The sequence below is a fragment of the Tamandua tetradactyla genome, chromosome 20 (genome assembly GCF_023851605.1).
Source record: "Tamandua tetradactyla isolate mTamTet1 chromosome 20, mTamTet1.pri, whole genome shotgun sequence".
Lineage (NCBI taxonomy): Eukaryota > Metazoa > Chordata > Mammalia > Pilosa > Myrmecophagidae > Tamandua > Tamandua tetradactyla.
Window position 1 is genome coordinate 40774958 of NC_135346.1, and position 72089 is coordinate 40847046.

The window sequence follows — 72089 nt, forward strand, 5'->3', positions numbered from 1 at the left end:
CAGATTGCTTTGATATTCGCTCCTTTGATACTGACTAGGAGACCTGTCCTAGTCCTCTAGGATAAGTCCTCTGGAAAATCCCCTGACCTCGTTAACTCTGCACTCCTGGATAAGACACTGAATGTCCTCTGAGCCTCAGTTTTGCAATCTGTGAAATGAGAGTAATAATAGTACCTGCCTTATGAGGTTATGAGTATTAACTGATACAGTGCATGCAAAGCACCTAGCATGACACCCGTCATGCGGTAAGTGCTGAATAAATGGTAGCTGGGAGTTCCTACTATAATGGTCTCATCTTGCTGCCTCTCTGGGAGGTGGCAGACCTCCACCAACTAGCAACTCTGACACCACCCACTGGCATTGTTGCTATAGTTTGTCTACCTCTGGGGTAAGAACTGGACTCCAAAGCCCTCTGTCAAATAAAATGATGACCGATATGTTGGGACCATTTCTGCCCGGGCCTGCCTTTCCTGCTATTTTGTTGCTGTCTCATGACTGTGTGCTGAGCGCCTTTTGCGCGTGAGCCCATTGCCATACAGGATTTGGATGCCTCGTGCCATGCGCAGGGTGTGCTGCTCTCAATTCTCCGCCCAGTTGTTGACTTTGGCAGTGGAGGTGGAGGAGAGCTGCCATGGCTGCATTCTTCAGAGCAGCCCAAGTAAGATAAAACAATGCAGCTTTTGCCAAGTTCCTTGAGCTCCAAGAGAAAGAAATAGAAACAAGTAACATGAGTAACAACATGAAAATGAAATTGGAGGTGGGTTGGAGTGAGCAGAAAGCCTTCGGGCCATGCTTGGGGAGCAATAAGCTGCTGTTCGGCTGCCTAGAGGGGTTTTATTTTGCTGGGTGGAGGATGCTAGCTGAAGAGAATCAGAATTTCACTATTAGAAGAGCAGAGACTAGAACTCTGCTGAGGTGGCATACATTGTGGGAAAACTTATAAGGTGATGTCTAAGGTAAATTCTAAAATTTTCTTTTGTAGCATGTAATATGACCCTCTCTCCAAACGCCTGTTCAACTTTCAGCAACATCTACATTAATGTCAAATGTTTGGGGAATTGGATATGTTGTGGCAGATGTGGCAGAGTGCTGAATGCAACCTCAAGGTTGGCATTAAGCAAGAACTGAAGCTGCCAAAAGGAGTCCAGCCCATATTGATCACCATTATATAAAAGTGCAGTAACTCATTTACTTATATACGTCTCATCCTTCACCTGAAAAAAAAAAAAGGTGTTACACAGAGAGCGCTCAAATTACTGTATTAGTGTGAAAAAAAAGAAAAACAGGTTGGTATAAAACTCTCCTCCCACCCCTATCCCCTGGACAGAGAAGCCAGCACTATGTCTAAAGAACAATTGAGGGTGCTTATATGGGATCGTTCCAAATGAGGAGGAAGAAAAAGGAAGTATTCCTAAGATTAGAAAGGCAGAAACTGTTGATATTTCAAGATTGGTGTCCCTTTCATCTATTGCTGCTTTTAAAAATAACTCCAAAACTTAGTGGCTTAAAACAACCCACAACAACATTTATTTTGTTCATGAATTGGCAGTTTGGCCTGAGCTTGGCAAGAACAGCGTGCCTTTCTCTCCACTCAGCATCATCTCAAGCGTCTTGCAGGCTGGTGAGTGGAATCCTCCATTGGCTTGCTCACGTCTAGCAATTAATGCTCACTATCAGATGGGGTCTTAGCTGAGGCTTCCTCTTGAACACCTCCACCTTTGCATGGGGCCTGGACACCCTCACAACATGGAGGCTGGGCTCCAAGGACAAGCATCTTGGGAGAGAGGGCTGGGTTGCATCGGGAGAAAAACTGCATTGCCTTTGCTAACTCAGCCTTGGAAGTCCTCCAGGATCACTTTGACTTCATTCTATTCACTTGAAAAGGGTCACCAATATTGGCCCATGTTCAAAGGGAGGGATATTAGACCTCACCTTGTCTTGGGAGGAATGTCAGATAATTTGCAGGCATGTTTTAAAACCACCACAATTGGATAAGTTAGCAGAGCCCATGTCCCACCTCTACCCAATATCCTGGAAATTGAAGACTCTCAGAGAATAGCAGTTGGATCATGGCTGTAGACCCCTGTCTCAGAAAAGACCCAGCACCACAGGTATGGTGGGGGGCAGATGACTCATTATCAAAAGGGCCACGAATTTGAAAACTCAACATTTCAGCAATGAGATAATTCTAGAAGACCCTTTTCCTGTTATCTGACTTCCAAATAAGATCATGGATACTTGTCTGATCCCAAGTAGTGCAAGAACTCTCAAAATCACTTCTGAGAGAGAGCTTCTCATCAACCTGGTAAGGGAGAGCTTAGAGTTGGATTTAATTTGACTTGAAGTAATGTTCTGTTTCTTCCATCTGAGCTCTGAAGCAAAATTCATACTTGCTCCTTGGGGACCAGACTCATGGGTTATAGTAAGATATTAATTTTATATGAATTATATAAGCTTTTCATTTCAATAGATCTTTGTATTGCTGTTCCCCCACCAAGTTCCTGCCCAATTCCAAAACATTCACCCTATCTAAACATCAACTCCAAAACATCTACCCAGTAACTCACTAAGTCCATTCTGACAAACCATCTTGGTTCCAAACAGCTGTAGAGACTGCTGCAGTTCCCTACTGACAGCTACTGCCATGGACGTAGTTAGAAAAATTAAAATGGCATTTTTAGAATTAGGGTGGCTTAGGAAGTAAAGGATGGTTAAGGGGAGCTAACCATGGGGCAGATCACTGGACAAGGTAGTTAAGCCCAGGCACACCTTACCTCCCTTCTACTTTTTCCATGTGCATCCTTTCCCACAGCGCCCAAGTATTTTTCATCTCCCTTTTTACATTTCTTGAAATGCCACCAATAAGAGGTGCAATTAAGCTAACATATTTCTCTGCAAGATTTAAGGGGTGATCAGTTTGTTCATTAATTTTGTACAGGACATTTTGGTTGAATGAAGGATCCGTTAGTTATCCCTCTATTAGTAAGAGGGGGCCTCAGTTTCTGCTGGGAAGAGATGGACGTGCTATTTGCCCCTATATATTTAAAACCCCCAGATGAAAGAGATTTCCAAAGTCAATGGAACTCAAAAGAGAAAGGAGAGGACCTCCCCACATGACGGGAAAGCCAAGGAACACTAAGGATACCAGCAGTCATGGAGAAAAAGCATTAGCTTGCTGATGCCTCAATTTTAGACTTCTTCTAGACTCAAATCCATAAGGCAATAAATTCCTATTGTTTAAGTCATCCCATTGTGTGGTATTTGTCATAGCAGCCTGGAAAACTAAGACAGAAACAAATATCCCAACTGAACCTCTTGGGGAATTAGAGTTATGGTCTGTGGTGACCTCACCAAGGTCAAATTGTAGAAGGGGTAGTAAGACCCTATAAAAGGAGTTCCCTATGAGGATAAAGGATATTGAGTCACTGGACTGGCTTTTGCATCAAAGGCAAGAAGTGCAAAGGAGTGTTCTTTCTAGGTCTGAGGTTATGGCTGACTCAGCCCCAGTCCCAGCAATTAGAGTAGGTGAACCTACTCAACCCACATGCCTTCCACCCACCCCTGGATTGGCCTTGTGTCAGCTCAAAGTGTGTGGCCTCAAAGATAACAAATGGGCAGATGAAGGCCATCTGAAGTAACTAACTACATTGCCCAGCACACTAGGCTCCATAAAGATAAACATTTATAAATTAGACTGCATACAAATTAAATGGTCTCTATGGAAGAAAATACAGAAAGTCAAGAGACAAATGATTGAGTAGTACAGAATATTTGCAACACACACAATAGACAAAGAAATAATTTCCTTATTTTACAAAGAGCTCGTACAAATCAATAAGAATAAATATGAACTGATGAACCAAAAAAATGGGCAAAGGATATGAAAGCCAGTTCTCGGAAACACAAATGCAAATACCCAATAAGTGCATGAAAAGATATTCAACTTCCCTCAAATTAAAGACATTCAAATCCAAACGCCAAGATACCATTTTTCACCTATCAGATTTACAAAAATTAAAAAAGTTTTTTAATACTCACTTGTGATGATAAAGGGACTCTCATTCATAGTCAATGTGCATAAAACTGGGTGTAATATTTTAGTAGGGCATTTTGGCAATATTAATCATCATTTTAAATGCATATACCCTTTAATCCATTGGCAAGAATTTAATACACATATGCATTCACAAAGGCACACCAGGTTATAGGTATGATAATGTTCATTGCAACTTTGTAAAAGAAAAAATGAGAAAAGGTCATGGATAGGGGTTACTTAACCTAATTACAGCGCATTTATTGATGGACTATTAAGCACCCATTAAAAGGAATATGCTAAATTATTTCCAAGCTACTAAAGGAGAAGAACCAAGTATGCATAAAATGGCCCCATTTGTGTGAATAAAAAAGATTATACATGCTATTTTGTGCATAAAATATTTCCGGGTTGGCACACACACACACAGCAGAAACATTTGGGATCAGGGAATGGGAAGTCAGGATTGGGAGGAAGCAATTTTGCTTTTTATTTCCTATATCTCCATTATATTTTTCAACTGTTTGGACGTCTTGCTTTTATTTAAAAAATTAAAAAGGTTTATAGAGGTTCCCCCTGTAGTACAATAGTTTATTTACATGTCTATGATCCATGTGAGTCTGAAATTGCTGGATAGGGTGGTGTCCAGCAGAAGGCATGCATGCCTGTGTGGGCAGGCAACATGTAGTTATTACCAGCCTGAGTTTGAGCAACGCATGGGATACTAGAGCAAGGCTTGGAAAGCCGAAAAACGTGGAGCAAAAACAGTGAAATGTCTGGGTTAATGCTGAAACTCCTCTGTACTAGGAAAACTTGGGTCACTGGTCTGGTGTATATATTTTCTCACCAGCTCTCTGGCCTCTGCCAAGTTTTGGGTAAAGTTTTAGATAGGATCGCAGTCTTCGGCAGAAGCTAGATGAGCCATCTATGGTTGAATGAAAACAGAATTTTGAAAACATTAGGTCTTGAACAAAAGCCCTAAGGATGAAAAACTGGACCTTCAACTTTATATGTATCCTGTGCTTTATTTTCCACGCAGCAGTGCTGGCCTGTGCAGGGACAAGACAGAAGTCTGGAAGGGTGATTCTGCAGAAAAGGAAGTCAGCGTCTCAGAATGAAGGTTCATAGCCTCAGACCACACCTTCTTGCAGCACATGCCACTGAGAAGGGAGGAACGTATCATGTCAGTAATCCACATCTTCCAGTCTTAGAGCCACAGTGTTGTGGCCAAAAAGTACAGCTGTTCCAAATGAACTCAGGTTTCTTTACCTCCAGTTCTCAGTCACTGTGGAAATAATACAGCATTTATGATGACAGTTCTCCAAGTAGTGCGTACTAGAACATGGAAGATGTTAAAAGAGACTTCAGGTCCCCACCCCAGAGTTTCTGACTCAGTAGGTCAGGGGTGCATCTGAGTACTGGCATTCCTACAAGTTCCCTGATGATGTGGATGCTGGTTTGGAACCCTCTTTAAGAATCATTGATTTATACAATCACTTCATCAATTTTTCTTTTCCTCGCCCATCAATAACTCTCAAACCCTTCAGCTGTTTATGTGCTCTCTTTAAAATGTCCCTAAAAAGACACCTTCTTTCACACCCTACACTGGACCTGTTTTCCACCTTCCCTTTTCCTTCCAGATCCACCTCTAGCAATAGTGGGAGCCTCCTCGAATGGCGGGGAAGGGGAAGAAATTAAGAAGGCAAAGGCAGACTCTTCTTTTGCAGATATGTCGAGGACTGGGAGCACTCGTGTTAATTTTCGGCTTATAGCACAAATGGACATTAATCTTCTACCAGGGCCTTGGCATCCCAGCAGCACATGGCAGGGGATGGTTTTGGTTTATGAACCTCCCCTGGGGCTGCCTGAAGATGGGGAACACAGAGTCCTTGTGGCCCCATTTCCAGAAGGGAGGTTTTGCCAAGAGCAGAGGGCAAACTATCCAGGATGTTTGTTTTTAGAAACTCACTCTTTGGGGCCTGGCTCCCTGCAGAGCCTTATCAGTGCTAAGCTGTCTGAGCCTCATTCTCCCACTTTCCAGGCCTCTCATTTACCTCCTGGCTAGGTGGCCTTGAGGGCTGAGCTGTTGGGCAGGTGTCAGGCGGTGATTATCCTAGGGCACCGGGAGGGCCCCTGGGGAAACAGAAGAATGGCTATTTTTTTTCTTCTTTATTAGAGAGGTTGTGTGTTTGCAGAACAATCATGCATAAAAATATACAGAATAATCATGCAAGTATCACCTTATCATTAACACCTTGCAATGGATGGAATATTTATTACGATTTATGATAATACATTTTTATAACTGAATCATTAACTGTAGCCCATGGTTTAATTTAGGGTCACTGTTTGTGTAGTGTAATTTAGATTTTATTTAAAAAATTTATTCTGTTATCATATATACTATCTAACAATACCCCCTTCTAGTCACATTCGGACATATATTTCAATGCTGCTAATGGTGCTTAACTGTGCTGTCTTTATCACCACCCATTGCCAAACCTTTTCCATTATTCCAAATAGGTACCATTTACATTTTAGGCTTTAATTTCCCATTTTCTACCCTGACACTATACCCTGGTAACCTATATTCTAGATTCTGACTCTGAGTTTGCTTATTCTCATTATTTCAACTCAATGAGATCATGCACTATTTGTTGTTTTGTGCCTGGCTTATTTCACTCAACATGATGTTTTCAAGGTTCATCCATGTTGTGCATGTGTCAGAACCTCATTCATCTTTTTTTTTTTTAGAAATCGTTCCATTCTACATATATAATCAGTAATTCTTAATATCATCACATAGCTGCATATTCATCATTTCTTAGTACATTTGTATCGATTTAGAAAAAATGCTTTTAATAATTCCTTTTACTTTCAACTCCTCAGACTGACTCATTTCAAACATGTTGCTTTCAAGTTCACTGATTCTTTCTTCTGCCAGCTCCAATCTGCTCTTGAAACCTTCTTGGGCATTTTTCATTTCAGTTATTGTGGTTTTCAAGTCCAGTAGTTCTGTTTTGTTCCTTTTTAAATTATCCATCTCTTTACTAAGACTCTCATATTGCTCATCCATTGTTTTCCTGAAATTCTTTAGTTCTTTCTCTGTATTTTCCTTCATCTTCTTCAGTGTTTTTTAGACCGTTTTTTATATGCTTTGTTCAATATATCCAGATTCTTGTCTTCTTCAATGGGTTTCTTTGTTTTGCACTCATTTGTTGCATGCTGTACATTGTAATATTGTAATATTTAAAAATATTAACTCTGGGATTTATTCTCTCAGATGGATAAGAAAGAGACTTTCTTGAGCCTCAGCCCTTCTATCAGGAAGGTTTGCCCAAGGCAAATACAGTGTGCAAGGTTCTCTCTGACTTTCTGAGCCTCTGTGTTGTCCTGGGCTTTTGCTTGTTATTTGTTTTGGAGTTTCTATCTTTACAGTAATTTGGTTGTCCCCTCTGGACTGCTAGAGCCTTAAAAGAAGCATTCTAAGCAGTGAAGACAGAGGGTGCAGGTCTTTTAAGGCACAGCCTCAGAAATTACACATTGTCATTTCTATAGTGTTCCAATGGTCCAAGTAAGTCATGTGACCAGTCCAGATTTAGGGGAAGATGAACTAGATTTCACCTATAAATTAGAGCAGCAAATAATTTATGGTCACCTTTAATCCGCCAAAACCCTCTATGTGCCAGGCACAGCACCAAGTTCTTGGGAAATGGATATAGTGAACAAAATCAGACACACCGTCTGCTCATATGGAGCTTAGAATCTAGTGACAGGAGAAAACATCAGTTAATTATTTAATTATCTAAGTAAATGTATAAGTCAAAGGGCATGAAAGGAAGGGCTTGATGCCCTCAGAGCATAAAAGAGGGGGACCAAGACATGTTCAGGAAAGTCAAAGAAGACTAAACTGATAAATTAGCATACAAGCTGTTCTAGTTTGCTAGCTGCCGGAATGCAACAGACCAGAGACGGATTGGCTTTTAATAAAAGGGGATTTATTTTGTTAGTTCTTCAGAGGAAAGACAGCTGTGGGAAGGCACAGGATGGTTTCTGCTGGCCTTTTCTCCAGGCCTCTAGGTTCCAACAACTTTCCCTGGGGTGCTATCCTTCTGCATCTCCAAAAGCCTGGGCTGAGCTGTGAGTGCTGAGATGAGGTATGCTGAGCTGCTTGGGCTGTGCTATGTTGCGCTCTCTTATTTAAGCACCAGCCAACTAAGTCAAACATCATTCATTGCAGCAGGCTCACTTCCTAGCCAACTGCAGATATAGATCAGCAACAGATGAGGTTCAGGTACCATTGGCTTATGTCCACAGAAACAGAACTAGGTGCCTTCACCTAGCCAAATTGACAACTGAATCTAACTACCACACAAGCTAAGATATTGAGCAATCAGTGAAGTTACTTAAGTTGTATGTATGCCTGGCATGTGATTGATCCTCAAATAAAATTTGTTGAATGAATGAATGAGTGAGTGATGGGTACATGTAAAAATCCTGTGGCTGGCGAAGAGGAAGAGTGGAGAGTTTTGGAATGACATGATGCCACATGAGGATGGCCTGTGTAGAACTGGAAGGTCATGCTGGGGATTTGGGTCTTCAGCCCTAGAATGATGGGTTTTAAGCATTGCTAGTCTAGGAAGGGTTGGGATTTGAGGAGGTTACCCTGACTGTAATTTGGATAATAAAATGGTTTGGAGGAGTGGGTGGTGGGTGGTGGGTGGGAGGAGCAGAGGGGTAGGGGGAGAAGGGAGACGGGTCAGGATGCTTTGTAGCAGTCCAGGTAAGCAATGGCAGTGCAGTGTCCAGGTGATGGTAGTAGAGTTGGAGAAAATTTCTATGAGTTCTTTCATAGATTGGGAAAGAAAAGACTCTGAACTGGTCTGTAAGCTCCTACTGCCCTGGAACCTGCAGAAATCTGTAGATTTCTGGGCTGAACAACAGGGTCTGAGCTCCTGAAGGCAAATTGAAGCACTGTCAAGGAAAGACAATGAGGATGAGACAAATTTGCTGCTTTCCCACCTTGGAGCTGTGGTTCAGGCTAGGTTCCTGGGTGCCTCCTCTTCCTCAAGCTATGAAGAGGAATATTGATTTCTGTAGCTGAAAATACGATTTTGGCACTTGCTTCCAAGCCTCTCATCTTATACTACTCTTACACTGGGGAGGTGTGAGATAACAGCCACAGAGATCAATAGCTGTGAATAGGGCTGAGGGGAGGTGAGCAGGGTGTTTTTACTCAAGTCTATGCTGTTCCAAGATAGTGAGTCAATTGCTGAATTCTCTGGGGCACTCGAGCCCACAGAAACAGGTGACCAGGCCTTCTAGGATTCAACATCAGTGGCTCTGCTAGAGTCTTGTGAACGTTGTTAATTATCTAAAATTTCAAACGTATTGAAAAGCAGAAAAGTATAATGACCCCCCAGTACCCACCACCTAGCTCCAAAGATTGTCAGCTCAGGACCAATCTTGTTTTATCTATACCCTTAACTTCTCTCTCTCTGTATTATTCTGAAGGAAATCCTAGAAAGCGTATAATTTCATTTGTAAATACTTTAGCACGGTTAGGTTCTGGTGACTTGGCCAAGTGATTATCCCCAGTTCTCTGGTCAGGCAAGCACTGGCCTAACCATTGCTGCAAGGATATTTCGTGGCTGGTTGAAAAACTGGAAGGCCGGTGTATTAAATCATCAGTAAGTTGATTGTATCTATGGTTGATTACGTCTGAGATCAACTAAGGTGCGCCTCTCCAAACAATATAATCCAATCAGTTGAAGTCTCTTAAGAAAGAAGAAAGACGCTTTCAATGCTTTTCAGCCAGCGAGCCTCACCTGTGAATTTATCCAGACCCTTCATCGGAGCAGCCAGCTTCACTGCCTGCCCTACAGATTTTGGACTCTTCCATTTCCAGGGTTGCATGAGACACCTTTATAAATCTCATATTTTCATACATATCCTATTAGTTCTGTTTCTCTAGAGAACCCTGAGTAACACAGTTTTCTAAAAGTTAGGGACACTTTAATGAAAAAAATATATAAACACAGTAATACCATTTTCACACTTAAAAATGTTAACAATTATAAAATATTATTAAACAAATAGTATGTCTGCACTTTTTCCTAATTGTCTTGTAAAAATGTTTTGTTGTTGTTTATTTTAGTTTGCATCAGAATCCAAATAAGGGCTGTAATTGCAATTAATTACTTAGCTTTTTAGATCTCTTGTAATCTATAGGTTTTCCTTCCATCTTTCTTTTTCTAATACATTTTTTCTTAAGCCAATCAGGTCAGGACTAAGGTAAGTCAGAACACAGGGGTATGGAGGACACTGTTCATATATAAGAACTTCACCTCCACTATGAGACCAAAGGAAGAGAGTTTTATTTTGTCCAAAACCTAAATTTCCTGTAGCACATAATCTAACACAACCTGACTGGATTTAAACAAATCAACCCCATGGAGCCCAGAATGGGAATGAGGGTTTGTAATTCTGTATAGCTTAGTGCAATGCCCAGAAACATCCCAGAGTATGTTAAGCAGATAATTTCAAAGTATTGACAAAATTCTTTAAAGGATGGGAGGAAAATATATGGAATTATTAAACTTTACCACTGGGGAAACCCCTGATACTGTATCAAACATTAGGGACTCCGAAGTCAATAGGCCAAGCCCTTGATCTTGAGACTAGCTCTTGTGAAGCTTTTTTTATGTATAGCAGAGAAGCTGCACCTGACTATCATTATGCCTAAGAGTTCCTTTCAGAGGACTTCTTTTGTTGCTCAGATGGGCCTCTCTCTCTCTGAGATCAACCCTGCAAGTGAGGTCATTAGCCTCCACCATGACAGCCAGGGTGAAAGTCTCCCTGGCAATGTGGGATATGACTCCCAGGGATGAGCTTGGCCCTGGCACCATGGGATCAACAATGTCTTCCTGACCAAAAAAGGGAAAGGAATTGTAACAAATAAGCCATCAGTGGTGAGAGAGTTCAAATACAGTTGACAGGCTACTCTTACACAAGCGTCAACTAGATAGTTATTTATCATGGTTTGACAAACCTCAAACAAAACCATTTCTGCCAACCTTAAAGAACATGTAGGGCTTTGTCTAAGATACTACAAAAGTTCCATGCATTATGATTACTTTCCAGTAATTTACAACCTCAAGATGGGTTCCTAAGCCAGATAAGTCCAAAACCCAGAGGGCCCAACCTCTCCAGAACATCAACTAGCTCCTTTCCCCATCCCATATTATCAACAGCCCTTTCCAACATGAAAAAGTTAGAATGGGCATAGTCCAAATATCCCTAAAGATTGGGAGAAAGATCAAAGGAGAAGGTGGAGTTATAACAGAGATGATAAGATTTAACAAATGAGTATGACTGCTGAATCACCATCTTGATATTTCTTTTAGTCCCCAGTGTCTTGGAGCAGCAGCTAGAGGGAAAAATCTAAAATTATGGAACAGTCACCTATATCAAACTCTGAAATCTGTTCTATAATTGATTGTTGCAGTGTGGTTTGAGATTTTTTAGCTTTTATGTATATATATTATTTTTTAACAATAAAAAAATGAAGAAAAACAAAGCAAAAATAAAACATTTCCCTTGAAGACACAGGGTGATTTGCCTAAAGATTTTCCATACTGCAATCTTGCTAATGACATCTTGTGGTGACATTCAGCAGATTCCCCTACTCTTTGTGTTTCTGTAAACTTGTATTTGAATTTAGGCGTTTGATTAAATTTACAATCAGCTTTTTTTTGCAAGTCTACTTCCTTGGCTGTGCCATTTTCTACTATCAGGAGGTCCTCAGTGTCTAATCATTTCTCTCTGCAAGGATGCGAGCAGTCATTGACTATTACTTAGCTCCCTTAGTTCATTAGGGATGCACAAAGTGTGATGGACTCGTTCTGTATTCCTTCCTCTATTAGCCAGAATGTTTCTATAAGAGGAACTTTTTCTCATCAACATTTTGGTTATCCTAAGGCATAGGTCTTATAGAAAAACATGATAAATGCTCAATTCTTTCCCTTTCTTTATCAGTTTTCTAAATATTGCGTTGCTTCCACAGTAATCTCTAAGGGTAACTAAAGAAGGGACCTGAACAGATGTTAATGTAACAATGTTCTTAGCAGCATTATTCACAATAGTCAAAAGATGAAGGCAACCTAAGTGTCCATCAACAGATGAATGGATCAACAAAATGTGGTGTGTACACATAATGGAATGTTATTCAGCCATAAAAAGGGAATGAAGTTCTGAAACATGATACAACATAGATGAACCTTGAAGACATCATGTTGACTGAAATAAACCAGACACAAAAGCACAACTAGTGTTTGATCTCACTTATATGAAATGCTTAAAAGAAGCAAGTTTCGTAGAGACAGATAGTAGACTACATGTTAACAAAAGGCAAGAGGTGGGAGGAATGAGGTTATTTCTTAATGGATGCAGAGTTTCTATTTAAGGTGATGAAAAAGTAAGTATCATGACTTTAAACAGATGGATTTTGCAGGTTGTTGATCTCAGCTTTGTCTGATAGGACCCTCCTCAAGTTGGCTCCTGAGTCCTTAAGACACAATACTTATAATTTTTGATAGTTTTCTTGCTTTCTGGTATGACAAATGATCCAGGCTCATTTTGTACATTTCCTGACCTAGACATGAAATCAGCCAATTCTCTAAGGAGCCCTGGTTTCCTTTAGTGACAGATAAGTGGTGTTTAGAGATAATATTCAGGCACAAGCAATGCTCAATGTTTCATTGTTGTTTCTAGATCTTTCTAGAGGATAGAACTAGGACATAGATATGATGCTGGTATGTATCATTCTGATGATTTTTATTAAAATTCAGGATCACCGAGTTTAACTCATCATCATTGATCTTATATTTGTATTTCCTTTCTCCCATGGTGAAAACCTTAGTTTTCGATGACATTAGTAAAATTACTCATTTGATTTATCCCACTCACAATAGTCTTGGAATAACAATACCAATTCTACCACCGCTAATATGATAACTAAACACAGTTTGGTTTTTTCCTTTTTTTTTTCTTTTTCTGTCTTTTGGATGCAATTTAGCAGGGATGTGAAGCCCAGTTACTGTGTTTTAAAGTCACTTTGAATAGTCCCTCTCTATGTGGTTGCGCCAACTGTCACACATTTAAGTTCCTTTGCTTCATCTTACTTTGACTTTTTTTAGGGAGTGCTTTTTTCTTTTCTTTTCTTTTATTGCAACAGTGGACATTTATTTCTTGCTCATGGTGTTGTTGATTAGCTGGAACTCTGATGGCATTCAGATCTGCTTCACCTGTCTTTATTCTGGCACTGTTGCCTGGGGCAAAATCTTCCCAGGATGACTGCTGGAAGCACAGAGGCCTAGTCGAGCCCTGCAAGTCCATTAAAGCCTCTGTCAGCATCAACATATTCACTAGAGCTCATAAAGTAATTCACTTAATGAAGCTTAACATTAATAGGGTAAGACCTGTACTTTACTTACTCTTGTGGCAGGTGCAATAAATTTACATGGCAAAAGGTCTTGGATGCTTAATTCTCATACAGAGAGGAAATGCAGAATTGGGAAGAATAAACCAATCTACTCCTGAAGTAGAAAATGCAATTTAGTCTAAAACAACTGAATTGTTGTTATTAAGATTATTGTCATCATTTGGTTTCTAATATTGGCATATTAACATTCATTTTCCCAAGTTATCTCCCCTTTCTATCCTAACTATATCCATCATGGGTCTTTTAAAGCTTTTTATTATTGTAGTAACACATATAGAACTCAAATTTTCCCAATTTAACTAGTGTCAAGGGTACAATTCAGTGGTACTATTTACACTCGCAATATTGTGCTACCATCACCAAGATCCATTACCCCAACTTTTTCATCACCTTAAATAGAAACTCTGCATCCATTAAGAAATAACTCTTCATTCCTCCCACCTCTTGCCCTTTGTTAACATGTAATCTACTATCTGTCTCTATGAAATTTGCTTCTTTTAAGTATTTCATATAAGTGAAATCAAACACTAGTTGTGCTTTTGTGTTGATTTATTACACTCAACTTGATGTCTTCAAGGTTCATCTACGTTGAATCGTGTTTCAGAACTTCATTCCCTTTTTATGGCTGAATAACATTCCATTATGTGTACACACCACGTTTTGTTGATCCATTCATCTGTTGATGGACACTTAGGTTGACTCCATCTTTTGACTATTGTGAATAATGCTGCTAAGAACATTGTTACATTAGCATCTGTTCAGTTCCCTGCTTTCAATTATTTGGGGGTATATAACAAGTGGGATTGCTGGGTTATGCATTAATTCTATTTTCAACTTCCTGAGAAACCAATGAACTGATTTCCACAGTGGCTCCACCATTTTGCAATGCTACCAACAAGTGTAAGTCTTCCAATTTCTCTGCATCCTCACCAACACCTATTATTTTCTGTTTTTTTAAATAATAGCCATACAAGTGGGTGTGATATAGTATCTTGTGGTTTTGGTTTGCATTTCCTCATGACTAAGGAATGCATTTTAAACAAGATGTATTAAAAGAAATCTCTGCCACCCCCACCCTATACCCTCCCTTCCCCATAAGTAACCACTTAAAAAATTTACGATTTGTTTCTATTATTTATATACATATATAATTTGTTTTGTGTTTGTAATTTATATCAACTGCCTCCCCTTTCTTAGATAAATAATAGCTTATTATACATATTTTTGCCATCTTGCTTTTTCCCCCCTAATTTAATGCCTCCTGTATTATAAAAAGCTGGGTTCAAATCCCTCTTATGTCACTTATTAGTTATGTGACCTTGGGCAGGTATTTTAATCTTTTTTGAGGCTCAGTTTCCTCAACTGTAAAATGAGGGCAATAATCTCCACCTTCTAGGGTTGCATGTGCAAGCACTGGCACAGTGGGTGTCACGGTAAGTGCTCCAAGTGTAGAAGCACTAGTGATTTTAAGTAGGTATAATAATTACTGATAATTTTTACATACCTCTCATTTTATGAGACTTTTGTCATTCCTCATTCGATGTCTCACAATGAAACTTAAGAAGGGTGTGAAGGTGGGAATTGAGGGTTATTTTATAAGGACTCAGAATTCCAACGTTAATAGGCTGACTCAATTATTTAGCAATAAATAATTATAAATAAATAAAAAGGCTGTCAATTATTTAGCAAGGCAACTTTTCCCTAAAGCAAAGTTCATCTTCTACAGTTGGTAGAAGTTTCTCTGCACATCCTGCATCCTCTCTGTAAAAGGAGAAACTGGGTGAGGGACGGGTCAGGGAAACTATGCCTTGAAAAAGAATTTCTTCCCCCACTTGGTATGCAAACATAGTAACAACAGCCGGATCTGATCCGTATCAGTGAGCAAGTGCTCATTAATAGATCCAGGAGGGAATAGTGATGATAAGGAAGTTCAAGGCGCAGTCCCTTGCCCTCAGGGAGCTTTAAAAACTAAACAATTTCAAGCTCATTTTAAAACCAAACATGGCTGTAAAAATGTGTTGGTGCCCAAAGTTCCTTTAAACAATAATGCATTTTATTTGGCATTATTTTCCTTATAACAGCTATCTGAGATGACTACTATTGTTGCTTCTAATTTTACATATAAAGAATCCAAGGCTTAAATAGATTTATGACTTTCCCAAACTTAAAAGCTAATGGGCAGAAAAAAATGGGTTTAGATTTAAGTCTGTTTGACTCCAAGTTCCCTGACCTGTTTCTGAGCTAATTTGATCTGGGGACAAAGAAAAGGAAAAAGGAGAAAGGGTATTCCAGAAAAATCTAAAGTCATTTGCTATTTCTTTCATCCATCCATCCAGCCAGCCATCCATCCATCCATTTTTTGATGACTAAGTGCCTTAAAAATTTGAACTCTAAAGTCAGAATGCATGGATTTGAATCAAGTTAGTTAAAGCCCCTTACCAACCAACTTGGCAGGTGACTTGCCGGCTCTGTGCCTCAATTTCTTCATCAGGAAAATGGGAATACTAGTTCCTACTTCACGGGTTGTTGTCAAATGTAAATGGATTAATATGCAAAAGCACCCAGGACTGTACCAGGCTTATGCTAAGGACTGTATAACTGTCAGTTGTGATGTTGCTTCCGACCAGCTTTGTGTTCAGCGATCTCTGTGCTTGGGTGGAAAGAACCAGTTTGTTTCTGCTACCAGTAAACTGCTATATGGGCAAGTTATCTGTTACCTTTGAGCCTCAATTTTCCCATTTGTTAAGGGAAGGGCTTTTGACACCGTGATCTCTAAATCCTCCACCTTCAAGTTTCAGTGTTCTGATGCATCTGCCCTCTCTCCTCAACAGAAATCAGTCTTAAAAGCCTAATCTTCTTAGCTAAAGACTCATAAAAAAATATCCTATGCCATTCCCTCACAGATAAGGAAAGTGAGGTCAAAGCTTTTTTTACATGTGTTTCTCAAAGTCTGATGATCCTCAGACCTCCACGTCAGAACCACTTGGGCTGCTGCTTAAAAATACACATTCTTAGGCCTCAAGCCAGACTGTTGAATCAAAGTTTCTGGAGGTGAGGCCTGGATAAGGGTCTGTTTAATAAGGACCCCCAGTGGGAACTTATGCTTGAGAATGACTTCTGGGGAAGAGAATGGAGATCAAGGATGACAGCTTTGAATCAGATAAATGAGGACAGGTTCTCAAACCTAAGTGTGCACATTAGTCCGTTGAGAATGCTGTGAAAACACAGATTCATATCTGTGTAGATCTGGGTGGGGCCTGGTAATCAACATGTCTAACAATCAGCAATCGGTGTTGCTGATCTGGGGTCTATACTGTGAGTAGCAAGGCTTTTGAGCTCCATGCATGAGCTGTGTGACCTTGGGAAAATTTCTTAATTTCTCTGAGCCCCAGGTTCTTTAAAGAGGGATAAAAGTAGTACCCACATCTAGGATTGTTTGGCAGATCCAACTAAATAATATTTGTTAGACTGCTCACCACAGCGGCTGGCATATAGGCAAGCACTCATAAAACATACTTTAAATAAATACCACTGTAACAAAGGGTCTCTTGCCCCCTGGGGTCATCCCACTTGGGATTGCATTTCTAACTAAGATCTGTGGGTGACTCTTGTGCACAAGAAAGTTGATAACCCTGCACTCTGTCTCTGTCAGGGACAGGAAAACCCCTAACCTAATTCAAGTTCCCTAAATCCCACAGGCATCGGGTTTGAAAATGTCTGATGCAGGAGGAAGCTATGCGGTGATGCCTTCAAAAAACTATAGTTCCCTAAACAGCACAGGTAATGAGAGCTTTGTGGGGCAGCTTTCATTGTTTTCTAAGCAAATGTATGTTGGCAGGTTCCTATTTCCCTTCAGGTGTCGGAAGCTGACCCAAATCATCAAATACATGAGCATGGAAATCTAACTCGACTATCAGGACACATGCCCTGGGAGAGAAATGGAAAGGGGCTCCTGGGACTCACTGAGGAGCCATGGGCTCAGCGCTCTTGATGTTGACCAAGGTTCCTGTGGGAGAGGAACTGTTTGCATGACCATTTCCCTTGTCATTGTGGGGCCTCTGGCTGTAACCTGACCTGGATTTAGATTCTGAAGATTTCGTTTATTGAGTTTAGGGAATGCAATTCAACAAGTCTTTATTGAGTATCCATCCTGCCAGGTGCAGGAACACAGAAATAAACAAGACAGTTTACACTCCGGGGGTGGGGGAGGCAGATAGTAAGTACATAACCTAACAGACAAATATGCCCGTTTTAGATTCTGATGAGGAGTATGAAGTAAATAAAGAAATATAGTAAAAAGAAACAGAATTAGGCTGTCTTTTGAAGAGAGTCAGGGAATACCTCTGTAAGGAGGTGATAATTTAGCCAAAATTTGAGCTAAAAAGTGTGACTCTTTTTCAAAGAACTGAAGAACATTCCAGGAAGAAGGAATAGGGTGTGCAAAGACTCTGAAGACTATCTAGTTGGAATAACCGAAAGAAACCAACATGGCTTCTATGTGTCTGGGGTTGGTTGGGTTGGGGAGGAGATGGGAGGTTGCGATGCCAAATGAGTTTGGAGAGATGGCTGACAAAAAATGGGCAACAGTTCTCGAGAACTTATAGTATGCCAGGTGCAGTTTTAAGTCCTTCACCAGTAATAATTTACTTAATGCTCACGACAATGCGTGTATCTATTTTATAGATGATGAAACGGGTACAGGAGAGTTAATCAGGTTAAAGTCAGAAGGACCAAATCTACTAATATTTTTCCTTGTCTGTTCCTTGAAAGATGGGAAATCAGAAAACTTTAATTGGGAACCCTGTTCCCTATGACCTGCTCTTTCTAAGTTCCCTCTCCTCCCCCGTTAGGTGCTATTACCTTCTCACCCTCCACCCTCATCTCATCCCTTATTCCCATTGGTGTTTATTAGATTATTAGAAAGGAGAAGTGGAAGGGCAGACAGTTGTAGAGGTGGGATTCTTCTACTTGTCGATCCTCCAAGCTCAACCTGCTAGGTTTTGCTAATAATTTTTTATCTTTATTTATAGTGACAGTTTATAAACAAGCCTTAAGTGAAGTACGATACAGTAGTTCGGGCAAGAGATCAGATGGAGCTGGTTTGAGATGTCAACTCTGCCATCAGTCAGATGTCTGAACCCTAAGAAGTCATTAGGTGGAAGATATTCCATTGAAGTGATAAAGATAGTTTGGAGGGAAATATTACACTTAAAGTGTGCATCTTTTGCATCTATGTGATGATGTTAAGAATCACTGATTGCATATGTAGAATGGAATGATTTCTAAATGTTGTGTTAATTTCTTTTTTTCTTTAATTAATAAAAAAAATGCTCATAAAAAAATGTGCATCTTTGTGAGGTTATCTTCATTCCAGTATGTGAAAATGTCAGGGAGAAAAATATGGTGCTTTAGAATCAAGGAAATAGGGCAACAGTGGGTGATTTGTCTAAACATCAGGTGTCTCATCTGTAAAACGGGTGTAATAACATCTAACTCTGTGCTGTCATGAGTAGCTCTAGATCTGTGAACACAGGGAAACCAAGCATGATTGTAAGGTACCAGTAAAGCAGGTACACCAAGGAAAAACTTGTGAAAAGTTCAGGCCTGATTAATGAATTCAGAATTCTAAATTTGACCATTGGGTTGTATGCACAGCTAAGTGATGATATTGTGCGTCAGTAATTGTATACTTCGACTGGTTTGTATGGTGTGTGAATATACCTCAATAAAACAGAATTAAAATAAATAAATACACCTTTTAAAGCATGCAGGCTTTTTCTATTTGATTTACCACATTTAATATTTTTTTACATATGGTTGAGAGGTGCACTGTCTTTTTTTTTCTGTGCTCTTGTCTTTGGCAAGACTTATATGAGCCTGTTGGGAGGAATGAATGAAATAAGACAAATGGAGTGCTCAGCTCCATGCCCAACTCACAGCAAAGGTTCCGCAATTGTAGTTGTCATCATTATTACCTCATGCCAAGCCTTGGGTTCTCTGCTACGGGGACATAAAGAGCCATGAGAGGATGTCTACATAATATATCACCCAAACTGGGGCAATTCTAAGAGTTCAAGAAAGTGTTCTTATTAAGTAAACAGCGCTGGCATGTGTAAACTGGGACCCACAAGCCAGTGGTTGATGTGGCTATTGGGTCTACCATCCAGAAACTTACCAGCTAATGGAAGGTCTTAGAAAACACCATTGTCCCCATATTTCAAGGAATTCAAAGCCTCTCCAAGGCATGGACAGCAATCTACCTATTTAATTTTTTTGTTGTTGCTAAAATCAATATCCCACATAACAAAATACTTGGTTTGACCATGGGCTTGCCTTATAATAGAATTTTGCTCTGCTGAAGCTCCAGCAAGCCATGGGAAACCGTTCTGTGTGATGTAACAGTGAAATTCTTCTCCTTCTCCAAGGAGAAAATACTTACATTCTAAATTATAATGTCACAAAGAGAAGAAAGCCAATTAATTTCAGACTCCACTAACCTGGGATTTGCATAAACTTGAGCAGAGGCTGGGACTGATAATTAGTCCCAGAGGTTGGGACTAATGTACATTAAGGAATTAAATAGGTAAATGAAATTATAAAAATGCATATTTTCGGTGGGCATGGAAGGGGACTAGAATGGTGTTTAGAGGGTGTTAAAGACACATGATAACACTAGTTAATGGTTTTTTGAGTGCTTACTTGATTTCGGGTACTAGGATAAGCTATTGATGTGTATTAATTTATCTAATACTTCATCTCTGTGTGATTGATTCAAGTGTATTGTTCCTATTTCACAGAGGAGGAAACAGGCCTGGAGAGGTTAATCAATTTGCCGAATTTTGCACAGTTAGTAAAAAAAAAAGATGGAGTCAAGAAACAAACTACTGATGTCTACTACCTCTTAAGAAAAATAAACCATTTTACTTGGAGATAATTGATCTGAGAGGTTATCAGACTTATCCAGGTAATGCAGAAGACGTAAAACAACTCCACCTCAAATTTTACCTTCACTGTGAAGCCCACAGCATCTTATACGTATAGCTTATATTCTCAAGATAAGTTTTCACTTTTGTCTTCCCAACAGACTGTGGGCTCCTTGTTTGGTATCTGGCACAGTGCCAGGTGCTCATATCAGTGCTTATTAATTTGTTTACTTGTTGATTAAACAAGTACTTATCATGGGCCTTCTGTGTTAAGTACTCTGTGAGTGTCAGGGATAAGCAATGAAAAAGACACACACGCTTCCTCTTCTCTTTGGGCACATTATGTCACACTCATCATCAGTCAATGGATAGTGACAAGGACAAACATCCACCAAGCTGGAGAACATTATTTGGCCTCTAATTTGCCTCATAATGTAGGGCAGGACGTGGCCTTTAGACCAAAGATAAGAAAGAAAGGTGAGCTGTTAACTAGGCAGGTACAAACAATGTCATTGTTGTGAGAACTCAGAATATACCAAAATCATCTGGGATGCTTGTACATGATGCAGACACCAGGCCCTGTGCCCACTGGTTATGATTTATTGGGCCTGGGGCACTCCAGGTAATTGATTCATTCATTCAACAAATATTTATTGAGATGCTACTAAGCAACAGGGGTTGCCTTGGGTCCAGGGGGTTCAGCAGTTAACAAATTAAGACATGTCCTTACCATTAAGAAAGAGAGAGAGAGAGAGAGAGAGAGAGAGAGAGAGAGAGGATGGAAGGAAGGAAGGAAGGAAGGAAGGAAGGAAGGAAGGAAGGAAGGAAGGAAGGAAGGAAAGGAAGGAAGGAAGGAAGGAAGGAAGGAAGGAAGGAAGGAAGGAAGGAAGGAAGGAAGGAAGGAAAGAAAGAAAGAAAGAATGAATCAGGTGAATAAACAAGATCATTACAAGTTGGGGTGAGTGTTATGAAACAGATTGTGTGCTGTAAAAAAGCCTGCAGGGGTGTGCTGGTTTGAAAGATGTATGAACCCTAGAAATGCCATGTTTTAAGCACAATCCCATTTCATAAAGGTAGAATAATCCTTATTCAATACTACATGGTTGAAACTGTAATCAGATTATCTCCCTGGAGATGTGATTTAATCAAGAGTGGTTGTTAAACTGAATTAGGTGATGACATGTCTCCACCCATTTGGATGGGTCTTGGTTGGTTTATTGGATTCCCATAAAAGAGGAAAAACTTTGGAGAATGAGAGATTCAGAGAGTGTAAAGCAGAACGACATAGCCACATAGTCCACCAGCCAGCGACCTTTGGAGATGAAGAAGGAAAATGCCTCCTGGGAAGATTCATGAAACAGGAAGCCAGGAGGAGAAGCTAGCAGATGACACCGTGTTTGCCATGTGCCCTTCCAGATGAGACAGAGACTCTGACTGTATTTGCCGTGTGCCTTTCCAGATGAGAGAGAGACTCTGATTGTATTTGGCATGTGCCTTTCCAGATGAGAGAGAAACCCTGAACTTCATCAGCCTTCTTGAATCAAGTATCTTTTCCTGGATACCTTAGATTGGACATTTCCATAGACTTGCTTTAATTGGGACATTTTCTCTGCCTTAGAACTATAAACTAGCAACTTATTAAATTCCCCCTTTTAAAAGCCATTCCATTTCTGGTATATTGCATTCCGGCAGCTAGCAAACTACAACAAGGGGTAAAGGGCTTCCTTGTCTATGGGAGTCGAGGAAGGCCTCTATAAAAAGATGACATTTGAGTTGATTCTGGAACCATGAGAATGAACCAGCCATGGAAAGAGCTGGGAATAGTGTTCAAGCAAATGTTCTGGGGGTTTGCCATGGGCAAGGAACAGAAAGGATAGCAATATTGTAGGAATGATGTCAGATGAGGTCTGACAGCCAGGCAGGGGCCAGAGTATATAGAACCTTGTAGGCTATGGTAAGGAGTTTGGATTTTGTCTCAAGAGCCATGTGAAGCCTTAAAAGGAACTCAAGTAACAGAAAACCATGACACGTGGAGTGCACTTTGAGAGATACTAAAAGAGTGATGTCAGTCAGAGAAGTGAGCTCCCAGGAATCTCACCTTCTCTCTTTTCTCCCTCCATTTCCCCTCCTCAGAGTAGTCATCATGTGTGGTTGCGGCCGTCTTGCTCTTGCACAGTCATTATGTGTGGGCTAAGTGTAGATGTTTGAGTCAGAAGCCGTGGCAGATGGTTGATGGAATCACCTCATAAAACGTTTGTGGCTGGCTCAGGAAGCAGCATGACGCTCCTTCAGAGGCCCTGGTATCCAGAGGAGAGAAAGAACAGCTGCTTCCTTTGCTCTCATTAAGGACTTAAGCTTTCTTCATATTGAAGAGCTTCCATAAACAAAACCAGAGATTACTGGATGTTCCCACAAAAATTGTTTGTGTAACTGGAAGGCGTCTGTACAAAGGGGAGCTCTTGGTGTTGGCGGATGGCATGAAAAATGTTCCATCCTGAGGTCTAGAAGCCAGAGGACCAGGGCAGGTTCTCCAATTGCATGGGATTGTCCTTCCTGGATTAATTTTGTTCTGGCAGATGAGTCCTGAACTTGAGGAAGTGGTCAAACTAATGCCTGTTTCCCAGCCTCTGCATCAGACTTCTGATGCACCATGGAGTTTATCCTGTATGGCATCTTCTCCCTGGGCAGCTCTGGGTCCCCCTTGAATTAGGGATGCATGCTCGGTTTCTCTCCCCCACGTGGCAGCACGTTATTCTTCATGGATTGTTCTTGCCTTATATCTCCCAAATGCAAGGTTATTCACATCTCCTGGAATCTTCCAAGGAATTTGGGTGACACTAGCTGGCTCTTCCCACCAAGTCCTCTTTAAACATTGTGCAATACACCTTTTACACCAGGCCAGCTCTCCATCCTCATCTTTGAGAATTGTCCTTCCCTGTGACTGTCATGTTCATAGAGTATGACTCTTACTCCTTTGCCAAGGACACCTGACTCAATGTGGGTCAATCAGAGTTTCTGTCCTGGATGCTTGAAATAAAGATTCAGAGATGATAGACAATCTCTGCTTGTTGCTAGAATTAAGGACTTGTGAACTCTGGATCTGTGCTTTCCATCACAGTAGCTACTAACCAGTGGCCACTTCAAATGTGATCAGTCCAAACTGATATGTACTGTAAGTATAAACTACACACTGGATTTCAAAAACTTAGTGCAAAGAAAGAATTCAAGATATCTCATGAAAACATTTTATATTGATTGTATGTTAAATTATATTTGGGGTATATTGATTAAAATATACATTAAAAAAATTCCAGAGACTTCCAGAAAGATGGCTGAATACAGTAGCTCAAGACTAGCCCTGCTCCATGGAAAATTTAGAGAAGGGACAGGAGGGCAACTGAGGTGGCAATTCGGGAGTGCAGCTGACCTATAAGAGCCTTCTGCACCTCATGGGGCAGCCTTGGTTGCAGAAGACAAGGAACTGAGAGACAGAAGACTGGAGCCTGACACGGAGGTGTGAAGCCCACAGAGCCTGCAGGAGTGCACGAATGGGAGCTGGGAACTAGGAAGTAAGCCAGGCCATGTTCCTCGGGTGTGCTACCTTCACTAGCACAGCCCCATGACTGGGAATTCACCCCCACACCCAAGACACCAAACCCCGTCAACCACTCCCATTTCCCATGCTCCAGGTGCCACCATCCCACCAAGCCCCAGTGCATGTATCTGTCCCCCCTCACCCCGATCCAAGTGCAGCCCAACCCACCACTCCTACACACCTCCAGAACACTACCTCCCTCTCCTTGTTCCCCGTAGGCTCTTGCCAGCATGTAAAAGCTGTGGGCACTAGACTCCATACCTAGGCTACCGCTGCCCTCCTGCCTATAGTGTCGCACAACCCCTTTGCCCCCTCCCCCGAGCTCCGCACATCGGTTTATGGCACTACTGCACCCATGCATATGCATGGGCCCCTGATCAAGTCATTCAGCTCTGTTTACAGCAGTCCTAGAACAGCGCATGTGCGAGGCCCTCAGCCACGTTTTCCATCTCTAAGAAAGGGCTGACCTGTGCAGCTGGGTCACATTTGCCCCCAATCCACAAAGGTATAATGCCAACCTCCTGCCACAGCTCTACACATGTGCACAAAGGGCCCCGTGCCTTAGATTAGTGCATACCAGGGTTATGCCCCCTGATTGGTGCAACAGCGTAGATGCATCCTCCCTGGATGGTCACGCTCACAAGCATCAGCATAACATCCCCAACCTGCACCTATATCTGCCCTGAAACAAATCACTGCACTGAGTGCTCCATGCCTCCCTCCCATTCTGCAAACACAAGGCCTTAGACTATAAAAGAAATTAACTCCTGAAATAGATCAGTCAAGATATTTACATGCGACGAAGACAGCAGAAGATCACTAAGCATATCACAATGCAGACAAATATACTCTGCCTGATGACCAAATTAAAGCATCAGAGGAGACACAGACATTGGAACAACTAATTAAAGATATTCATACAATTCTACTTAACAACATAAGTGGGATAGCAAATGACATAAAGGAGATCAAGAAGACAGTAGAAGAGCATAAAGAGGAATTTGAAAGAATAAATAGAAAAACAGTGGATGTCACTGAGATTAAAGACTCTGTTGACCAAATAAAAAACATACTAGAGGCACACAACAGCAGATTTGAAGATGGAAGAAAGAATAAGTGATATAGAGGACAGGATAACTGACATCAAAGACTCAAAATAGCAAATGACAAAAAAGATTCACAAACTTGAAATGGATCCCAGGGAAATGATGGACAAAAGATATTTATGCACAAATATAAGAATCATTGGTGTCCCAGAAGGAGAAGAGAGGAGTAAAGGGCTAGGAAGAGTGGTTGAGGATTTAATGGGGGAAAACTTCCCAACCCTCATAAAGGATACAAATATGCAAGTCAAAGAAGCCCAATGAACTCCAAACAGAATAAATCCAAATAGGCCTTCCCCAAGACACATACTAATCAGTCTGTCAAATGCTGAAGAGAAGCAGAAAATCCTAAAAGCAGTAAGAGAAAAAAAAATAGACTACATACAAGGGAAACCATATAAAACTGAGTTCCTAGCACTCTGGAGGCGAGAAGGCATGGAATGATACATTCAAGATCCTGAAAGAGAAAGACTGCCAGCCAAGAATTCTGTACCCAGTCAAATTATCCTTCAAAATTGAGGGAGAGATTAAAGTTTTCACAGACAAAGAAGTCCAGAAAGAATTTGTCAACAAGAGACCAGCTGTACAAGAAATACTGAAAGGAGTTTTGCCAGCTGAAAAAAAGAGGCAGGAGCAGGAGGTCTGGAGAAGGGTACAGAACTGAAGACTACCACCAAGGGTAATTTAAAGAATACAAAGAGAAAAGGGGAAAAGATATATAGATCTGACAAATAAAATAAAAAAGATAAGATGGTGGATTCAAGAAATGCCTTTTCAGTAATAGCTTTGAATGTTAAAAGACTAAACTTACCAATTAAAAGATACAGATTTTCCTGGTACCTGCCCATGTGAAAAAAATATATATAATACAGATTGGAAGAATAGATTAAGAAACATAATCCAGCTACATGCTGCTTGAAAGAGACTCATCTTAGACACAAGGATACAAATAGATTGAAAGTGAAAGGATGGAAAAATATTTTCCATGCAAGTTGTAACCAGAAGAAAGCAGGAGTAGCTATACTAAAATGGACAAAATAGACTTTAAATGTAAAGACATCATAAGAGACAAAGAAGGATACTACACTAATTGAAGAGTCAGTTCACCAAGAAGATATAACAATCATAAATGTTTATGCTCCCAATCAAGGAGCTCCAAAGTACATGAGACAGACATTGGTAAAACTGAAAGGAGCTATAGATGTTTCAACAATAATAGTAGGAGACTTCAATACACCAATTTATCTATAGACAGAGGATCAACAAGGAAATAGAGATGTTAAATAACTTGATAAATGAATTAGCCCTAACAGACATATATAGGTCATTGCACCCCAAAGCATAAGGATATACATTCTTCTCTAGTGCTCATGGAACATTCTCCAGGATAGATCATTTGCTGGGACACAAAACAGGTCTTTATAAATTTAAAAATATTGAAATTATTCAAAGGACTTTCTCTGATCACAATGGGATGAAGCTGGATCTCGATAACTACAAAGAACAAGAACATTCACAAATATATGGAGATTAACACACTCCTAAACAACTAGTGGGTTAAAGAAGAAATTGCTAGAGAAATCAGTAGCTATCTGAAGATGGATGAAAATGAGAATACAATTTATCAGAATTTATGGGATATGGCAAAGGCTATGCTGAGAGGGAAATTTATTGCCCTAAATGCCTATATTAAAAAGCAAGAAAGAACAAAAATCAAGGACTTAACAGTGCACCTGGAGGAACTGGACAAAGAGCAGAAAACTAACCCCAAAGCAAATAGAAGAAGAGAAATAGCAAAAACTAAAGTACAGATAAATGGATGGAAGAACAAAAGGGCAATAGAAAGAATCAATAAAGCCAAAAGTTGGTTCTTTGAGAAAATCAATAAAATTGATGAGGCACTAGCAGGAGTGACAAAGAAAAAAGAGAGAGGAATCAAACAAAACCAGAAATGAGAAGGCATGCATTACCATAGACCCTGAAGAAATAAAAGAAATCATAAGAGGATACTATGAACAACTATACGCCAACAAACTAGACAACTTTGATGAAATGGACAAATTCCTGGACACATACAAACATGTTACACTGACTCAAGAAGAAATAGAAGATCTCAACAAGCCAATCACAACTAAAGAGATTTGATCAGTCACCCAAAATCTTCCTACAAAGAAAAGCCCAGGGCCAGATGGCTTCACAGGGGAATTTTATCAAACATTCCAAAAAGAACTAACACCAATCCTGCTCAAACTTTTCCAAAAAATTGAGGAAAAAGGAATTCTACCTAACTCATTTTATGAAGCTGATATCATTTTAATACCAAAACCGGGTAAAGATGCTATTAGAAAGGAAAACTACAGGCCAGTCTCCCTAATGAACATAGATGCAAAAATTCTCAATAAAATATTAGCAAATCGAATCCAACAGCACATTAAAAGAATTATACATCATGACCAAGTGGAGTTTATACTAGGAATGAAAGGATGGTTCAATGCAAGAAAATTAATTAATGTAATACAGGATATTAACAAACTAAAAGGTAAAAAAAAATCACATGATCATCTCGACTGATGCTGAAAAAGCATTCGACAAAATTCAGTATCCTTTTCTGATGACAATACTCCAAAAGATAGGGATCAAAGGTAACTACCTCAATATGATAAAAGGAACATATGAAAAACTGATAGCCAGCATTTTACTCAATGGAGAGAGACTGAAAGCTTTCCCCCTAAGATCAGGAACAAGAAAAGGATGCCCACTTTGTCACCACTATTATTCAACATTGTGCTAGAAGTTCTAGCTAGAGCCATTAGGCAGGACAAAAAAATAAAAAGGCATCCAAAATGGAAAAGAAGAAGTAAAACTCTCATTATTTGCAGATGATATGGTACTATACTTGGAAGATCCTGAGAAATCTATAGCAAAGTTACTTGAGCTAATAAACAAATTCAGTCAGGTGGCAGGATATAAAATTAATGTGCAAAAATCAGTAACATTTTTTCTTACTTGTTTTTCTTACTTACTCATTGCTTGTTTTATATGCAAGCAATGACCTAGCTGAGGAGTCAGTTAAGGAAAAAATTCCATTCAAAATAGCAACTAAAAGAATCAAATTCTTAGGAATGAACTAACTGGGGACATAAAGGACTTGTACACAGAAAACTACATAACATTGCTAAAAGAAATCGAAGAAGATCCAAATAGGTGGAATGACATTCCCTGCTCATGGATGGGAAGGCTAAATATAGTTAAAATATCAATTCTCCCCAAATTGATCTACAGAGTCAACACAGTACCAATTAAAATTCCAACAACCTACTTTGAAGATTTGGAAAAGCTAATTACCAAATTTGTCTGGAAGTGAAAGAAATCCTGAATAGCTAAAAGCATCCTAAAAAAGAAGAGTGAAGCGGGAGGATTAACACTACCTGACTTTAAAAACTATTATAAAGCCACAGTGATCAAAACAACATGGTATTGGCACAAAGATAGAAGTATTGACCTATGGAATCAAATTGAGATAGCATAAATAGACCACTAAATCTATGGTCAACAGATTTTTGACAAGGTTCCCAAATCCTGTGAACTGGGACAAAATAGTCTTTTTAATAATTGGCCACAGAAGAACTGGATATCAATAGCCAAAAGAATGAAAGAGGATCCCTATCTTACACCCTGCACAAAAATTAACTCAAAGTGGATCAAACACCTAAATACAAGCAATCACACCATAAAGCTTCTAGAGGAAAATGTAGAGAAACATCTTCAAGATCTAGTAATCAGCGGTAGCTTCCTAAACTTTATACCCAAAGAACAAGCAACAACAGATAAAAATAGATAATGGGAACTCCTCAAAATCAAATGCTTCTGCACCTCAAAAGACCTTGTCAAAAAGGTGAAGAAGCAGCCAACTCAATGGTAGAAAATATTTGGAAATCACATGTTGGATAAAGGTCTGATTTCCTCCAAATACAAAAAATCATACAACTCAACAACAAAAGAACAAGCAACCCAATTATAAAACAGGCTAAATATATGAATTAACATTTTTCTGAAGAGTAAATATAGATGGCTCAAAAGCACATGAAGAGATACTCATTTTCATTGACTATAAGAGAAATGCAGATCAAGACTACAGTGAGATACCACCTCACACCTATAATAATGGCAGCTATTGAACAAACAGGAAACTATAAATGTTGGAGGGGATGTGGAGAAACTGGGACACTTATGCACTGCTGGTAGTAATGTATAATGGTACAGCCTACTATGGAAGACTGTTTGGCGGTTCCTTAGGAAAGTAAATATCAAGTTGCCCTACGACCCAACGATAGCACTACTTGATATATACCTAGAAGAGCTGAAAACAATGACACAAACAAACCTTTGCACACCAATGCTCATAGACGCATTATACACAATCGCCAAAAAATGGAAACAAAATGCCCATCAGTGGATGAGTGGACCAACAAAATGTGCTATATACATACGATGGAATATTATGCAGCAGTAAGACAAAATGACATTCTGAAGCATATGACAGGATGGATGAGCCTTGAGGAAATAGTACTGAGTGAAATTAGCTAGACACAAAAGGATAGATACTGTATGAATCCACTTCTATCACAGGCATAAGGGTATAATCAGAGGCTTATATTACAGAATATAGGGGGCTTAGAAATACACAGAAGCTAGAAACAGGTGAACAGTTAGCTAATGAGATTTAACTCTCATGTAAGGGAATGGATAGGAGTGAAGGTGTTTCTTTAGTGGGTCTACAAGTAATATTACCATATTGAAGATGAACAAGATTGAAAGAGGTTATATAGATTACATGCCCCATTGATTAACACTAGAAATACGAACTAGTTCTTGCAAGAACTACTTCAAAGATATGATTCTTGTACAAAGAGTATTTAAGTCCAGCTTCCAGGGGGAAAATGCTATTGCATGCTATGAGCTATGTTCAAAAGGAAACCATCAACCCTACCACAGCAATAGCAGAGGTAAATAATGGGGAGAGGGACAAGAGTTAAGAGGAGGTTTAGATTTCTTATTTGGCGAGGGTGTGTTTATTGGTTTTCTTTCTCTTTGGAACAATGAAATTATCTAAAATTGAGGATGTTGATGGACTGTGGACTTTGGGCCCTCTACATGACACCCTATGAATGCAGGTGGCTGAAGGATGCACTGATGGAGAAATAGATTGGCGAATGATGGTGTATACTTATGAATGATGGTTGTGCTACTACAAAAATAAACAAAGTCATGAGGCATGCAGTGATGTGAATGAACACATGGGACAAAATAAGCCAGAAGCAAAAGAAGAAGAATGGTATGGCTACCTTTAGAAAATGCTTATGAGAAAACAGGGGCCCAAGACTGTAAGTTTTTAGAGTAGAAATATTAAGTCCGAAGTGGTGATCATTATTTCTGGACTTTGAGATGCTGTTTTATATAGATAACCTGATACTTAGAGAGAAGAATGAAGCTGAGCAGGTTGGGGTTAAAGTAATTAAAAACATAGGGGCAAGGAAGACGATGTCTATATTTTAGAACCATACATACTCTTTGTGTAGCTCATTTGAACAATTGAAATGCAGGGAGCCGAGAATAAGAAAGAGGTCCTTTAATCTGTTATAGATTATTGCAATGCCTGGACACATCCTGGCTGAGGGATGGGAGAAAGAATACGGAACTATTAAACCTTACCATCAAGGAATCCCTTGATACTGTGTCAAACTTTAGGCCATGCCTTCGATCATGAGGCTTACTCTTGTGAAGCTTGTGTAGGTAGTGGAGAAGCTTAGACTACCTATAGGCATGCCTAAGAGTTACTTCTAGAGGACCTCTTTTGTTACTCAAATGTGGTCTCACTCTCTAAGCCCAATTCTGCAAGTGAAATCATCGCCCTCCCCCCTACATGGAACATGATATCCAGGGGTGAAAGTCTCCCTGGTGATGAGGGGGATGACTTCCAGGGATGAATCCAGACATGACACCATAGAATCAACAATTCCATCCTGACCAAAAGGGGTAAAGAAGTGTAACTCATAAAGTATCAGCGGCAGAGAGAGTTCAAATGGATTCAAGAGGCTACTCTGGAGGTTGCTTTTACACAAGCTTCAGTAAGGTCTTGCCACTTGTCATAACCTGCCAACCTCCAACCAGGACCATTCCAGCCAATCCTAAAGAATACCTAGGACAATATATAAAATTCCACAAGGGTTCCAGGCACTCAAGTAACTTTCCAAAAACTTACAACCTCCAGATGGGTTGCTAGTCCAGATAAGTCCTGAAACCTAGCCCAGCCTCTACAGAACATCAGATAGTTCCATCTCCCTACCCCATATTAAGGACAGACCCTTCCCATATGAAAAATTTAGAGTTGCCATAGCCCAAACACCCCTAAAGAGAAGGATGGAAAGAGCAAAGGTGACGGTGGATTTATGCAGAGAAGGTAAGATTTAACAAATAAATATGAATGCTGAATCATTAAATTGATATCTCTTTTAGTCTCCAGTATTTTAGAACAGCTAGAAGTAAAAACTTAAAACTGTGGAATTGGTTACCATGTCAAACTCTGAAATATGTTCTACAACCAATTGTGGTGCTGTGCTTTGAAACATATAGCTTTTTAGTATATATGTTATTTTTCACAAAAAAAAGAAGGGAAAAAAGTCAATTGTGATGATAAAAAAATATTTAAGCCCTCTAGCCTCCTATATTCTGGAATAGCTAGAAGGAAAAATATGAGAGGATCGTATGGTAGCTCATGACAAACTCTGGTATCTGTCCTTGAAACTACTTGTTGAAGAGTGCTTTGAAAACTATTGCCTTTTATTTCTTTGCTTTGTTATACTATACCATTTAAAAAGTCAAAAAATTTTTTCACCTTTTTCATATACCTCTTCTTTTGTGGGGGGTGGGGGGTGAGGAGGTGCATGGTCCAGGAATTGAACCCAAGTCACCCTCATGGAAGGCAAGCATTCTACAGCTGAACCACCTGTGCACCCCTTCCTCTTTTTTTTTTTTTTTTTTAATGTGGCTACCAGATATCTTAAAATGATGTGTATGGCTCACATTGTATTGGTATTGTAAAGTGCTGTTAGATGCCTATGTGTTCCTGGAGAAAGAAAGAAGCTGATCCATAGAGAAAGAAGAATGAAGTGGATTCTCAGAGAGAATGAATGCATGGCTCCAGAAAGAGTTAGAGAGAAGGAGAGAGAAGGAGAGTGGAGTTGCGGGTGGTAGATCAGTTGCCAGAAAGAGTTAGAGAAAGAGAACGTCAGACCAGAGAAAGAAAGTGTGACGGAGATTTTGCTTGGGCATCTGGTGGTGACATTTCAATTCCTGGCTCCAGTCCTTGGAGAGACCAGCCAGTATTTCCTATCATTGATTCCAAGACACACCCGTATATTAGCATCAGTTGTCCTTTTTTGACATGAGTGTATTTGAACTTACCTATAACTGAAAGAGGTATGTCTGAGACATAACGTTCTATAGATAACTTTATATAGGGATAAAAATGATATAGCATAAGAATGGCAAATACTTATGCAGCCGCTTTTTTTATCCCATGAAATGCCAGACATTGCTAATCAAATACAACTGGAGGCATGGCCTCAGAATCTTTTTCTATGCTAGATCTCTGACCAATTACCACCAATAAACTAAAAATGTCACATGGGAAAAATCCTTGAAGTAGAAGTCAGCGGTAGCATGGATTTTTAGTCTAGATGTAACATGAGTTTGTTTTGACCTTAGTCAAACCACTTCCTGTCTCTGAGCTCAGTTGCCTTGTCTGTAAAGGGGAAGAAGAATAACAGTACCTATTCAAGGGTTTGTTGAGAGAAACAGGCATAGTAATAGAAACAACAGCCCTTGGGAAGCATTAAACCCCCATGTGAGCTGCTGTTCTGACCAAGTCCTCAGTATTCAGGGCCAACGTGGGCCACTCGTCTTGACCTCAAGACAGCTTTGTAGTAGAGAGGCACTGTTTTGAGAACCTGAGCTTGGGAAACAGTTGTCAATAGCTATAGTAACTGAAATAGGGCTTTTTCTAGAATCTAGCAGAACCCATCAACTTCATGTCTTTTTAAATTTTATGCTGTTACTTTTTACACAGAGGAAGCTGTGATGTGTGTGTGCATGTGTGTGTCTGTGTGAAGTGTTTTGTGTCCCTAAATGCTGTTTCCTCCCCCAGCATCTAGAAAGCAGTTCTCAAGGAACAAGGGCACAGTATGACTGCGTCTGGGACTAATGCAACTGGTGATTCTTCTTAGGCTATTGAAGTGTTTATTAAAAGGGCATGTCTGTGGATTCAAGTTAATGAAATTTACCCATATCATGATGAGGAAGCAGGGTGGTTTTCATTTCAAACGATCTTTCACTTTTGCTCAGACTTGTGTGAGTCAGTGTGCTCAGACTTGTGAAATCACACAGTCTGATTTAGGATTCTGAAAATATATCCCAAATGCCTAACGCACTACTTTGCTTCTTCTAGCCCAAAGAAGACTACAACTGCGGCCACTTCTGAAACCTGTGCATGACCAAGGGGATATATCTGCCGAGTGCTGTGCATCTTTCCAGGTCCCAGGCTTCAAGAGACCCTCATCCTAAAAGAAGTCAGGAAGCACAGTGGATAATTCTAATAATAGCTAGCAACTATACTGCACTTGCAGTTTGCACATGTCCTAAGTGCTTCACATATATTCATTTAATTTCATCTTCCAAATAGCCCAATGAATTAGGGACTGTCACTATCCCTGTTTTACAGATGAGGAAACTGAGGCAATGAGAGATTAGGCAATTTGCTGGCAGTGAAAGAGGTCAAACCCTTAATGACTATGTGAAGACTCAGGCCATGGGCAGGGAGAAGTGAATTCCCAAGCTATTATAAAGGAAGGATCGGTTATGCTCATCTCCAGAAATAGTGCAGAATGTCGGAGCGGAAAAGGATCTCACTGACCATGCAGCCCTCTCGCTTATTTTAGATGGAGGAAATTGAGCTCCAGAAAGGTCAAGTGAGTTGCCTGAGGTCATATAGTAAATGAGTGACAGAGTCAGGGAGATAACCTAGCTTTCCTGACTCCTGTTCTGTTGACCATCCCAGATTCCCTCAAGGCTTTCTGGGCCTGAGGGCAAGTTCTCTCCAAAGGTTGCCATGTGGCCTTTTGTTTTAGCTCTCCTAGAACGCTTTCTGTTCCTCTGCTTTGGCTGGCCTGGCCTGTAAAGGAGGAAGTAAGGACTCAGTCTTGGAGTTCAAATGTCATCTCTGGCTCCCCTCTTCTATTTGGCATTACCATTGTAGGGCTGCCTCTCAAAATAACCTCTTAACTGGTCTCTGGTCCTTCTTGTCAGTCCACCTACCTGCCTATTTACAAAGCATAATATAAGAAATGGTCTGAAAAAGATGCAAACAGTATACTGTGTAATCCACACTCAATTGGAGAGCAGTTTAAAATATTTCTTATGGTATACAGTATTTGAGATAGATTTTGAAGATTCAGGTAGAAAGAAAAGAATTCCAGTCAAAGAGACCAATATAAACTGAAGTATAGCAATGGAAATTTTCTGGATACAGAAGGAATAAATGAAGAGTCCAGTTTTCTTGGAGCATGCATTTCAAGGGGAAGGATCAGGGGAAATTTTATGTTGTTTACCTGTTAGTAGAATAAAAATTAAAAAAAAAAAAAGAGGGAATAGCAGAAAATGCAATGAAATAAAGCGTGGTGTTCTAGTTTGCTAGCTGCTGGAATGCAATATACCAGAAACGGAATGGCTTTCAAAAGGGGAAATTTAATAAGTGGCTAGTTTACAGTTCTAAGGCCGAGAAAATGTCCCAATTAAAACAAGTCTATAAAAATGTCCAATCAAACGCATCCATCCAGGGAAAGATACCTTGGTTCAGGAAGACCGATGAAATTCAGGGTTTCTTTCTCAAGTGAGAAGGCACATGGCGAACACAGTCAGGGCTTCTCTCTCAGCTGGAAGGACACATGGTGAACACGGCGTCATCTGCTAGTTTTCTCTCCTGGCTTCTGCTTTCATGAAGCTCCCCGGGAGGTGTTTTCCTTCTTCATCTCCAAAGGTTGCTGGCTGGTGGACTCTCTGCTTCGTGGTGCTGCAGCATTCTCTGCTCTCTCTGAATCTCCTATTCTCCAAAATGTTTCTTCTTTTATAGGACTCCAATAAACCAATCAAGACCCACCCAAATGGGTGGAGACATGTCGTCACCTAATCCAGTTTAACAACCACTCTTGACTAAATCACATCATCCAGGGAGATGATCTGATGACAGTTTCAAACATACAGTATTGAATAGGGATTATTCTACCTTTATGAAATGGGATTTTGATTAAAACATGGATTTTCTAGGGGGCGTACTTCCTTTCAAACCAGCACACATGGTGTAGCCAAATCAATGTTATATTTATTGTCTTGTGACTCAGAATGGGTTGGGGTGATGTCTGCTGAACAGTTGTATGCTCAACATAAATTAAATATTTTTTTAAGTGAATAAAAGAATGCTAACCCCTTTCCCCCTCTAGATAGATGGTCCATGAAGGCAAGGAACATATTTGTCTTGGTCTCCATTTTATCCCCAGCTCCTAGAACAGAGTCAGGTACAGAGTGGGTGTTCAATAAATATTGGTTGAATAAATGAATAAATATTATTGAAATGCCAGACCAAAGGCTTTGTACCTAGCTAAACAGACAATGGAGAGCCCTCAAAGATGTTCAGGAAAAACTCAATTTTTAAAGAGCACTGACTATGTGCTGTCCATTCTGCAGATGTGTGACGTGCTCAAGGCTGTGATTTAGGATGTGAAGCTGATAGCTGTGAATAGAAAAGGGGAGGAGTTGGAGCTGGAGAGACAGCTAACATCACCATTAACCTATATTCAAAATTATTTGAGCCTGCTCTTGAAGGTGTTATGGGAATAGAGAACAGTGAGTAGGTATGTAAGCAAAACTGCAGGGTTTGGTACCACTCACAGAAAAGAAGTCAGGAGGAGGATCTGTGAGATGGTGTGGAAAATTGCAGTTTCCAGAGATGGTCACAACAGTTTCTCCTTTCCCACCATGTTAAAAGATGACATCTAATTCCCCTCCCCTTGAATCTGAGAGGGCTCATTAATCACTTGTGACCAAGAGAGTGTGATATAAGTAACAATGCATTAGAATTGACTCATCTTCTGCCTTGTTGTCTGAAATAATTTCACCCTTGATGTTTTCAGTCACCATATAAACAGCCTGATTGCCCTGAGGCTGCCATGCTGTAAGGAAGCCCAAGTTAGACTACTCAGTGAAACCACAGAGACAGGCTCTAAGACTATAACTCAGAAACACACCTGAACAGTCCCCAGCAGATGCAACCTCTCATACTTCCAGCACCAGCCACTGTCTAACTGAAGTCTCATTGAGACCCTAGGGTAGAATCACCCAGCTCAGCCTTCCCTGAGTTCCTGGCCCAGAAGAAACCATGAGAGATAAGAGATGCACTGAAGTCTCATTGAGACCCTAGGGGTGAATCACCAAGCTCAGCCCTTCCTGAATTCCTAGCCCAGAAGAAACCATGAGAGATAATAGATGCCTTCAGTTCCTGTCGTGCTGAACTTGTAAGTGGATCCTCCAGGCATGATATCCAACCATCTGTTGGGAATACGGATCTGGCACTTGTAGTTAAGACGACACTAGGGAAGTAGATCTGAGGGTCATCAGAGAAGGTGAACTTCTTGAAGCTATAGGAATCCATAGAAATATCAAGTGAAACAATACAGCCAGAAAAGAGGAGAACCAAGGGCCCCATTTGGTTAGATGAGGAAGAGGAGTTGGTATAGAATGAAGAGATGTTATTTAATAATTAGGTTATTATTTGTTGGTTCATATGCTTATTGTTGGCTCCCTGACTGGATCATAAGATGCATTAAAGCAGGGATCAAATCTGTTTTTGCTTCTTAATAAGTGTATTAGTCATATTTGTTACACTAACAAACTACCCCCAAATTCTCAGTGGTTTTCAAGAAACATTTCTTTTTCACTGTTGTAACACTCACTTTATGTCAACTGTGACTCTGTTCCAGCAGCATGTGGTGGTTTGAGCTGTCATGTACCCCAGAAAAGACTATGTTCTTTTAATTCATTCCTGTGGGTGCAGACCTGTGGTGGGTGGGACCTTTTGGTTAGGTTATTTCAGTTGAGTTGTGCCCCACCCCAATCAGGGTGGGTCTTAACCCTTTTACTGGAGTCTTTTATGAGAGGATGCAACACATGCGGAAGTAGAGAGATGAATCTAAGAAAAGTCCAGAAAAAAGCCCTGAAGAAGCTAAGAGAGGACACATGGAAGGTCAGAGAGGAAGCCACTGAAGCCAAAAGATGAAACAATGAAACCTGGGAGAGAAGGACCAGCAGATGCCAGTCATGTGCCTTCCCACGTGACAGAGGTGTCCCCGATGCCAGCAGCCTTTCTTCAGAGTCCAGCTATTGTCTGTTGATGCCTTGAATTGGACATTCTCATGACCTAAGCACTGTAAATTGTAAGTTAATTAATTCCCATTGTAAAAGTCAACCTATTGCTGGTATATTGCATTCCAGCAGCTTTAACAAACTGAAGCACAGCACTTCGCTCTGTATGTCTTCTCATTCCATGGTCCAGTGGTGCCTCTATCTGGGACATGCTGTTCTCAGGAAAGAAGAGAGAATCAAGAGATCAGCAGAAACTGGTGATGCCCCTTAAAGCTTTAACCTGGATGTGGTTTATGTCATTCATTCCAATGGCAAAAGTCTATCAGATGACCAAGCCCAAAATAACCATCAGGAAGCACAGCAAGTTAAGTGGCATGGGGTGAATGCATAATCCTCTAACAGAGATGTGTGTGTGTGTAGGGAGTGGGGGAGTGGGGGTAAATGAAGGCAAACAATAATTTAAGCCTCTCACCAAAGTAACCCTAGTGCCTAGCACAATCTCCGATTCTTAGGAGGTACTCAAAAATATTTGTTGAATGAATAAACGAATATGGTCAGGAAGGTAAGAAATCAAAGGATAGGCAAAGTTGTGGAACTTTTGAAAGATTTGGCCTCACAATTCCCAAACCAGTATCTGACAGCACACAACAGCGAACTTTATGAATTTCGTGAGGTCATGAAAATAGACATTTTGTTTTTTTGGGGAAATTTCTCAGACACATTTCAGGTGTGACTCCTGCAAGAGAATTCATATACACAAAGTTCCAGGATACTCCATTCTGCATCCTCCTTGAACCCCACCCCTGCTTGGTTGCTAGTTACATTTACATCTCTTAGAAACAGGAGCTGTTCTGTATGAGATTAAAATGCAAATGTTCATTGACCAGCACCTGGCAAATAAAAAAAAAAAAAACTGCAAAGATAAAGGCAACTATAAAAAGCACAAGGTTGTGAAATAGGAAAGATCCATTCTCTGCATCTTCTGTTTAAAACAAGACCAGGTTATGTTCTTCCAAAAGCACAGAGAGGGTATAGCCAAACTGACTGTGGATATAGAAGGGTTTCAAGCAGGAAACGAAAAGGGAATAAGGGTCAATCTGCAAATAACAGAATGAATGAGAATACTGGTATGTTTTAATTTAGAATTATCCATGCAAGTCATGCTTCTTAGCTTTTTTTTTTTTAATTCAAACAAATGAAAAATTGAGGGGAAATTAGATGTTCCATGAATTTTAGCCAAACACCAAATAGGTCTTGTGGAATCTAACTACAAAATTAGTAATGGTTGGGTTTTGGTGAAAGCTGTTGCTGAGATTAAAATACAGCCCACCTGTTCTTAAAAGGTGATGGTGATAAATGTGAGGCCTCTGGGGGTCCGTTGCAAGGGGCCAGTTATTGTTCCATTTATAATTACACAGGAGAGGAAATTTTTTAAAAAAACTAATGTAACATATGAGCTGTGCTCAGTTGATAAAAAGCAAGATCAGAATACTTTTAAATTAGATTCTGAAATTATGTGAATGTGTGGATATTGTGGTATGTGTGTACATGTGTATTTATATATTTGTATATAATATACATATATAGATATGAAAAGAGCCTAGAGATATAATTTGTGACTTGGAAGCTGAAAAAAAGAAATCACAGAATGGCTTTAACAAACAGCTTTCTTTTTATTCATTTATTAGAGAAGTTGAAGGTTTATAGAAAAATCATGCAGAAAATGGTTTGCAGTATACTGCCTCCCCTCCCAGTTCTCCCTATTATTAACACTTGGTATTCGTGTGGTACCTTTCTTACGATTGATGAAACAATATTATTATGCTATTAGCTACGGCCATAGTTTACATTAGGGTTCACTGTTAGTGTTGTGCCATCTGTAGAGACCTAGGGTCCAGCGCCTACCTCCATATTAAGAATAAGTTACTGCATGTAGCCGCCTACGATGACCAGGACAGAAATTAAAGTTCATCAGATCTCTTCGGGGTGGGGGTGGGGGGTTGGAAGAATGTACAGATGGTATGGTAAGCAAAGCATTGAAAGTCCTCTCCCTTGATCACTGTTGATTACAGATCTCTAAACCTCTGTGTCACAAGACCCTGCGCAACTCTGCTCTCTCACTTTTGTTCTAAACCCTTATAAGCCCCTGCTCTCCCTGCCCCTTTGCAGAGCACTGACTTCCATGTTCTGACTGCAAACCACCAGGAAAGATCTTTTCCTGTTCATAAGTCCTAATAAAATCCAAGCCTAACTCTCTAACCTAACCATGTCTTAGGGCTGTGATGACCTGAGCTCTCCAAAAGCTGGGTTGGAACACTGTCCTATGTTTGTTTGTTTTCTTTTTAAATTTTTATTCTAATTACATATACATAACCTAAAATTTCCTCTTTTAACCAGATTCAAATGTGTAACTCAGCACGTTAACTACATTCACAATGTTGTGCTACCATCACCACCATCCATTACCAAACTTTTTCCATTTCCCCAAACAGAAACTCTGTCCCAATGAAGCATTGAGTCCCCGTTCCCAATCCCTACCCAGGCCCCTAGGTTCTGATTCTAAGAACTTTCTGAAGTCTAATTATTTTTTTATTAGTGAGATCATATAATGTTTCCTTTTGTGTCTGGCATATTTCACTCAACATGATGTCTTCAGTGTTGTCACATGTATCAAAACTTCATTTCTTTTTTATGGCTGAATAATATTCCATTGTATGTATATACTATATATTTTTTTATCCATCTACTGATGGACACTTGGCTTGAGTCCATTTTCTGACAATTGTGAATAACGTTGCTATGAATATCAGTGTGCAAATATATTTTTTCTGAATCCCTGCTTTAGATTCTTTCTTATATATACTAGAAGTGGGATTGCCAAGTCATATGGTAGTTTTATACTTAACTTTCTGAAGAACTGCCAAAGTATTCTCAACAGTGGCTGTACCATTTTACAATCCCATTAGCAATGAATGAATGTTCCTATTTCTCCACATGCACTCCAACACTTGTTTTTTTTCCATTTTAAAAAAATAATTATTCTAGTGGGTATGAAATGGTATTTCATTATAGTTTTTTTTTACATTTCCGTAATGGCTAATGATGTTGAGTATCTTTTCATGCATTTATTGCCCATCTGTATATATTTGGCAAAGTGTCTATTCAAGTCTTTTGTCCATTTTATTTATTTACTTATTTACTTTTTATTAATCTTTTGTCTATTTTTAAATTGGGCTTTCTTTCTATTGATGGGTTGAAGGATTTCTTTCTATATTCTGGATATCAAACCCTTATCAGATAAGTTGTTTCCAGTATTTTCTCCCAGTCTGTAGGTTATCTTTAGTATTTTCATGATGAAGTCCTTTGATGCACAAAACATTTTCATTTTGAAGTGCCATTTATCTATTTTTTCTTACTTTGCTCATGCTTTTGGTGTAAAGTCTAAGAAACCATTTCCTAACAGAAGGTCTCAAAAATACTTCCTTACACCTTCTTCTAGTTTTATAGTTTTTGTTTATATATTGAGGGCTTTGACCCATTTTGAGTGAAGTTTTATATGTAGTGTGGGGTGGGGTTTCACCTGCCTTTCTGTTTTCTTTGCCTATGGATATCCCAGCACCATTTGTTGAAGATACTTTTATCCTTCAATTGAGTGGACTTGGCAGTCTTGTCAAAAATCAATTGGCTATATATGTGAGGTTTATTTCTGGACTCTCAATTAAATTCTATTGATATAATATCAGTTCTTGTGCCATTGCCATGCAATTTATTATTATATATATTTTTTGGCATGGGCAGGCTCCATGCTATTTTGATTACTATAGATTTGTAATAAGTTTTAAAATTGGAAAGTGTGAGTCCTACTACATTTTTATTTTTCAAGATGATTTTTGTTATTCAGTTTTGGTCTTCCACATAAATTTGATGGTGTTTTTTTTTTTTCATTTCTGCAAGGAAGCCTGCTGGAATTTTGATTGGGATTGCATGGAATCTATAAATCACTTTGGGCAGAATTGACTAGTCCTCCAATTAATGAACACAGAATGTCCTTCCATTTATTTAGGTCTTTGAATTCTTTCAGCAAGGTTTTATAGTTTCTATGTACAGGTCCTTTACATCAGGTTAAATTTAGTCCTACATATTTGATTCTTTTAGTCATTATAGTAAACGGATTTTTTCCCTTGAGTTCCTCTTCAGATTGTTTGTTACTAGTGTATTGCTCTTTCTAAGCTGATCTTGCACTCTGTCACTTTGTTGAATTTGGTTATTAGCTCTAGTAGCTTTGTTGTAGATTTTTCAGGATTTTGTATACATAGGATCATGCCATCTGCAAGTAGGGAAATTTTATACTTCTTCCTTTCCAATTTGAGTGTCTTTTATTACTTTTTCTTGCCTAACTTCTGTGGCTAGATGTTCTAGTACAATCTTGAATAACAGTAGTGGCAGTGAATGTGCTGGATTGAATGGATTATGTATCCTAAAAAGCCATGTTTTAATCCTGATCTATTTTGTGGATCTTTTAATCCCTATTCAATGCTATAGGTTGGAAACTGATTAGGTTATCTCCGTGGAGATATGACTCACCCAATTGTGGGTATTAACTTTTGAATAGAAGGAAATGTGACTCCATCCATTTCACATGGATCTTGATTAGTTTATTGGAATCCTTTAGAAGAGGAAGCATTTTGGAGAGAGTCCCTTTTCAGAACAATGAAAAAGCCATGAGGCAGGGTCCAACAGCCAGCAACCTTTGGAGATGAATTAAGAGAATGCCTCTGGGGGAACTTCATGAAGCAAGGGGCCTGGAGAGGAAGCTAGTGTATGTCGCCATGTTCACCATGTGCCTTTCCAGTTGACAGAGAAACTCTGAACTTCATTGGCCTTTCTAGAGTGAAGGTAACCTCTTGTTGGTGTCTTAATTTTTATAGACTTGCTTTAATTGGGACCTTTTCATGTCCTTAGAACTGTAAACTAGCAACTTATTAAATTCCCCCTTTTGAAAGCCATTCTGTTTCTGGTATTTTGTGTTCTGGCACCCAGCAAACTAGAACAGTGAGCATCCTTGTCTTGATCCTGATCTTCAAGGGAAAACTTTCAGTTTTCACCATTGAGAATGATGTTAGCTGTGGGTTTTTCATATATGCCCTTTATTATGTTGAGGTAGTTTTCTTCTATTCCTAGCTTCAAAAGCATTTTTGTCTAGAAAGAATGCTGTATTTTGTCTAAAGTCTCTTTCTGCATTAATTGAGATGATCAACTGTTTTGTTTCATTTTTGCTTTGTTCTATTAATGATGTATTGTTTCGGTTTGCTAAAAGCTACCAGAATGCAATATACCAGAGGTGGAACAGCTTTTAAAAAGGAATTTATTAAGTTACAAGTTTACAGTTTTAAGGCCATAAAAATAACCAAGCTAAGTCATCCAGAAAAGATACCTTGACTCAAGAAAAGCTGATCTGGGAAGGCACGTGGCTGGCATCTGCTTGTCCTTGCTCCTGGTTCCATTGCTTCCTGCTTCTGATGTCGGTGTTTTCCTCTTTAAGCATCGGTGGGCCTTCACTTAGCTCCTGCTGGACACAACTCTGGGTTCTGGCTTGCTTAGCATCTCATGGGAATGCATATGGCAATGTCTACTGGGCTCTGCATCTCCAAATGTTCATGTCTAGGCATCTGCTCTCTCTGTCAGCACTCCAAGCATCTCCAAATGTCTGCATATCTGTCAGCTCTGAAGCAACTGTTTTCCAAGTGTCTCCTGCCTTTCCAAAGTTTGTGTCTGTGTCTGCATCTGAAATTTCTCTAAAACGTTTCCCCTTTTAAAGGACTCCAGTAAACTAAGAGCCCTTTAGCTTACTTGGATGGGTGGAGTCACATCTCCTGCTAATCAAAGAGTTCCATTCACAATTGGGTGTATCATATCTCCATGGAAACAATCCAATCAAAAGGTCCCACCCATGACTGGGTTGTCACATCCCCATGGAAACAATCCAATCAAAGTTTCTACCTCATGATATTGAATCAGGATTAAAAGATACAATGGCTGCCCCCCACAAGATTGGATCAAGAAAAAGGACATAGCTTTTTTGGGGTACATAGCAGCTTCAAACTGGCACACATATATTATATTTACTCATTTCCTTATACTGAACCACTGTTGCATACCTGGGATAAAGCCGACTTGATCACAGTGTGTAATTCTTTTAATGTGCTGTTGGATTTAGTTTGCTCATATTGTGTTGAGGATTTTTGCATCTATATTGGCATCTATATAGGCTATGAGTCTGTGATTTTCTTTTCTTGTGGTATTTCATCTGGCTTTGGTATTAGGATGGCATTGACTTCATTGAATAAGTTAAGAAGTTTTCCTTTCTCTTCAATTTTGTTAGAAGAATTTGAGCAGGATTGGTGTTAATTCTTCTTGAAATGTTTGATAAAATTCACCAGTGAAACCATCCAGTCTTGGGTTTTTCTATGTTGGGAGGTTTTTGATGACTGATTCAATCTCTTGTTATTCATCTGTTGAGATCTTCTACCTCATCTTAAGTAAATGCAGCTAATTTGCGTATTTCTGGGAATTTTTCCATTGCCTCTAGGTTTTCTAATCTGTTGATGTGCATTTGTTCATAGCATCCTCTTATAATTCTTGTTATTTCTGTGGAGTCCATAGAATTATACTCCCTTTCCCTTCTGATTTTAGTTATTTGCATCATCTTTTTTCCTAGTCATTATAACTAAAGGGTTGTTTATTTTTTCAATCTTTTCAAAGAATCAGCTTTTGGTTTACTTGATTCTATTGGTTTTTAAGAATTCTCTATTTCAAATGCCTCCATTGTAATCTTTGTTATTTCTTTCTTTCTGCTCATTTTGGATTTAGCTTGCTCTTACTAGTTTTTCTAGATCTTCTATATTGTAAGGTTAGGTCTCTGATTTCAGATCTTTCTTCTTCTTCTCCTTCTCCTCCCCTCCCCCTCCCCCTGTCCCTCCCCCCCCCCTCCTTCTTCTCCTTCTTCTTTTTTGCATGGGCAGGCACCGGGAATCAAACCTGGGTCTCCAGCATGCAGGCAAGAACTCTGCCACTGAGACATAATCACATCGCTCCTTTTTTTAATGTAAGAATTTAGACCTATGTATTTCCCTCTCAGCACAGGTTTTGCTGCATTCCATAAGTTTTGGTATGCTGTATTTTCATTTCCATTTGTGTCAAGATATTTACTAATTTGCCTTCTGATTTTTTTATTGGCCATTTTGTTATTTAAGAGTGTGTTTAATTTCTACATTTTTTGAGTTTTCCAGTCTCACCCTGTTAATGATTTCTAGCTTCATTCCATTGTGGCTGGAGAAAATTTGTTGTGTTATTTCATTATTTTTTAATATGTTGAGACTTGTTTTGTGACCTAACATTCTATCATGGAGAGTTACCCATGTGCACTGGAGAAGAATTTGTATGCTGTTGCTGTTGGGTGAACTATTCTATATGTCAGTCAGGTATAATTGATTGATTAGTATCATTCATCATCTTTTTATTTCCTTATGGTTCTTTGTCTATATTTCTATCCTTTAATGAAGTGTATTCCATCTCTCTCTCTTCAAATCTGCCAATTTTTGCTTCATATACCTTGGGGCTTTGATGTTAGGCATATATATATATATATATATATATATTTATAATTGCTGGGTCTTCTTATTCAATTAACCCCTTTTATCAGTATATACCAAACGTCTTTGTCCCTCGTAAGACTTTTTAACTTAAAGTCTATTTTATTTGATATTAGTGTAACTACCCCAGCTCTGTTTTGGTTACTGTCCACATGGTGTATCTTTTTCCATCCTTTCATTTTTAACTTGCTTGTCTTTGAATTTAGGGTGAGTCTTTTTTTTTTAAATAATTAATTAATTAATTTTTTACTTATCATCACGATTGACTTCTTTCTTTTTTGTGAAAAATAGTATGTATACAATAAAGCAATACATTTCAAAGCACATCACAACAATTAGTTGTAGAACTGATTTCAGAGTTTGCCCCTTTCTCAGAGATGATCTTCCCTTACTCTGAACTTTCACAGCCCCTTTGTTCTCCTCCTGTGCCACTTCTTTCCTTCCACCCTGTATTATGCTTGTTTGGGTGTCTGCTCACTTTCCTCTAGTTTACTGAAAGCTCCTTGAGGTTTGGAACTATGTCTTACATGCCTGGCTATTTGTTTATTTGCTTATTTGCTTATTTTTAGTCCTTCCCAGTACTTTAAATTGGTGACTGGCACGTGGAAATTTCATTCATTCATTCAGCAAACAGTTACTAAGTGCTCATATGCCAGGCATTGGGTTGGGTACTAGAAACTTGCCTTCAAAGATGTGATAGAACTCTGGAGGAAAAGGCTATATCTGTTCATGCATTCATTCTTTCAGACAGCAAATACGTATTAAATGTTTACTTTGAGCCAGGCACTGTAGTAGGTCCTGGGGAGCAAAAATAATGTCATCTTTGCCTAAAAGCCTAGTGGGGAGACTTGCATATTACCCTGGAAGCCGACCTGGTCTGGAAGTTGGGCTTGAAGTGGCAAAGTAAGACTTGAATTGAGATTTGAAAGATGCATAGAAGGTAACCAGATACAGAAGGGAGGTGGAAAGGAATATGTGCTCCGTGCCCATGCACAGGAGGTAATGTGCGTGAAAGCCTGTGGCAGTAGAGGCACGATTCAAGGAGAGTTCATGTGGCTGGAGCTTAGAATGTTAGGTGTGCAGAGGTGGAGATGAGTGTGGGGATGTAGGTAAGGGCCTGACCCTAAGTAGAAGTAAGTGAGCACAATAAAATGTGTGAGGTGCTAAGAAAGAGGTGTGTACAATTGACATGGTTACTGCTTAAATTAATACATAGGTCAGTGACTATATGGATGACTATTCTAGAGACTTATCATATAATAGAGAAGGTAAGGCAGATGGGGATTTCCCTCCTGGTTGTGGCTGCTGCTGTTATCAGGAAGGTATAGAAGGGGTTGGACCTTTCAGAGACCTGCACATGCAGCCCTGGTCAGCACGAGTTACAATGCAGAGCCCCAGGAGCCTGGGGATTTATGAAAGATGAATGGCTCATTTTCCTTAAACCTGACTGGAAAAGGCCTGGCCTCCCCAGACTCCCCTAGTCCCTGAAAAGAGGATTGTTGCCTGGGGAGGATCAGCTGAAATAGATTCCTAATGAGCCAGCCCAAGTCTCTGAGAGTGTTTTGCACTTCATGTAAAGAGTAGGTCTCATTGCCTCGGCTCTTTCCTGACTACTGCTGTACCACAAGGCTCCCGAAGTGAGCCACCGTAATAAGTTGATTTTCTCTCACCCTCTGCCATGTGGGGCCTGACTGAAAGCGTCCCGTCCCTGAGTTGGTCATCCAGACCAGACTGACTGCAGAGCTTTCTCAGACAAACAGCTGAAATCTAAAGCACCTTTAGTGAAAGCTGCCCTCTGACCCAATGCTATTCTTAAGAGTGGAAAAACTTTTTTCTTCAAAAAGTTTACTGTGGTTGATTCACGAGAATTGTAGCTCAGTTGTGTAAGACTCTCTGCCCTGTGGCCATTTTGTGGTTGTTAATTTATCAAGTATTAAGAAAAAGAGCCTTCTCCAATAGTGCTGCATCACCCTGCTAACCTTCCTTCCTGAACCTGCCCGTGACCCTGACGTTACATGGCTCTGTACGTGCCAGTATTCTATCATACTCAGCTTACTTGCTCATTTCTTCCACTTGTATATGCCTTGATTCTTCTTTTAAATATTTTTATTGTGAAATATAACTTATGTACAAAAAGTGATAACTTTCAAAGTACATTTGAACAAGTAATTTTAGGACAAATTTCGAAATATGGTATGGGTTACAGTGCCACGATTTCAGCTATTTTCTTTTAGCCATTCTGAGACATTAGAGACTAAATAGAAACATCAATATCATGATTCAGTAGCCATACTCATTCGTTAAATCTTATCTTTTCTGTTGCAACTCTTCCTTCTCCTTTGGTTCCGTCTCCCAGTCTTTAAGGATATTGGGCAATGATCCTTTTGACTTATTCATGTTGTAAAGGGATGTTGACATTATGGGCTAAGGGGATGCGACTGGTTGATGCTCTTGGAAAGACTGGTACCTCTGAGCATCAGGGCTTATCTGACTTAGGAATCATCTGGAGGTTTTAGGTTTCTGAAAAATAAACTTAGTGTGAAACTCTAATAGAGTCTCAGATAGACTCCTGGGTATTCTTTAAGGTTTACAGGAATAATGTTGGTTGGGGCTTGGCATATCATGGCAATTAGCAATATCTAGCTAAAGCTTGAATAAGAGTAACCACCAGAATAGCTTCTCAACTCTATTTGAGGTCTCTTAGCCATTGATACCTTATTTTGTTTTATTTCCCTCCTCTTTTTTGGTCAAGAAGGTTTTCTCAATCCCACATTGCTAAGACCAGGCTCATTCCTGGGATTCATATCCCACCTGGCCACAGAGACATACAAACCTGAATATCACAGAGTAATGATTTTCCTTGCAGAGTAGGGCTCAGAGAGAGGCCGCATCTGGGCAGCAAAAGAAGTTCTCTGGAAGTAACTCTTTGGCATAATTATAGGTAGACTTAGCTTCTCCACTACAGAAATATACTTCATAAGAGCAAGCCTCAAGATCAGGGGTTTCTATGCCTTGATTCTTCACTGAGGCTGCAACTTGGTAGCAGTAAATAGATATGTGTTGGCTGTATTAATTAATGACTTATATAAAACTCAAGAAGAAGGACCACATTATATCCTTCTTTGCCTGATCTGACTGAGCCCATTGATGGAATCATATGAAGTATTCAATAAAGCAAATTTTTGAAGCAAATTAAATTAAACTCAAATTAGACTCGGAGCAGTATAGCACAGTAATTAAGAGCATAGGATTTGGAATCTGGCAATTCTAGGTTACCAGCTAAGGACTTGGACAATTTAATAGTTTCCCTGTGCCTTGGTTCCCCTCATTGGGGTATCGTAGAAGTACCAACTTGAAAAGATATTGTTGAAAGTTGAATAAGATAATGTATCTGCACAAGGCTAAATGACAGCTAATAATAGCTGCAGACTAGGCTGTGAACAGTTTAACTGCACAAGAATGCAAAGAGTTTGAATGGAGCTTCAAGATTATAAAAAGAAGCAACGAAGTAAATGCTTTATTGGAACTTAGACTCAATCTGAAAGCATAAGGTCTCCAGGTGGTAATTCCAAGGTAGGTGACAAATGAAGGACAGTGTAGAACAGGACATAAAAAAAGCAGGGTGATAAGTTCCAAATTCACATCCCTGATCCCAGTTATTCTCTTTTGATTCTCTTTTCATCCCTAAAGAGGAAAATCTCAGTTTAGTGAATCTTAATATGGTGCATGTCTGTCCTTGTGCAGTGCCTTTTGAACCTGAGCTATATCTCCTTTTTGAGGAAGAGAGCCCTTACTTCAGGCTCTGATCCCTGAATAGACCACTGTGTATTTTAGCTGAAATTCTTTTCTTTCTGATTTATTTTTATGACTACCTCCTATTTAAGTTAAAAGATACTGACTTTCCCAACCATAAATGGTTAGTAATGTAAGTTTCCTTTTAAATTTATTTTTGCTAAAAAAAAAATGAAAGCGACATAATTAAAAATTAGGTAAATAATGTAGTAGGTTCATGGTTATAAAAAATAATGAAGGTGAAACACAAACAACTGATTAGAAAATCTATGTGTCGAGGTCTGATGTTTAGGAGCAACCAGGTTCAAGTTCTGCCATTAAGTAATTGTGTAACCGCTGGAAATTCACTTCATCTGCCTGAGCCTCCCATTTTCTGATCTTTAAATTGAATTAGTTGAACAAGCATCATCTCCACAGTTCTGTCTAGCTTGCATGTTCTAATATTTGGTCTGAAAGCATGTGGTGGTGGTGGTGGTAGGAGTTGGGAGTTTGACTTGGCTTGGAAAGAGCTGCTTTGCAAGGAGACAGGGAGCGGTGTGGCTGAGCAGATGCACTGTGCCAGAGACACAGAGGGTGGATTTATTCCCTGGCTATATTTATTCATGTTCACCAGCTCCAAGTTCCCACCCCTATTTTAGGACTGAAAATGTTCTTTTCAGACACCCAAACTTGGTATCGGCAAGTCATTTGATACTAACATGTAGCCAATTCAGACTCTTCCTTATTTCTCCAGATTTCCTTTCCTGTGACCTTGGAAAAATAATGTTTTCATCCCTCTTAAAGAAAATTCTGTAAGTGGGTCCTAGTCTCTATTTTCAGTCTATTATGCCCATAACTATCACATACCAAGCTTTTAGTACATATCAGGAATTCTGCAAAGCACTTTAAAGATACTATAGTGCTTGGGCGGGCCACCGTGACTCAGCAGGCGGAGTTCTCGTCTGTCATGTCAGAGACTCAGATTCGATTCCCGGTGTCTGTCCATGCAAAAAAAAAAAAAAAAAAAAAAATTATGGTGCCTAATTTGCAACAATTTGAAGGGGGAAATATTTTATCATTCCTGTTTATTGTGAGGAAACTGTGGCAGAGAGCTTGCATGACTTGCCTAAGGCCACATAGTTATAAGAGAGAAATGGGATTCAAAGTCTGTTGGATTCCAAAGCCCATACCTGGAAACCACTAAGTGATACACTGTAGGCATTTTTACATCAGCTTTCTTTTAAAATCTTTAAAGCAAAAATCAAGGAGTCAAGGACCTGAAATTGAGTTTGTTTTTAAACTTAAATGCATTCAGAATATGTTAACAAAAGGGAATGCTGTTATTAAATCAGGTTATTAAGATGACATGTATATGGGCCATGTTAATGCATAAAAATGCTTATGTGAAATAATATTTGTGAAAAACTAGTACAAGAGGGAATGCATGGACTGATGGCAACTTTCTGTATAAACATTGTCAGCATGCATTGGTTAAGACTGTAGAGAATTTGTAGCATGCAGATAGTTCAGAGTTTAATGTGTTTTAGACTATTTTTTTCTACAAGTTTACTTGGCTTCTAAAAATGCAAGTGTACATGGACAAGTAAGAAAGTATTTTGGAAAGTGAGTACATCAGGAGTGATTCTTACAGCAGCCTAGCCGGGGGTAGTCCTCTGGGACATACACATTACGACCCACCTGAATGCTTTGGTGAGCAAGTGATTCCTCTTTGGGGCCAGATTGAATTAAAAATATCTCCTTAATGGGTCCGTATAGTCCTGAGTCAACTTCATAGAATCAAAATTTGGAAAGAAGGTTCCTCTTCCCAGAAGTTCATAAGCATTTTGGGTAACCAACCCAGAGAAAAAATGCACACATGCCCATGCACATACAACTTTGCAAATGATTTCAGTGGGACCACACATCCTTTGGAATGCATCCATACTCCTTGGATCTCTTCAGAAAATGTCTTTTGGAGTCCCAGCTTGGTTGGTTGAAATGAAGCTGGAGGGGAGCTGAAAAAGGCATGGGTTTCCTGGAAGGAAAGCAGAATTTTTCGTCATAATGGCTCTTATATTAGTCTGGGGTCTTGCAAGTTTTACAAAGGACTTTCACGACTGTTCATTTGTTTCATCTTCACAACCGCTGTCCAGGCTAGACAGAGCAAATGACGCAGTGATGTAAGAGTTGGGATTCTGGAGCCAGCGGCTGGAGTTCAAGTGCCAACTTTATTTATTAGCTATGCAAAATTAGGCACATTAACAATTTTTGCAAGCCTCTGACTTTTTATCTGTAAAATGAAGATGATGATGGCGATGATGATGATGATGATGATTTAGGGTCGTTCACTGGGTAGTTGTGAAAATTCAACCATATGTGCCATGTAAGCGCTTGGCGCAGTGCTTGGCATTGAGTAAACCCTAAGTAAATGACTTGCTCAAGAGGACACAACTAGTAACCAGCAGAGTTGAGCTTCTGTCCAAGATCATTAAAGTCAAAAGAAAAACTTTCCAACAACAGTAAATTTAGGATCTTCCAGTTTTATTGAGAGATTCATAAATTGGACAGCATTCTATCCAGATTGTAGAAGAGTTCTCTGCCCAGGGAGCAGAGAAGGAAAACTCATATAGAGTGAATGCAGAAGCAAGTGAGGAAATGTCTGATTGACTGATGTTATGTTTCCATTTTACATGGGGGGGGGGTGGTCTGAAAAAGTGGGGAACAGATTTCATTGATTAGCATGACTTGTCCATTCTGGTAATCTATCTGTACTTGACTAAAACTAGTTATATCACCAGATGTTGCTTTTCAGCAACCCTGTAGGGTGTCTTCCGCCTCCCTGGCAGAGCCCAATGCAGGAAGCCATTTTATTTTACTTAGCTTTCATCAACTCCAAGTCCACATGCTCTTATAATTTATTCTAATTTAGAATCCATTCATTCATTCATTTTTCCATCCATCCAATCATTCATTCTCTAATGTATGTAACTATACAGTCATACATATAAGTAAATATATAATCCTGCCTCCACAGTCTTTGATGCTGTTCTCCCTGCCTAGAATGGGGCTTCCTCTCCCACTCCTTTCTCACTTTTTGGATCTGGGTTCGATTCTTCCACACCTCTCCATCCACCCACCACCCTGATACCTTCCCTCCTCCTGCCTCCCCCTCCACACTAGCAGTAACTCTGCTGTGAGTTCTCACAGAATCACATGCCTTCTTTCCCTTATTGCATTTACTTCTGTTTTAAATTAATTTGTATGATTTTTTGACTCCTATCTTTTTTCCCCCCAGACAACAATTGGCAAGAAAGCAAGGCCTATATATTTTATGCTCATGCTTGTGCTGCACTTTTGGTTGAATAAACAAATAAACCATTTTGTTTGGGCATTGATTCTGGGCTCAGCACCTACAACAGCACATACCATATCACTTGTCCTCACAGCAAGCATTCAGGGTAGGTGGCGTTTTATTCATTTTACACCATCAGGGAAGCACAAGTTCTGAGGAGGGGATAAAGAACTTGCTTTAAGATTATAGGAGTGGTAAGTGACAGAGTCCCCACTGTCTTCTGTGATTTCTTGAGGCTCAGGGGCCCTCAATGATAAGAGCCAGAGGCCCCCATGAGCCCTGGAGAGCTGAAACAAGGATTTGTGGAATTGCCCTTCATACCAGGCAGCAGCAGTCGGGGCTGGTCAATTAGAAGACCAATCATCTGAAATCATATTGTCCTGATCAATAAGATGCCTGAAATTAAGATGTCCCTTATAATCTCTTCCCTCCTAGACTATATCTGGATCAAAATTCTGAGGTGCTAAGGAATCATTTTCATTTGTCTAAGGAAATCTATATACTTGACAATTAAAAAACAAAAACAAACCTTCTCATCTGGGAGAAAGTTGAAATGGCTTCAGTATTAACTTCTTAATGATTTTTAAAATATGCATATCCTGTTGGAGCAGATGTACCACACATGGATGGTTTCCAATGTCCTGTTAAAATCTGGGATGCCTCTGAGGCTATAAAAATAAAATTCTAAACACAATTTCATTCTGGCAAAGGCTGGACAACCATTCTGGATTGGACCAAAATATCTAATTGGCTCAGGCACAGAGGATCTTTGCCACTCTCCAATTGGTGAACTTCCTACGTGGAGATTAAATGGAATCACAGGATTGTAATTAATTGCAATTATAGAAATAATTTCTTCAGTTTTGTCTCTTGGCTGATGCATTAGCTTGTGATCATTTTGGAAAAACTTGTTCCTGAGGCTGGGAAGGGTTTTGAAGAGAAAGTTTTCCACTTAACTCTCAAATACCCTGCTTACTTCTTAGGGTGAAAAGGAGTTGCTTTCAGCGTTATTCATTCCAAAGGCTTTTTTAAAATTTCTTCTAGGTCAAGCTGAATTCTTCCAACCCTGCTGGGAACTGGGAAGCAGGGACACCAGTTACAACCCCATGAGTGGTTCCTCTACCAAGGTGCAAAGCAACCTGACTGCCTCAGGCGGGACACCATGCCTGTGTTGGCAACACCAGTAGTGACGAGTGAGACCGCAAGGAACTTTGTTCCCTGGAAAAGGCCAGGAATAAGAAGTTGCCGCTCACACACCAGACCCTCTGTAGGGCAGCTTTCTTGCTCTTTGCTAGCTGCGGGGTCTGAGTGGCAGGCTGAACTAACGTCAGGAAATCTGGAGGCTATCCATTGCAGGATACTGTTTTTTCTCTTCCATCTCCCACCACCCAATAAGAATTCTTAAGTGAAATTATCCACCTCTTCACTCTTTTTGTGAGATAATTCTTTAAGGAGATGTAGAGTAACATAAGCCCTGCCAGGCTTGTATATGGAAAGTTCTAGAAACTCCTAATCCTGGGCAAGGATGAATTCTTTGAGTGATTCCAGACCCTACTAAGGTCTGGAAACACTATAGAAGACAGAATTTGAGTGCATTTATAGCTTATCCTGGAACTCTCAAGAAAGAAGTTCTGTCTTTTGAGATTTTTATTCCTTAGAATAGTAAAAATTATGAGTGACATGTATATAGTGATTGCTTTGTGCCAGCCAATGAATCAGTAGATCTCTATTACATACACACCAACTTGCCAGCTCTGTTTATGCCACTGGGATTAAAGCAACGAAAAGCTTGCTGAACCGATCCCTGCCCTTGTGGGTGTTTATACTGCAAGGAGGAAGATGGGCTTAAGTGTCTGAAGTTCCGGGTGATAGTAAAGGAAGTTGACTTGCTCTGTCCTTCTGGGAGTCAGAACTAGGGAAGGCGTGGCAATCACAGAGTAGTGGATGGGGTTAGGTCAGAGCATTAGCATCACCTAGGAACTTGTTCTATGTGCAAATTGTCAGGCCCCACCTAGACCTACAGAGTCAGAAACCTGGGAGGGTGGGGCCCAGCAAGCTGCGTTTTCACAAATCCACCACCGATTCTGACACATCTGAGATCCACAATTTCTTACTCAGTGGAGTGTTCAGACAGTAAGCTGAGCTGCCCCTGCTGGTGGTTTAGAGTTCTCCATTACTGGATGTATGCAAAGAAGATTGTTTGAAGAAGGAATGGAAGTTAGGATTTCAGCATTTCCTAAGCTTACTTAACAACGAAAGACTTTTATAATTATGAGGTACTGAAAGGGCACCAACGGAAGCTTGTAAAATACAATGTACAATTGCATTAAATAAAACAGATGTCACAAAATGCTCCCCAATGAAATAACTGCTGCCAGAAATGATCACAAGTTGTTCTATATACTTTACAATGCCCAAACAAAACAAATTAGAGTAATAAGATCATTTAAATTATTAATACAAAGAAGGTTAGCATAGACTCCCCCCTCCTGCCCTCCCATACCTGTTACCATATCATGGATGTGAAAATTATTTTTGGTGCTCCTAACCAACCCTGAAAATACTCTAGAAAAAACTGAGGGATAGCAGAAATTGTATTTGGGATCTCCCTGTCCTTTCCCATGACTTCTCCAGCTCTCTCCTCTTCCCTCTATTTCTGGCAGTGTTCCCTCCTTGCCTCCACACCCCCTAAGACCTACATGCTCAGTGTCTTCACTTACCCCCCACTCTCAGCCTTCTCAATCTTTCTTTACGTCCTTGCTCCAGGAGGTTTGTGTTCAGGCATTTTTAGTCCATCAACACTTATCAATCCTGTGCTCTTCCCTCAGTGTTTTTACCTGCTCACAAATCTATGATGCAGGGATGACAGTTGTAATGAGTTGTTGGTCATCTCTTGGGTAATCTATTTCGCTTTTAACTAGAGCCTTCTGGAGCCAATGCCTGTCAGGTAACCAGTTTTAGAAAATCAGGCTTGAGGAGGTATCCAACATGAGAGGATTCCTCAAGGTGGACCCCCAGCTACCTGCCTCAGAGTCATTGAGGGTTTTGCTAATAGTGAACTCTAAGGTAGATACCCAAGAGAATTGAAAGCAGGGACTCAAACAGATATTTGCATACCAATGTTCATAGCAGCACAATTCACATTGGCCAAAAGATGGAAGCAACCCAAGTGCCCATCAACTGATAAATAAAAAACATATATAACTATGTTCTAGTTTGCTAGCTGCTGGAATGCGATATACCAGAAACAGAATGGCTTTGAAAAGGGAGAATTTATTAAGTTTCAAGTTTATAGTTCTAAGGCCGTGAAAATGTCCCAATTAAAACAAGTCTATGAAAATGTCCAAATTAAGGCACCAACAAGAGGTTACCTTCACTGAAGAAAGGCCAATGAAGTTCAGGGTTTCTCTCTCAACTGGAAAGGCACATGGCAAACATGGCAATGTTTGCTAACTTTCTGTCCTGGCTTCTTGTTTCATGAAGCTCCCCCAGGGGCATTTTCCTTCTTCATCTCCAAAGGTCTCTGGCTGTCTGGGCTCTCGTGGTTCTCGTGGCTCTGTCCAAAATGTTTCCTCTTTTAAAGGATTCCTAGTAAACTAATCAAGACACACCTGAAATGGGTGGAGCAACAGCTCTGCAGAGATAATCTAATCAATTTCCCAAACTACAGTGCTGAATAGGGATTAAAAGAAATGGGTGCCTCCACAAGACAGATCAGGTTTAAAACGTGGCTTTTCTAGGGTACGCAATCCTTTCAAACTGGCACAACTCACAAGGGAATATTACTCAGCCATAAAAGGGAATGAAGTCCTGATATATGAAACAATGTGGATGATCCCGGAAGACATTATGCTGAGTGAAATAAGTCAGTCACAAAAGGACAAATATGACATGATATCACTGATTTGAGATAATTAGAATAAGCAAACTCATAGAGTTAGAATCGAGAATATAGATGACCAGGAGATGGGTTGGGGATAGGGAATGAGAAGTTAAGGGTTAAAATGTACAGGGTTCCTACTTGGAATGATGGAAATGTTTTGGTAATAGTATGGTGATGGTAGCACAGCACTGGGAACATAATTAACAATACTGAAATATATATCTGAATGTCATTAAAGGGGAAATGTTATAGTGCATGGATGGTCATAGAATACAAATTTTTAAAAAATCCATGGAACCCTAAGTTAAACCATGGGCTATAGTTAGTACAATTACAAACATGTGCTTTCATCCATTATAACAAATGTTCCACACCAATGCAAGGTGTGAATAATAAGGTGGTATATGGGAATCTTGTATTTTAAGCATGATCGTTCTGTAAACCCACAACTTCTGCAATAAAATGAAAAAAAAGTAAATTCTCTGATCCTATCTTAGATGTGCTGAACTGTGTCTCTGAAACGGGGTCCTTGGATCTGCCTTTGAAACAGTGCTCTAGAGACATCATGCCCTCACTCAAGTTTGAGACCCACTGGTGCTCAGTCTCCTCTTTTCACCCCTGCAGAATCACCCTTCCATGATGGGTCAGATCAAAACTTGACCCACCTAGTATTCAGAGAGGATTTCCTCTGGAGTTCTCTCTGCCCCAGGAACTGAAATTGAAGGTAAAATGGAAAGATGACTTGGCCTGAATCTGATATGGACTGTGGAAGAGACAAGCTACTCTTGCTGCACTCCCGTTAGTCAAGCAGAACTCAGTCAGCTCTCTTCTTGGGATTATAAGTCTATTTGTTTCTTTTCCAGTAGGTTCAGGGTGGGGGGCAAGATGAAGAGAGGGAGACAGGAACACTTTATTCTGTTTTTCCCATAACTATTGCATATGAATATATAGACCTGTTTATAGTCACTTATTCTCCCTCATGGTATTTTGACCTCATTTACCGTGGGGACTAACATGATCTAGAGGCAGCCTGCTGGGTTCCTTTGCGATAATCTAAAAATAAACAAAGCCCAAAGGATCCATTCCTTCTTCCCATTAATTTGAAGGAAGGCAGATGGCGCCCAATAACCTCTTCTGAATTGCCAATAAAGCTTGTCATCTTTTTGCTAAGCACTTGCCATTAAATTTTAACGTGTGGTTTTCAGGTGGTGCCAAATGAGCTTACAGAAAGGTTACTGTGGGCCTCTGCAGTGGGGAAGAAGGGAGAAGGAGCAGCCAATCTCTCTTCACACAATCTCCCTAAGAAGGAGGGCATTTAGAGAAATGGGGAAAAAAGCAGGTGAAAACTCCCACTTGTTGAGACTTAAGGGAAAAGGGTGGTGAAAAGAGGTGAGTTATTGGCAGAAAAGTGGCATTTTCCAAGAAAATAGTTAAGACTCAACGGTGTCTCACTTATCATTGCCTTTCCACCAGCCTTAGTATCACTTTGCGCATCCTGGAGGCAGTGGATAAATGCTGATCGAATAAGTGGTTCAACCCCTCAATTAGTAGGAAATATAACTATAGTAAACAGGGAAGAAAGTGGGACCAAGCTAAAGAAAGAACAGGAGCTTATGGGAAGAACTGGAAAGATGGCAACATGCTGTGTTGAAAAGAGTGCTAGGCTTGGCAAATTGGGTTCTAGTTCTGAGTCTGATGTTACTTCACTGAGAAAAGTCTCTTAAATCACCAAATGAAGGGAAGGTAAGATCCATATTGCTAAGTGACTTGCCTCCTTCACCTGGGATCAGAATCTAAGACTCGAAACTTTCGACTGCCACTTCCGCAGACATCAACAACGTGTTCATCACTTGTGTGCTCACTGAATCATTTACTGATTCTTTAACTGAAAAAGGGTAAGACTGTTAATTTCTTAAAAATGTCAAAATTAAGTGGCTGGACTGGAAGATCAATACAGTTCTTTTCAATCCAAGAATTCTGTGATATATTCTATGATGTTTGTAAAAGGCCAAATGTTATTGTTTTTGTTTTGGTAGTACCGAAAATTAGCCTAACTCAGTTATGGATGCAGGAAAATCCTAAAGGCTCATCTTCTTTAGAAAAGAACAAATTGGGGCATGGCCATCTCTGCTCCAGGAATCAGATATCTTGCTCTAATGTTGTGGACTTCAGCACATTACCTGCCAAGTATCCATTCCCTTTATCAGCTGACCCCATTCTCAGACCTGTAGGTATGGTCAGGCTGACACTCCTCCACCAGGGGTGGATACTTGATTAATGGGTAGCCAGTCAGAGTATTCCATAGCTTCTGGTTATGGTATTTGGTTTAAGGATGAGAACTTGACTCAAGAGAGCCTAATGGAAATCAGTCTCAGGACTTTTGCCCAAACAATTGGGACTGAGGCTGCCTTTTTCCACTGCGGTCACTAAAAACTACACGAATGTGAGTCTGAAGTTGCTGATAGCAATCAGCTCTTGAGGGAAGCCCCAACCTGAGAAAGAAGCCCACATGGAGGAAAACAAAACTGAAAAATGGAGAGCCACCTGCAATATAATGAGCAAATACAGGGAGCCTTAGCATACAGCCTGTTGGGTTTGTATAACCCTAACAGGAAGAGGAGAGAAGACTTAGCAACACTATTTTTTTACCTTTAAAATACAATGGACCAATTTCTGCTTGACCTGTGTAGTCAGAGAGGTAGTATGGCATCCTGGAATATTTGGCAAAACAGGTACTCGAAAATTGGCATCAGAGTCTTCTGCAAAGTTTGTTAAGAATTCAGATTCCTGGGCTTCACCCAGATCTACTGACTCACAATCTAGGAGTGGAGCCCTGGAAGTTTCTTTCTTAAAAGTTTCCCAGGGTACACGTTACAGTTTGAAGTCCATCTGTTCTAGCTTGCTACCTGCTGGAATGGAATATACCAGAAACGGAATGGCTTTTAAAAAGGGGAATTTAAAAAGTTGCTTGTTTGCAGTTCTAAGGCTGAGAAAATGTCCCAATTACAAGTCTATATAAAAATGTCCCATCAAAGGCATCCAGGGAAAGATACCTTGGTTCAACAAGGCTGATGAAGTTCAGGGTTTCTCTCTCAAGTGAGAAGGCACATGGCGAACACAGTCACAGTTTCTCTCTCATCTGAAAGGGAACGGGCAGACACAGCATCATCTGCTAGCTTCTCCTGGCTTCCAGTTTCAAGAAGTTCCCCAGGAGGCATTTTCCTTCTTCATCTCCAAAGGTCGCTGGCTCGTGGACTCTCTGTTTCATGGTGCTGCAGCATTCTCTGCTCTCTCTGAATCTCCTTCATTCTCTAAAATGTTTCCTCTTTTATAGGACTCCAGAAAATTAACAACCACTCTTGACTAAATCACATCATCCAGGGAGACGATCTGATTACAGTTTCAAGCATACAGTGTTGAATAGGGATTATTCTACCTTTATGAAATGGGATTTTGATAAAAACATGGCTTTTCTAGGGGACATACATCCTTTCAAACCAGCACACCATTACATAGTAAGAATTCACACTTTGAAATTTGAAGATCTGGGTTTGAATCTAGTCTGCCATTTAATACCTGTCTGTCCTTAGTCAAGTAAACATTCCCTCAACCTCAGTTTTCTTATCAGTAATATGTGGATAACAGTACCTACCTCATAGTTTGTGAGGATAAATGAGATAATGTATGCACATAAAGTACTCAAACAGTGTTTTATATATCACAGGTATTCAGGAACTATTGCTATTATTCAAACTTAAAACTACAAATAAGGGAAGAGAACAGACCTAAGAAAGATCAAAAGGAACAGAGAAGCATTGTTTGAATTATGATGCTCCCCAGAATATATGACATAACATGTGTAGTGGCTAAGACTGGAGGCTCTAGGGCCAGAATGCCTGGGTCAAAGTCTGGTTCTGCCATTTACTAGCTCTTTCACCTCTTACTTGACTGCTTTATGCCTCAGTTTTCTTATCTGTAGAATGAAATTAATATTGGTACTTAACTCACAGCATTTTTGGCAATGACTAAATAAGATAACGAATGCAAAGCACATAAACAATATTTATTAGTGCTATTATTACCATTTCCCCTTTCTCCAATTATAGTAAGCCTTTTCTCTCATGCTTCACATCCACATATTCTTATTCCTCTAATTTCCTCTCCCATTGGACCCTGTTCTTGTTATTGAGTGAAGAAATTAGATTCAGAGAGAGGGCCCCACTCCACCCCATTCCCAGCTCTTGCCTTGAGCTAAATCCCCCTAGAGAGAGGCCAGGGCTGGGCCTGTTCTGCGCAATGAGGCCCCGGTTCTTGTACTGAGAGCCTACGTGCTTGGAGAAATGTCCAGAACTTCAAGTTGACATTTGCAAAGTGTCAAAGCCCTGAGCATTTCCTTTCTAACCAAGCCGCAGGAAGCCACAGGGTCCAATGTATTAAGCAAATGAAGGAAAATCTGCCTTGACTGTAAGTCATGCTGATGGATGTAGCATTCTGTCCTGCCTGCTGATCTGTGTAAATATTGAACATTCTAGAATCTGTTCAATACAACTTTTCAAGTGAACAAGAAAAAAGAAAATCCAACAAGCCACATACTGAGAAAATACCTGCAGGAGCAAAATGACTGTGTTTGGCAAGGCTGCAAGTTGCTTGCAAGAGTTTGAAGAAATGTCTACACCTAGAACAAGAGAAATAAGTTAGGTCTTAATTCTTCATCAATTAAATTAGAAGGTGATCTTTTGTTTCAGTTTGCTAAAGCAGTCAGAATGCAAAAAACCAAAAATGGGTTGACTTTTACAATGGGGACTTATCAACTTACAATTTACTGTTCTTAGGCCATGAAAATGTCCAAATTAAGGCATCAATAGGATGATACCTGAACTCTGAAGAAAGACTGCTGGCATCTGGGACACCTCTGTCATGTGAAAAGGCACATGACCGATGTCTACTGGTCCTTTGCTTCTCGGTTTCATTGTTTTCAGCTTCTGGTTCCAGGGGCTTCCTCTCTGTGTCCTGTGGGTACTTTCTTAGCTTCTCTGGGCTTTTCTCTCTCTGAGCTCTCTCTTATTTTCTTCTGTGCCCTTTGTCCTCTCACAGAGGGATTGAGTAAAAGGATAAGCCCTACCTTGAATGAGATGGGTCACATCTAATTGATATAACCTAACCAAAGAGTCTCACCCACAAAAGATCTGCATCCACAGGAATGGATTAAAAAAAACATGGCTTTTTCTGGGGTATATAACAGCTACAAAGCAACACATCTTTGAGGTTCTTTTCACCTTGACTATTTAAGGTTCATAGATTCCAGATTCTATGATATTATCCAAAGTCATTTCTCCTAGAAAAGCTGTGGATCTGTTCTGAATTTCCAATAGTAGGAAACAGGATGGGTGGCATCTGCATTTGAAACCAGGCCATGTTGTTGAGCAGTTGGCAAATCCAAGTGATTCTCTTCTCACTTGGAATGGGTGCGGGGGTTGCATATTAATTTACAATTACTCATAAAGTAGACGGCAAAGTCTTCTCTTTTGTCAACACTTGGACATACAAATTAGGTAATATTGAATGAGCAATGAATATTTCATTTCCACTTTGCCTCCTGGTGCCATTCACCTTAAATGAGACTAGATTAACATCAGAAGTGACTCATATTCGGCTAGGTACCCAAGTATTGCTGCCACCCCCACTCCAGACTTGCTGTATTTTGGTCTCAATTTGTCAACTGACTTCTGCTACTGACTATGCAAGAGGAGAGACAGAACCACAAACCCTATCTCAAGTTTATGCTGGGCATGAACTTCAGAATTGCAGGTGACCCCTGGTTCTGGCAATATGATGAACTAAACTTATAGAAAAGCTGAATAAAAAATAGACATAGAATTTTAAAAACAACTCTCTGACCAGAAGAAAGAAAAGTCCCCAGTTGTGAGAAATAAAGAAAGAATTCAAAGCCAGGACAGTAAGAGAGAGCTAATTCAGCAAACTATCAGACCCAGATTTAGGTCCTAAGAGCTGAAGTTTGGAGATTTACCACCCACTGAAATATAGGAGGTGTACTCTTAAGCCCTTGCTAGGCAGGGAAGTGAAAATTGAGCTTCAGCAAAAGCCATGAGCCTTGAAAATGTGCACAGCTCATGAGATGACAACTACAAAGATTCCACATTTCAGCCCAGGAAAGAAGCAAAAAAAAAACAAAAAACTGCCACCTGTTTAGGGCCCTGGAAAAAGGTGGGGGTTGAGGGAGGGGGAAAGCCATATGCAAGAAACTGAAACTCCAGGCTGTGACACATATGGGTAGGTAGCAAAGTGCTCAGGTCTATCAAGCCCCTACAGTGTGATAGAAGAAATTGCAAAACTGCTTTGTTGGGGTATTTGCACAACCTAGGACACAAAGGACTTGCCCAGGGGAAAAATGTTTACATTTCACAAGGAGATTAACTACCATGAGAGAGAGTCAGCAGGAACAGTAAAAGAATAAACAGCACTTCCCAAGAATCAGAAATAATGTAAGTTATCTAGTAAGAGGCTGTAAAATAAGAATATTTGAAATTCTTAAAGATATAAAAGAAGGAATAGTATAAAAGAGCCAGCAGATTTGACATAGGTAGATAGATAGAAAGATAGATAGATAGAAAGATAGATAGATAGATAGATAGATAGATAGATAGATAGATAGATAGATAGATAGATAGATAGATAGATAGAATACATACATAGATTGGCCATCTGTCCTGATTTGCCCCAGGACAGAAAGACTTTCCAGGGCACAAGATTTTCATTGTGAAAACAAGGGAGAAGAGTCCTAGGCGAACCAGAATGGTTAGTTACCCCACTTCAACTAGGCAATCTAGAGCTTTTAAGGAAGGAAATATTTAGAAAGTTGTTGATGGTTTGGAGAAACAACCAAAAAAAAATGATGCAGCACCCTGGAACTAATAACAAAGGGGAACCATCACCACCCCAAAACCTAAAGGGGCACAGGTGAAGTGTGGTTACTGAAACCCAGAGAAATGAGCTCCACAGAGCAGACTATGGCGTTTCTTAGAGAGAAATAGGTAAGAAGCAGGGATAATAAACACACCAGTTTCACTCTTTGCTCCCACCTTCCCTCTGATCTCCTGTTGGCGCGTCTCACTGGCTAACCTCAATTAGAAATCAAAGCACAAGGGAGCTCATTGACCTAGTCCATAGAAGTCAAACTCCTGAAACACAATGAAGTAAAGAAAGGGGCAGAATGGAACTTGAGAGGAAGACAAAAAATAGCCAGGATAAACACAACTAAATGGGTCCCTTGAACACCTGTCCATGAAACCTCACAAGTTAAAGCATACCAGACTTAGGAGCAAGAACACCAGAGTGATAGTTCAGAGAACTAAACCCTGGACTCATCTCTGGTACTTATAATCAGTGTGAGTTTGAGAAAGTTTCTTTCTTTACCTCAAACTTATTTTCTATTAAATAATTAAGGAATTGATCTAGAACAGAAGTCTCCAAGCAGAAGTGCCTCTGAACCAAATCTTATTACAGATGTGTTTTGTTTGGCTTATTCAGTGTTTTAAAATAAATCCAAATAACCCAATAACATTTTAAAAATCAGGAGAATTCACATAAGAATCTGGATCTCTGGCTTTCTTGTGTTCCCACGTGACAATTGCCTAAAGGAACCCTTTTAAGCAGACCCTTTCCTGTCGGTCCTAGCCGGTCCCAGCTGACCCACTTCACTCATTTATAGTTTCTGCCTGGGTCCTGGAGGAATTGGAATTTGTAGTTCTTGAGTGATTTCTTTCAGCTTTAACAGACTGTGAAATTTAGGGCCTCATTGCATTTTTTCTTTTTGCATATGAACATAGGCTTTTTGAATTTTTTAATCTAGGTGGATTGGAGAGTTGACAGGTGGTTATTTTTGCACATCTTCCTTTACATTTCAAACACAGCACATATGTAGTTTTATGAAGCATATGGTTTTCCATGTGCATAGCTACATTTTGTTGATTTTTCCTTCCCCTGCATTCTCCAAAAGCCCAGAAGAATAAACACAAGCTGCTACTTGGAAAACAATTCTGAGGAGGAGCCCAGGCAGGGAGAAAAAATTGAAGTGATCCAAAAAGCTGCCAAATGAACGCATTTCGGGTGACGTTTTCGACAGTTCGCGAAGACCTTTACTCTTTTTCTCCCCCTTTGCTTGGTGGGCAGTGAGTGTAGGCCTGGGGCCTGGGGCATGCACGTGGCTGCCCTTTGCTCTTGAGGCTTGTGGAAGGGAATGGAATAGAAAGGCGAGTCCGGCTGCTCTTTGGCAGACATTTATTGGAAACAAGTGGAAGCGTTTTACTGGTTGATGAGCCCTGGATTTTACATCTCCTGATGACAGCCATGGTTGGAGGTGACAGTAAGGAGGAGAATCTTTTCCAGGCTCAGGGGAAAAATAAATCTGGAAAGTTTTTCTCTGTCGATCAGCTCTGGTTAAGAAGGCCAGTAGGGAGACTATTGGGCCAGGGAACACTGAGGTAAGCATTAATGGAAATTGCACTGACTTTTCCATAGAGGCTGAGAAACTGGAGCTCTCCAGACAACATTTTGTTCTGAGACTGACTTTCCCCTTCCGTCCATCCGTCAGCACTTCCTTCTACATGGTTCCAGCCACTGCTGGAAAATGATTTGCCAAAGGATTCAATGCTCAAAGAAAAGCTCCTAACTCCTTTTCTCGAATAAAAAAAGGGTTGTGGGTTGAATATAAATTGTCAAAATAGATTAATTTTCCTCTGGACGAGTCTGGTGGTAGTTAATCACCTTTGCCTTGAGGAAAGGTAAATGTTGTATTTTAACTGTTGCAGGTGAAACTGCTACCTGACAAGATTGTTAAGCAGCAAAGTCTGTCTCAGTATTTCCTGTTCCCTCCTTGGGGCCTCTCTTGTCACCACCATTTGCCATTCCTGTACCCAATACCTTCTGTTGACTTTGTGTACCTGTGCCTTGGTTCCCACCAAAACTTACTTTTCCTCCATGCCACTGAGTCAGTGAGTTTTCCTGATGGATGATGGTATAATTTAGGGTCCAGACCAGGACACTTTGGGGAAGCTAAAGAGCATCTTATAAATAATTATACCTACATGACAGAATATTTTATCTACTCCTATAGAATACATTCGTATTTCCATAGGGGCCTTCTACTGATATTGTGTCTTGACCTAAAAAAGGGACTTTAAAGTTGAGGATTCTGACATAGTATCAGGTCAGCTGAAAATGCTACAGCCCATCACATCAAACTGAGTGAGTGTCTAAGGAGCCCCATTAAATCCAACTCCTACCTCGGAAACTTTCAATTCAATTTGGAAAGTCAGGGCTGACATGGATGGAAAAGTGCTTGAGACAGGTTGAAAGAGTAAAAGTTAAATATGTTATCTTTTATTTTTTTTTCTGGGTGCATGGTCCAGGAATCAAACCCAGGTCTCCCACATGGAAGATGAGTATTCTACCACTGAATCACCTGTGCATCCTCTATATGTTACCTTTTAATAGTAACGAATTTACTCCCTCCCCAAAAAAGAGAAACAAAACACTGAACTACCATTGACAGAGACAGGAACTTACAGTCTGCAGGTAAATAGACAAGAAAATAATAATTGTTCATAAGCACTGTGAGGGGAAAAAATGGGGGGTGGGACAGAAGTAAAGCAATCAAGAAGGGCTACTTTGCATAGGTGGCAAGGAAGGCCTCCTGGAAGAGGTGGCATTTATCTGAGACCTGAAGCATGAGAATGACCAGCCATGTGAAGGGACAGAGGAAGAGAGCATCCAGGCAAAGGACTCAACATGTGCCCAGGCCTTGATTTTCTAAAGAACTTGGACATGTTTGAGCTCCTGGAAGAAGCTGATGTGGCTAGAAGATGGGGAAGGAGAGACAATGTGGTGGTTAATTTTGTATGTCAACTTGGCTAAGGTATGATGCCCAACTGTTTGGTTAAATACCAGTCTAGATGTTGCTATGAAGATAGCATCTACAATACGTCGACTTTAAGTAAAGCTGATGACTCTCAACAGTGTGGGTGGGCCTCAGTCAATCAGTTGAAGGACTTAAGAAGGACTTCTTTTCCAAAGAAGACATTCTGTCCCCAGACTTCAACATCAACTTTTCTTTGAATTCCCAGTTTGTCAGGTCACCTTATGGATTTCAAACTCAAGACTACACATCAGTTCTTATTGGAATTTCCAGCCTGAGGTCTGTCATATAAATTTTGGGCTTGCTAGTCCCTACAATCACGTAAGCCAATTCCATATATAGGTATATGTGTATGTATATGCATATGTATAGTATATGTATATATGATATAGCATAGATATATTATTTTCTTTCATATTAATCAGCTTTATTGAGGTATAATTTATATAAAATAAAATGCACCCATTTTAAACAAACAATTTGATAAGTTTTGTCAAATATATAGAGTTGCGTAATTAACACTGCAAGCTCATCATAGAATATTTACATCATCCCCAAAAGTTCCCTCATACCCCTTTGAAATCAATTTGCTTCTCCCACCTATTGCCCTTGACAGCCATTGAACTGCTTTCTGTCACCATGGTTTTTGTCTTTTCTAGACTTTCATGTAACTAATTAAAACATATGTTATGTAAGCTTTTATTTTTCACTTCTTCCACTTATTATGCTTTTAAGATTTATCCTTCTTGTTGTAAGTATTGGAACTTTATTTGTTTATATTGCTGAGTAATAATCCTTGTTTGGATGTGTCACAATTTGTTGGTAAGCATTTAAGTTGTTTGCAGTTTTGGACTGTTATGAATAAAGCTGCTATGCACATTCAAATATGTCTCTGTGAAGCCATATGTTTTCATTTCTCTTGGGTACACACTTAAGAATGGAGTTGCTGGGTTATATGATAATTACATGCTTACTTTATAAGAAACTGGAAAAGTGGCTATACTATTTTGCATCCCACCAGTAACACGTGAGAATTACAGTGGTCTTGTACCCTGTCTTTTTAATTTTTGCCATTTTGGTTGGTGTGTAATAGAATCTCATTTTGATTTTGGCTTTCGACAGTTCGATTATGATGTATCTAGGTGTAGATATTTTAAATTTATCCTAAGTAGAGTTCACTGGGCTTCGTAGGCATGTAGGTTAATGTTTTCGGAAATTTTCGTCCCTGATTTCTTCAAACATTCTTTCTGCTTCTTTCTTTTCTCCCTCTGTCTCTCTCCTCCTTTTATGTACATGTTGGTATGCTTGATGATATTCTACAGGCCTCTGAGGATCTGTTCATTTTCCTTCATTCTTGTTTCTTTCTGTTTCTCATATTGAATAATCCCAGCCGACCTATCTTCACAGTCACTGATTCTTTCTTCTGCCAATTCAAATATGCTGTTGAGCCCCAATTTAGGAATTGCTCTTATTATTATTATTATTATTATTTTGATAAATGGCTCAGGAAAGGATAGATTTTTCCTACTGGGAAAGTTCTGAATTAGGTCAATTAAATACAGTCTTGCAAGTAAGATATTCCGGAGAACCCCAGGTTCCCTGGTAATGGTGGATTGAAATAATTCCGATACCTTTCTGCATGTTCTAGTAACTGTGAAGCTGCTGTTTTTCACCATTATTTCAGGATGTTAGTTTTCAAGGCCACTGCAGAGCTGGAGAATGGGGGGATGGGACTTGGGCAAATTAAAATTTCACAAAGTACATTATTTTTACTGAGTTCAGCCATTAAAAAAAAAATCCTTCTCTAATTGCTGAAAGCCTTTTGTTAATGCCAGGGTTCTGAAAAAGCACATTCTGATGATTTTGCCAGGTTTCTTATTGCTTTTATGGAAGAGAGAATCTTCTGCCATCCTTACTCTGCTATTTTCCTCATTTGGTTTTAATTTGAATTTTCCTTAATGACTAATAATGTTGAGCAACTTTTCATGTGCTTAACTGTCATTTTTATTAGTTTCTTTGGAGAAAGACCTGCTCCCATCTGTTCTCAGTTTTTAAAAATAAAATGAGTTTTCCTTCTGTAAGGGAGTTTTGGGGGGTTCTTTATATACTCCGGATACAATTCATCTATCAGATATGTATTTGCCAGCATTTTCTACCACTCTGAAGAATGTATTTTCATGTTCTTAATAGTATCTTTCAAAAAGCATGTCTTTAATACATTTCTGATGAAATGTATTTTATCAGTTTTTCCTCTGTGGTTATGTTTTATGTCCTTTCTAAGAAATCTTTTCCTAACAAAAGGTTCCAAGGCTTTCTTCTAGAAGGTTTCATTTTAGTCTTATGTTTAGACATATCACCCATCATTTTTGCGTATAATGTTAGTCAAGCTTCATCATTTTGTATATGTATAAGCATTTGGTCTTGTACTATTTGTTGAAAAGACTATTCTTTCTCCCACTGAATTTTCTTGACAACTTGTCAACTAGTAATTTACAAACAGACTTCCAGGGAAGATAGCAAAGTAGGGAGCTCCAGGACTCAGTCCTTTCACCAAAACAACTATTAAACAGGCAGGAACTATCTGAAATGATTATTTTGAAACTCCAGAGGCCAGAAGAACATTGTACAATGTGCAGTGGAGGAAAATAAAAGGCTGAGAAGTTATGGTAAAGAACTGTAACGTGCTCTCTCTGCATGGCAGTTACCAGTGCTCATACCCCACCCTCACAGCATGCCACTGCAGGGTCTAGGCCCTGGGCCAACTCAGGGCTGACAGAAAGGGATGTAAAATCTTCTTCCCTATGAACAGGAGAGTGCATGGCTAATTGCTGATCATGGATTTTGATCAGCAAATTTGGATCACTATGTCCCAGCTCTGAGGGATCTATTGTTTCAACCTGTCCAGACAAAAGCAGTGCAGCCATTGTTTCAACCCTCCCTGGACGGGAGTGAAGGACATGGAGATTTAAGGATCCTCAGGCAGGGGCAGGAGATTGCTGAAGGGTTGCATTTGCTGGGCAGGCCAGAAAAACTCAGCTTTGGGGAGCCATCAGAGAAGCTTTTGGTCTTCTTCCTGACCCACTGCCAGGACACTTTTGAGCTGGTCTGCACCCCTTTTGTGGGTTACTGGCCTAGTTTTGGCAGGGAAAGACTCAACTGGTAGAGTCATCCCTAGGGTGACCATCTCCCCAGAATTTGCCTACCAGGAAAATCAGCTTGAGACAATGAAAGGAGTATAAGAAACTATAGAGGTGGACAATCTGGGACAAAAGCCTGCCAGATCCAGATATTCAGAAGAGGGAGATTTGTTCCCTGGGAAACAGAAGGGACAACCAAAGTCCTACAAACAGGCGAACTCCAAAACACTGCATTCGCCTGGGGCAGACCTTTCTGATAGGAGGACTGAAGCGCAAGACAATCTCTTTCTTATCATCAGCTGATTACTGAACCAGGAAACTGACATTCTGGGAGTAAATCCTAGAGTTAGCATTTTGAAATATTAAAAAGTATAGTGTGCAATAAAAGAGTACAAGACAAACAGGAAATGATGGCCCATCCAAAGGAAGTGGATAAAAATACAGAAAATACCAATGAAGAAGAAGAGTATATGGACATAACAAATAAAAAAGCCTTTAAGGAGCTGATCTTAAAAATGCTTAAGGAGATAAAGGAAAGCAAAAAGAGAGCCATGAGATATCAGAAAAACAATGAATAAACTATAAGAGTCTATAAAAAGAAATATAAATTTTAAAAAGGAACCAAACAGAACTACTGGAGTTGAAGACCACAATACCTGAAGTAAAAAATACCCAGGAGGCTTTCAAGAACACATTGGAGCAGGCAGAAGAAAGAATCAGTGAAGACAATTCTGATTCTTTGAAATGAGAACACACTTGAAGACAACACACTTGAAATGAGACTGAGGAGTAGAAAGAAAAAAGAAACATTAAGAGTAAAAATAGCCTAAGATAGCTATGGGACACTGTGGTAGTTAGATTCAGTTGTCAACTTGGCCAGGTGAAGGCACCTAGTTCTGTTGCTGCGGACACAAACCAGTGGTACGTGAATCTCATCTGTTGCTAATTACATCTGCAGTCGGCTAGGAGGCATGTCTGCTGCAATGAGTGATGTTTGACTTAATTGGCTGGTGCTTAAATGAGAGAACGCAACGTAGCACAGCCTAGCAGCTCCGCATTCCTCATCTCAGCACTTGCAGCTCAGCCCAGGCCTTTGGAGATGCAGAAAGACATCACCCCGGGGAGAGTTGTTGGAACCCAGGGGCCTGGAGAGAAGACCAGCAGAGACCATCTTGTGCCTTCCACGTAAGAAAGAACCTCAGTGGAAAGTTAGCTGCCTTTCCTCTGAAGAACCAACAAAATAAATCCCCTTTTATTAAAAGCCAATCCGTCTCTGGTGTGTTGCATGCCGGCAGCCAGCAAACTAGAACAGACACCATCAGGCACACCAGTATATGCATCATGGGAATCCCAGAAAGAGAAGAAAGAAAGGGAGGGGCAGAAGAAATAGTCAAAGAAATAATGACAGAGAACTTCCCAAACTTAGGAAAAATGTGAATATGCTTATCCATGAAGCTTAGAGAACAACAAACAGTATAAACATGAAGAAAGATAAACATTGTCATAGACTGATCATGCTATCAAATACAAAAGACAAGGACAGAGATCTGAAAACTGCAAGAGAAAAACAATATGCTACATACAAGGGAATTCCAATTAGATTAAGCAATGATTTCTCATCAGAAACCATGGAGGTAAGAAGGCAGTGGGCTGAAATATTTCAAATGCTGGAAGAAAAAAATTGTCAGCCAAAAATTATATATCCAGCAAGACTCTCTTTCAAAAATGAGGGAGACATTAATACATTCTTAGATAAACAAAGGCTGAGCCCATTATCACTAAACTAGCCAAACAAACAATGCTAAAAGGAGCTCTGCAGATGGAAAGGAAAGGACACCTGACAGTGGTTCAAAGCAGCATAAAGAAGTAAAGACCTGTGGTAAAAGTAAACATTTGGTAACTATATTTTTATATTGTATTGTCTGGTATGTAATTCCATTTCTGATATCCTACAAATGCTAAAATGCGAGTGCATAAAAAGTAATGATAACTCTGGGTTTTTAGACATACAATCTACAAAGATATAAGTGGTAGCCAGTACAAAAAGGGGTGGGTGGAGAGGGGAGATATTAAAAAGTGTATATGCGTGCTATTGAAGTTTAATTGGTATCAAACCAAATCTATTTGTTATATACGTCAGGTGTTAAATTTTAACCCTAGAGTAACCACAAGGAAAAAGATGAAAAACATACCCAGATAGAAATGAGAAGGCACTCGATTTGGTACAACATAAGAAAGCAAATAAATACAAAAGTGGGCTTTAACAGAAGAGAGAGACACAAAAAGTATAAGACTTACAAAAACAAAATAGCAAAATTCCAAAAGAAGGTCCTGTATTATCAGTAGGGAATTTAAATGGATTAAATGCTCCAGTCAAAAGGCAGATTTGAAGGGAGAAATTGAAAGTTACTCATTAATAGTAGAGGACTGTAAGTCAGCACTCTCAATAATGGATAGAACAATTGGTAGATGATTAATAAGGAAGTATAGGATTTCAATGAAACACTAAAACAATGAGACCTAATAGACATATATAAAACATTGTACCCAATGAAAATGAAATACAAATTATTCTTGAGTGCACATGGACCATTCTCTAGGTTAGACCATATGTTGGGTCACAAAATAAATCTCAAATTCAAAAATATTGAGCTTTTACAGTGTATATCCTCCAACCACAAAGGACAAAGGAATGAAGCTAGAAAATCAATAACAGAAGGAGAAAGGAAAAAA

At 39.8% G+C, this 72089-nt stretch overlaps 1 long non-coding RNA gene across 1 annotated transcript; it reads left to right on the forward strand.

Moving 5' to 3' along the window:
* Positions 1-19532: 19532 nt before the first annotated feature.
* Positions 19533-34794, forward strand: LOC143664563 (uncharacterized). Its single transcript, XR_013166514.1, has 3 exons — positions 19533-20118; positions 20333-20499; positions 33663-34794. It is a non-coding gene; the product is annotated as an uncharacterized LOC143664563 (long non-coding RNA).
* Positions 34795-72089: the final 37295 nt, after the last annotated feature.